The following is a 72,089-nucleotide window of genomic DNA, read 5'->3' as shown; positions in this document are numbered from 1 at the left end:
TTTTAAATCAGACTTTAACAGTGACGTGTGCATTAGCATGGACACAGAGGAGAACATGAGCGGGGACACGGCACCCTGAACTTCTCAACACCATTTCCAGTGATTCATTCCCTCAGAAAGACACGTACAGACAACAATACCATTTTCTGCCTTCATCCTATCATTTATCCAGTCTTTGCTTCTTAACTTTGTTTGCTGCCAAGCTTCCAGAGATTCACGTCTTCAGGTCTCTCCTCCTGGAAGGTACAATAAGCACTGACTGGTTTCCTAACTCATGTAATTCAATCATTGTCACCCCATCCATTTTCTTAAAATAGCAGTTTATTTTCTCGCCTTCCTAGCACTGTTTCTTAGCTAACTTAATAGACTCACTGTCACCCTATCCATTTACTTAAAATAGGAAATTTTCTTTCTTCCTCCTCCCTAGTCCTAAATGGAACTCTACTGACTATAACACATGCTTCTTTCTTTCCTCTATTTTCATCTGACATTTTAATCTAATTTGGAGCATCTTCAAGCCAGAATTGAATGTCGATGACCATCAGAAAGACCCGGCCTTCTTTGGCCTTCCTACATATACCTGGAGCATGGACCTCCCCTCTTGGAGTTGGGCATGTGTCTGCAGGAGGTCTGAGGGAGCATATCTGAGGGTACAGCTGCCAACTTGGAAGGCTGTACCAACTTTCTATTGATCTGACGAACACTCTGCTTTCTTATGATCAATATTAAAATCAGATCAAAGATGCAATTTTCTACATAAAACAAAAACTCCCCCCAAATGGCTATGGACCACAGATGAACTATTTGCGTTCATCTCCCTTACCAACGTGATCAGGCATCATCCAACCCACTGAGGGCCTGAACAGAATAAAAAGGTGGAGGAAAAGGTGAATTTGCTGTCTGAGCTGAGGCATCCATCTTCTGCCCTCAGTCATTGGCGCTTTTGGTCCTTGGGCTTTCAGACACTGACAAGGACAGATACCCTCATGCTCCCCCACCCTCAGTCCCACTCCCACGCCTTCAGAATGGGACTGAATCACACCACTGGCTTCCCTTGTTCTCTAGTTTGGAGATGGCAAATTGGGGGACTTCTTGGCCTCCAAAAACAGTGTGAGCCAATTGCTATAATATAAACATTTATATCTATTGGTTCTGTTTCTCTGGAGAACTCTAATGCCTCGAGTGACAGAACGGACTAGCAGAACATTTAGTCTCAGGTAAGATATTCCTGGAAACATTCTGGCCTTGGAGACACACAAACAAGTGTGTGTAACTTGAAGATTAGAGTCAAATAAACACAGGCACCAATAATGTAGAACTACTGTGTTTCCCTGAAGATAAGACCTAGCCGGACAATCAGCTCTAATGCATCTTTTGAAGCAAAAATTAATATAAGACCCGGTCTTATTTTACTGTAAGATCCGGTATTATATTATATTATTATACAGGGTCTTATATTAATTTTTGCTCTAAAAGATGCATCAGAGCTGATTGTCCGGCTAGGTCTTATTTTTGGGGAAACACGGTATGCTCTAGTAGGAAGGCCATAGCAAACGGTTCATGAAAATACCTGTTGGGGAATGGCTCATGCTGAGTAAAATTCCAGTAAGCAGTTCTGCCCTGATTTGCTTTGTGATCTTAAATAATTTATTATCTTCTAACATTCTACCTCATTTTCTACATCTATTAATAGGATATTCTATCCAGGTGCCAGAGAGTCACATTAGCTAAATGCGCTGTTGCAGATGGAAATAAGCATTATGTGCTGCTTGCCAGGAAATATTTTCTGAGAAAAAAGTCAAAAGTATTTCTAAAACAGGGTTATTCCTAAAACAAATGACATACTTAAATGCAAATGTATGACTAGAGCATTATGGGCTGACAACTTACATTTATAGAAATTCAATAGTTCTAAGTAATTCCTGTATCAACCATTATTCAGCCATATTGATATAAAATACAGAGGAATTAGTGATCATAAGCAGAAATAATCAAAACGTTATTCCAATAGACACCTACATTACAGTTGTTATGGCAACTCACTTTTCTTTTCCTGCATCAAAAGTGGGTGTATCAAATCTGTAACATGATGTTTTTTAAAATGATGTTATTGCAGCCCTAGTTCTTAGTGCAATAGTTAATAACCCATCTCACTGAGTTGTATTTTTCAGTCTTACTTGTTCACTATTGTGGAGGGAAGTAATAAAGTGCTACAGTCCCTGGGAAAAATGGCCAGACTTTATTTTTAATGTAGAGGGTCAGAATTGTATTCTTCTGAAAAGGATACTGAGGCAAGTTCAGAACAAGCAACAAATGAGGGCTTATACATATACAAGAGGGGTGATCAAGGGGCTTCCTAGTGCCAAACTTAAATAAGCGGTACTTGATGATTTTTAAATCTTGAAACAGAACAGGACTGTAAGCTTACCACTTACTGGTGCAATCTACACCATTATAATAACAAAAACTTTTTTTTTTTTTCAAAAATATGCCAAGATCACACATAAGAGTTAACAATCTAGGGCGGACGGGTGGCTCAGTTGGTTAGAGCACAAGCTCTGGGCAACAGGGCTGCCAGTTCGATTCCCACATGGGCCAGTGAGCTGCGCCCTCCGCAACTAGAATGAAGTCAATGAGCTGACGCTGAGCTCCCAGATGGCTCAGTTGGTTGGAGTGCATCCTCTCAACCACAAGGTTGCCAGTTCAACTCCCGCAAGGGATCGTGGGCTGCGCCCCCTGCAACTAACAATGGCAACTGGACTTGGAGTTGAGCTGCATCCTCCACAACTAAGATTGAAAGGACAACTTGACTTGGATGGAGCTGATGAGTCCTGGGAAAAACACACCACTGTTCCCCAATAAAAAGTCCTGGAAATACACACTGTTCCCCAGTAAAGTCCTGTTCCCCTTCCCCCCCTAAAATAGTTAACAATCTAACATAAATCATACTCTTTTTAAATAAAAATTTTTATTGTAGCATAATATACAAACGGGGGGTGCCAAAAAATGTATACACATGACTTATATTCATCTTTTGTTATCTGTATACACTGAGTGTTACAATTTTAATACAGTTTTTTCCTTTCTGCAAATGTGTATACATTTTTTGGCACCTTCTGTATATACAGAAAGACACACAAATTGCAAGTGTATAATCTCAATAAATTTGCACAAAGTGAACACGGTGAAATCCCCACTTGGATCAAAATATATAACTGTCCTAATACCCTAGTATAATACCCTAGTAGCTTGTTTCCAGTTTGGGCTACTACAAACAGTAATGCCATGGTCATTTTTGTACCTGTCTTTTGGTAAACACAGTTCCATACCTCAGAGTACAAATGCTAGGCCATAGCATATGCATCTGTCCAGCTGCAGTAGATACTGCCAAACAGGTTTCCTAAGTTGTACCAATTTGCATTCCTGTCAACAATATAGGAAAGTTCCTGATGCTCTGTGAAATTGCCAACTTGTGGTATTATCTGTCATTTACCTGTGAGTCATCCTGGACGGCATGTAGTGGTTCTGCCTTGCACCTGTTTTCCATTTCCATGGTGAGTAATACAGTTGAACACGTTTTTCATAGGTTTATTGGCTAATTAGATATCCCTTTTTAAGATGTCTATTCAAGTCATATGCTCATTTTTCTAATGTCTTTTGTTGATTTGGATGACATCTTTACATATTCTGGATATGAATCAGAGGTATGTATTGCAAATCCTTCTTCCACTCTGTAGCTTCCTATTCACTTCTTAATGTGTCTTTGGCAATGATCTTAAGTTTAACGGAGCCCAATTAATCATTTTTTTCTGGTTAATGTTTTTTTTGTGTTCTAATTAAGAAATGTTTGCTTACCCCAAAATCATGAATATGTTCTTCTATGTTTTCCTTTAGAGGCTTTGTTGTTTTTTTGTTTTATGTTTATATCTACATGACACTTGAAATGGATTTTTTAGTATGATGTGAGATATGGTCTAAGATTTTTTTCATATTGATATCCTATTCACCTGCTCCATTTACTGAAAAAAACATCTTTTCTAAATCATGCTTTTGAAACAAGGCACCATCAGAAAACATAATAAGCCTTTGAAAGTAGAATTGCACATAATTATGTGCCAAATTCGGAATGCTCTAGATTGCCAATACAGATAGTGTAAGAAATTTAATTTGTCTCTAGACTAGGGGTTGGCCCACTTTAGAGGTAAAGAATAAGCAGTAAATATTTTAGGCTCTGTGGGTCATACAGCTTCTGTTGCAACTACTTGCTGTTGCCAGAGTGTGCTGTTGTCTGAATAGCCATAGACAACATATAAATGAGTGGGCATGGTTGTATTCCAATCAAACTTTATTTATAAAAACAGGTGGAAAGCTGGATTTGGCCTGATGGCCATAGTTTGACAGCTCCTGCTCTAGATTGTCACCAAATTACTAAATATTATGCATTTCTCTATTTCCTTGAATCAATGAAAACCCAATACACAAATAGGCCGTAGGCAGACCCATGGCCTGACCCTGCTTGGGGGATTGTTCACAGGGGTTTATATAGATTCACCCAGTCTAAGCCACCTTACCTCCGTCCTGAGTATCTGCGGCAAGACCAACTGAATCAGTATCAACTTCTCCAGTGGATCATCCCCGGGCAGTCATGTACTAAGAGTCTCCAGAATGGTTGGGAAGGATTAACGAGGTATAAAGTTCCCTGATGAGAGGGAATGTGTTTCTGGGAGGACTTGAGTGGTTAATAACCCAGTCAGGTCATTTCATTAGCGACTGGACATCTTTGTGAGGACCTGAAGATCAGGGAAGTCTGCATGGAGGACTGGAAACACTGCTGTTTCCCCTGTTCTGGTGCAGAGGAGCTGTGTCCTCCACCTAAATTTAAAAAGACTGTATCCTCAGCCACTGCCCATGGCCTGTTTCTATCAATGACTCTACAAATCCTTATGGCAGCTACACTTCTAGTTACAGAATATAACCTTCATTGTAAGTGGACATCATACATTGATCTCAGCCATACACCAATCGCAAATAAGGAAAAACCATCTGTAATCCAAATGGTTAAACATTCAACATCTTCCCCTGCTGAAAACATTCTTTGTGCACTCCTTAATGATATCACCAAGTAAGCAGTCAGGCTTGTTATGGATCTAAACAGAAAAGTGAAGCTGTCAATGCATTTTGCTGAAGGTTTTAGACTTCATCCTCCCTCATGTAATTGTCAAATTTCCATTTGCGATTTATGTATTTTAATTAACTATCATTTTTAAATGACAGTTTAAAGCATCATTTAAGGATCGGTGAGAAGTGAATCAAATTTTACTCAGGTAGTTGCTTAATGAAATCATAGGATTTTAGAGATAACAGCAGTGGACATATTGGCTGCCTCTGAGAATGTTCCCGAATCTTTTCTGAAACGTCTCCTCCCAAGTGGCTCACCTACACACAGCTGTTTGAATTAGAGGTTGCTCCCTTCATCCAAACAAGGCCAATAAACTCTCCTAAGACAATTTGGAATTGGGATCAAGGGATTTTAGCCTAAGTGTGAATGCTCTCTTGAATAGAGGAGATAAAAACTCAGGAGCTACTGTCTAGAGTTATTTTCCTCATGTGAACTGAAAAACAGAGTGAACTGGGTGGCAGAATAGTGAAGAATGAAGCAGCGCAGAGGCAGTGGCCTATGGCACTCCCGTCTGGCCCTGAAGCCCAGAGTCGTGAGACACAAATTTATTCTTTAAACCAATTCCTTTTCTCTTTCTCTTCCACTCCAGCTAGCTAAAGTAGATTTCTACTACATATAATTACAATATTTCTAACTAATACATCATCTAGTCCACACTGCTCATTATATAGGACAAGTCCAGGGATGATAAATGATTTGCTCAAAGACTCTATTTTCAGTGACAGAGCTGTGATTAGAACCCAGTCTCCTGCTCCCTCTCTAGTGGATCTTTCTCCAGGTGATGCTATATAGACATTTATTGAATGAATGAATGAATGAATGAATGAATGAGCCCATTCATTAACTTACTTTGAATCTCAACTCTTAATTAGCTATTTTCTAATGGGCCTACCTTCTTCTTTTGGTTGGAATGTAACAAACTGTGGCTGGGGTACTTACTTCCCATCAGAGAAACACCCCACTTTAGAGCTGTGCTTCTGCCCAAGCAGTTAGAGCTAATTAGGAAAAGCTCATTTGGTTTAGTGGATCCCCTTCAGAAGGTGTTCGTTTCCCTCGCTCCTGGGACAGTTGGCTGCTGAGGGTCTGCTCTTTCTAGTTGTCCCACTGGAAGGAGCTGCCCGAGGTTATGCCTCTTCCCTGGGCTCGGCCTGCCCTCCACCACTGCTGATGCCAGGAACTGAAGCCGGGTTCCCTTTGCATCAGCGCAGCACAATCGGAGGCCATTTCAGCCCCAAGCCTCCTGTGCAGCCACACCACAGTTCAACAGCTCCCTCTGCTCCATCTTGCTTCTATCTCTCCTTCCCAGGGCTTATTCCGGAGCACACTCCCTAATTTAAACCGTTCTTCAGAAAAATCCTACTGCAATTTTAACTGTAGTTACAAAATCACCAAAGTCACCTCCATTTTTCTAAATCCTACCGTAATTTTAACTGTAATTACAATGTAATCACTCCCTTTTCAATGAAACACTTCTTTTGACTTGGCTTCCAGGACTCCACACACCAGTGGTCAACAAACTTTTTCTGTAAGGAAGCCAGGTAGCTATTTTAGGCTTTGTAGCTTCGTTTCTGCTGCAGTTACTTGACTAGGCCGTTGCAGGATGAAAGCAGCCATAGACAAGAAGTAAATGAATTAAGTGTAGCAGTGTTCCAATAAAAATGTATTTACACAGAAAGGCAGTGGGTCAGATTTGGCCCCTGAGCCATAGTGTGCCAACTTTTGCTCTACATTCTACCTATTTTCATTCTACCTTACCAGGAACTCTCTGTCTCTTGATTTTGTTGTTCCTTATCTCCTTAGTCTCTTTAACACTGGCGTATCCCAGGACTGAATCATTTTCCTTCTTTATGTATAACCAATTTCTTGGTGATTTCATCCAATGTCATGATTTTAAGTACTTTATATATATTAATGGCTCCCAAATTTATATCTCCATCCCAGACCACTTTCTGAGCTACAGATGTTACATCCAATGTCTTACTAACATCTCCACTTGGACACCTAATAGGCCTTTCAACACACGTCCCATACTAAACTCATCTTCTTCACACACCTAGTGTGTTTTCATCATCACAACTGATGGCAACAATATCTTCCCAGTTGCTTAGGCCAAAACCCTTGGGAATCATCCCTGACTCCTTTCTTTTTGTCTCGCCTCATGTTTAATCCATAAGGAAACCCATGAGCTCTATCAAAATATATCCAGAATCTTGCCACTTCTCACCATCATCACCAGCACTCTGGTCTAAGCCACTATCATCTCTTACCTAGAATAATGCAAGAGACTTCTAATTGGTATCCCTGCATTCATTCTTGCCCCCATGGTCTATACTTAGCACAATAGTTGTCTCTAAAACCTAAAATAAGATTATGTCACTCCTCTTCTCAAAATCATTTAATGGCTCTGCATGTCATTTAGAGTGAAACCCGCAGACCTTGTACTCTCCTACGTGACCTGGCAGCCACTACCCTCGTCCCTCCACCACATCATTACTATGACTGTCTCCTACTCCTCTCCCTGTAAATCACTTTGCTCCTGTCACGGCTCTCCTCAAACACAGCAGGCATGAACCTGTCTCAGAAACACTGTACCAGTTTGCTCTACTTAGAAAGCTCTTCCTTTAGAGGTCTGCATGGCTGGATCCCTCCCACCCTTCATCTTTGCTCAGCTATCACTTAGTGAGACCTTCCCTGATCACAGTATTTACTTTTTAATTACGTTTATTGTCTGTCTCTCATTTCTAGAAAGTAAGTTCCCCCAGGGTAGTAAATTAGTGAGCGTACCAATAGGAAACAGATGATGCATTTAAAATGTGGTAGTTTGAGAAAGATTTATTTATAAAGGGACTATTTACAAAACTGTGGGTGTAGGGGGACTCACATGGATAGTAGCAAACAAGTTGTTGCCACTCCAACCTGAGGAAGAGAGGAAAGCTCTTCCCCAAACTGGAAAGAACTGTAGAGAGGTTACCTTGAGAGAAAATTTGAGGGACACTTGCCAGCCTGATGTGACCTCTCAGGGATAGAGCCAGGAAAATAAATACCTGCCTTCACTCTTCTCCCTCCTTTTTCTCTCTGGCCAGTGTCCCCCATTGGCTGAACTGACTAAAAGTCAGAGAATACAGGAGGCACATAAGCTGGTTCGCACAAGCCAGTCTTTCCAGAGAAGGCTGAGAGCAGGGTCCAGAGGACTGAGAGTGGATCTAAAATGACAAACAGACGATGAGGCACACATTTTAGTTACTTTGGTCATGGCTGCATCCTACTTACGTAGGGTTACAATAAATGAGTGTCTAGGTCTCCGTTCGAAAGAAAGGGAACAATCATTTATGCCAACAGCAACTGCGAGGATGAATAAAACAAGAACTGAGACTTGAACTCTGGACTTACCAAGTGGAGGTCACTAGTAACTGGGACAAGAAGGTTTTCAGTGGAGTGGTTTGGGTTAAATCTTGACTGGGGTCTGTACATGAGAGAATGGGGAGTGGAGGCACTAAGTATAGAAACCTCTTAGAACAAAGAAGAGCAGAGAAATGGTGCTGAAGCTGGAGGGCGGAGGGGAGCGGTGGTTTCAAGAAAGCTGTTTTTTAAGATGGGAAATATTTCAGAATGTTAAATGCTATTGAAAACAATCTAGTGGAGAGAGGGGAAAAAATATTTGGCAGAGGAGAGGGATAACTGTAGAAGCAAAGTCCTTGAATAGCTAAAAGGGTGCCAACCCTTCACACAAAAATCTGTGTATAACTTTTGACTCCCCCCAAAATTAAGGTATTCCTCAAAATCCAAAGGGTATTGGTTGTAGGACCTCCCCCGGGGACACCAAAACCTGGATGCTCAAGTCCCCTACATACAATGGCACAGATCAATGTATACTGTTGCTCTCCACAGCCACAGACTCCCAACTTTGGGCTAAAAACAGTATAGGCAGTTTTTGGAAAAGTCATGTATAAGTGGATCTAAAGAGTTAGAACCTGTGTTGTTCAAGAGTCAGCTGTATAGTAACTTGGGGTATGATCAGAATTTCTTTACATGTAATCAGGGAAAGGATGGGCTATTCCATAAATAATGCTGAGGCCAATTGTTTTTCCATTTAAAAAAAAGAATAAAATTAGATCCCTCCCTTATATCATAAACAAAAATAAATTCTAGATGGCATAAAGGCCCCAACATAAAAAGCAAAACTTCATTGTTCAGAAGAAAATGTGTTAGAACATCTTTATGACTTTGGAGTAGAAAAGAATTTCTTAAAAAGGTAAAAAAGCAAAATCAATAAAAGAAAAGATTTTAAAATATGGATATACTAAAACTCCCATACTACAGGTTTATCATAAACAGAGTTGAAAGATGAGTCATACATTAGAAGACACTTGCATCACAGTTACCCAACACAGGATTAGTACCCAGAATATGTGTATATATTTTAATTTTTATGTAGATATAGTTTCCATATAAATAAGAAATAAACATGGGAGGTGAAAAATTATGTTAAAACTCTTTTGACATGTATAATTCATTTCACATACTACTAACTAATCTCCTCAAAAGTATTAGGAGACATTAAGGGTAATCTCTGGTTTAATGTTAAGTGTACTATGTATAAATAATTTTGATAACATGTTGATCTCTTAAAATTAAATTATTTTTAAGTGTGAAATTTTATATCCTGTATAGATATACCAATATGTTTTACCGACACACAAAGACTGCATTGAGAATTTTGTAAAAATTAAAACCCTGTGTTATCACTGAATAGGAGAAAACACACTCCTCACTGAGAAAAACAGAATGGTAAAGATACACAGATAAAAGAGAAACAAGAAGAATATTAAATATAATTTTATAGTTCCTACCATTAGATGGTAGATTGTCAAGGTGTTATATAATACTGCCAGTCTCGTCAGGGATGGGACATGCGGAGGAACAAAAGTTATTTAAGTTTTATTGATGTAAATGAGGAGGATGCAGTCATAGATTACATTTTTACAAAGAAATTTAGCTGTGGTCTAAGTACAGCTAATTCTACCAAGGTTAGATTATACAGTTTGACCATGGGCCACTATTTCTTTAAAAAAAACTAGGATTCTTTATTCCACAGTGATCTTAGGTGATTTGATATTTTATTCATTTATCTTCAGAAGACTGATTTAAAAATGTCTTTATAGGAACACAGAGATACTCTCTATCTCTAAAAAGAAACTATTATTTGTTAGCTACAGTGATTTCAGTGCTTTAGAAAACAAAGGCCACCTTCTGTGGAGAGTTGGCATACACTGTGATATTTTGACCAATTTAATGTTTTGGGGACTAAACATCAATTTAATCTAATAATTTTAATCTAATAGTTTCATTTCACATGGGAGGAAAACCCTCCAACTTGTCAAAACGCTGTATTCTCAAGTACCATATTTTGCTGTGTATAATGCACACCCTGGTTTTTGGCCCAAACTTTCAGGGGAAAAAAAAATCTTTTGTTTTAATTTTTTAATTCAAATTTTTATTTGTTTATATTTAGGTACTTGCTTTTTTGTCTTATAAAGGAATTTTAGCATTTATTTTTTAACATATTATGGTACAAGCAATTTTATGTAACAAATAATTACAAAATACAAGAACAGATACGAGGTACAAGAAATTTTATGTACCAGTAACAAATTTACGGTATTTATGCATCATAGAAGGCCAGGAACTCTTCCTCACTGTCAATATCAGAGGTATTGTCTTCTTTAATTTTTATGTTACTGGTGTCTTCCGAAGAGTTACTTTCCTTATCCTGGTAAATTTCATCGTCCTCAGTTCCATCCATTGCATTGCTGATGCCACATTTTTTAAACGATTTCACAACCACTTCCTTCTTGACACCGTTCCAAGATCTTAGGATCCAATCACAAACCTGAGTGATGGATGCTTTCTTGATTCTGCCTGTAGGTGTTAAATCATTACCAACTGACTGCATCCACGACATCCACTCTTTCTTCATTAAGGCCTTAAAGGGCTTGTTTACTGACACATCAAGAGGTTGCAGTTGGCCGGCTAGCCCACCAGGTACCACAGCAAGTTGGGTTTTCAAGTCCGCTGCGATTGCTTTTACACTTTGTGTAACATGGGCTTTGAAGTGATCGAAAACAAGCAAAGCTGTTTTTTTTAGTAATCCTCCAGGCCTTCGTGACCAGACTTTGTTAAACCAGATTTTCATGCCTTCTTCATTCATCCATCCTTTTTCATGCATGTGAACGATAACTCCACTTGGAATCTTTTCTTTCAGAAATGTTTTTCTTTTGAAGATGATCATAGGTGGTAGCTTTGTCCCATCTGCACAGCAGGCTAGAACAACAGTGAAATGTGTTTTCTCATGTCCACTAGTTTTAACAGCCATGGTATTTACTCCTTTGACGCTCACAGTTCTATTGGATGGCACACCAAATGTGAGTGGGACCTCATCCATACTGGCAATTTGGGACAGCTCAAAATTGTAAGTCTTTCGAAGACTGATAACATAAGAATGAAATTCCAAAACTTGATTCTCATAGGCTGCTGGAAGTTTTGGGGCAAGTTTCGTTTGTGTCCTCAAGCTCAAACCTTCTCTCTTCATAAAGTTAAAGCACCATTTAGGTGTCCCTGAGAAATCGTCAATGTTTTTTTCTCGTGCAATCCTCTTACCCTCTTCTTGTATCATCTTGGTCGAAACAGAGATCCCAGTTTGACGCTGCTCCAGAATCCAGGTCTTCACCTCCTGCTCCACCTCTGGCCACTTTGGAGGTTTCCCTCGCATTGCCTTCTTCTGTCTTGGCATCCGAAGAAGCTTTTCTTCCTGTTGCCTCCACAATCTGATGACACTCTCTGTGGGAGGAGGTCCAAAGTGTCTCTCGGCAGCTCTGTTGCCATGCTCTTTCGCAAATTTAATAACTGTCAGCTTAAAGCTTGCAGTGTATGAAAACCGTTTTGACATTTTCCAATAATTTTCGTAAAAATATCAGCTAGATTGCTAGCTCCTGCCTAAAGTGTCTGAAGAAAAATGTCGCCCTTTGGTAATAAAGTTGGCATCACCTATCTGATCAAGTCAGAGTCACTTACTCTGTGGACAACAATACGTTGCTCTTTGTTTCATTTCACTGAATCATTGGCCGAAATTGCTTTTGTTGCAAGTTCAACAAAACTGATTATTTTGGATATGGATATCGTTATTGATTTCTACAGTTACACTTTTAACTCATAAGCATAAATAAAAGAATTAAAAAACATTTATATAGATACAGATTTAGTACTACCCATGTATAATGTGCATCCTTATTTTTCCCTCACAAATTTGAGCAAAAAAGTGTGCATTATACACAGCAAAATACAGTAGTTATGGTAAGACCAAAATATCCATCAAGGTCAAAGAGAAGTGAATATGATATACCACCCTAAGCTTTTATTTCATTTTATAAAGTTTGATTTTCAATGAAAATGAAATATCTTATGTTCTTTAGAAATACTTAACTATGGTCTGTAGTTTTCAGCAATGTCCTTTCAACGTGAAATTTAATTATAAAACAATACTTTAATTCACTCATTTTCAATATGCCAGTTCAGAGAAAAATATCTGCATTTCCAGGACTTTTGCCAATTATATATTTTAAGATTAAAAATTACAAAGACTTGATTTTATCCTAGAAAATTCACTTCTTCTGAGTTGGCGTATCACAATATGGCACATTTTCTATAAGAAGGTCTTTCCTAGGGACCAATTCTGAAAGAAAAACAAAAAGAGACTCATTAAGTCTAAAATTCAATACAAATGCTCATTTCCCCCTAAAATTTATAACAGTAAAATATGGAGTTTTAAGATAAATCTTCTAGGGATATTTTATTTCAGTTTACTCATAAGGTGGAGTCCTTGATTTTAAATGGGGATTGCAGGATTCTTATTTCATAAATAAAAACATGTATGACCAACTTAACCCTTTATCATTTATTTATTAAATATAACTAACTAAATAACTGAACAGAATTAGACTAAAACACATTATTAGCCATCTCATTATAAATTACTGATAATTAAAACCATCAATAAGAAAATGTTTTTATACTACCTACTATACAAAAACCAAGACTGCTATCCCAATTTAAAGATACCAAATTTTACATAACAGTAGTTCTCAACTGGGGGTGTTTTGGGTGGTCACACCAACTGAACAATGCTACTGGAATTCAGTGGGTGGAAGCCAGGGCCTTGTGGGACAGTCTGAAGCAGTGAAGAACTAACTACCCTGTTCAAAATGCCCATAGTGCCCCATTGAGAAACATAGTTAAATAACAAAAATAAATGTTGATTCCTGATTAAGACATCTTGCCAAAGTCAATTGAAGTAAAGCTCTTAGGATTCAAAATTTTGAGGAGGTGCATGATTTCTCCTTTGTTTTTCTCCACAAAAGCTGAATCCAGGTGAACTGTCAAGATAAAAAAATGCTCACACCACGGTATTCAGCATTCTATGAAATAACTTGCCTACAATCTTCAAAAACATCATGGCCCTGAAAGATGAAAAAGGACTCAAGAACTGCTCCAGGTTAAGAAAGACTAAGAAAACATAATGACTAAATGCCATTTGTGTGATCCTCAGTTGGATCCTAGACCAGAGGGAAATTCTTTTTTCTGAGGTTATAAAAGGACATTTGTCAGGACAAATGGAAAAATTTGAATAACAGAATTGTATCAATGGTAATATCCTAATTTTGATAATTATACTATGGTTACATAAGAGAATATCCTTGTAAATTTAGGAAACACACACTGGAATATTTTTAAGAAATACACCCTAAAGTATTTCTCCAGATCTAAACTCAAGTGGGCTGTCATGATTCTTAAAAATACTCATTTGGGGGGGAAGAGACATTATGTCTGCAATTTACTCTCAGAAAGTTTAGAAAAAAATGAGAGAGGATGATAACGTAAATGTGGTAAAATGTTAGCGTTTATGGAATCTGGATAAATGAAATTGCCATACCCTTCAACTTTTCTTAAATCTTTTCTATAAATTTGAATCATTAAAAAAAATTTTTTTAAAAGATATCATAAAACAAATTCAATTCAGAAAGAAAATGGAAATTCTCCTTCCATGATCTGATTAAAAATAATGCTGTTATGAGCCAGATGATAAATCTTGTTTACTGAAATGAAAACCAGTTAAATAAGTATTATCTAACCATTGTTTATATCTCATCTGCTTTTACCAAATCTTTGGAGGCTTCCCCAGATTATAGTTGAGGTTTTAACTTATTACAAAGGCAGTAAATCGTTCCCTTTATCAAACGTGTGTGTCTATTTTATACTGGACATTATGCCAAGAAGTAAAGATATAGAGGCGAATGCAACAGTCTCTTCAGTAGATCATGGTGACTATAGTTCATAATACTGTATTGCGCATTTGAAAGTTGCTAAGAGAATAGATCTTAAAAGTCCTTATCACAAGAAAAAAAAATGTTGTAACTATGTACGGGGACAGACATTAACTAAGACTTATTGTGGTGAGCAATTCATAATATATACAAGCATTGAATCATTATATTGTAGACGTGAATCTAGTATGTTATACGTCAATTTTGCCTCAATAAAAAAATATATATCTCTCTTCAGCTTCATTATCTACTTGAGAAAGACAAATAGATTAACCCAAATTCCACCAAACAGTGGTTTAAATGAGTAGGAGATTTAATTTTTTCATATATCAAGAAATGCAGGTTAAGACAATCCTGGGCTACTGAAGATCCTTAGTACCATTAAGGACTCAGGCTCTTTTTCTCCTGTTCTGCTACCCTTCATGTGTGGTTTTAGTCTTCACTGCTGCTGTCTCAACACATCTGCACCTGAGGCAGGAAGTCAGAAGGACAAAGGGCAAAAGGAGAATGCTAGCTTGGCCTATACTTTTTTAACAGGAAAACAATAGCCTTCTTGGAAACAACATCCAATAGACAGCTGCTTACATTGGCCAGAAAGGTGTCACGTGATCTGAGAAATCACTTTATTTGGGGGGTGTGTGTGGGGAGTGGCACACTGCACCCTGAACATAATTTTTCAGTTCGTAAGAAAGAATGGGTACTGAGAAGCAACAAGCAGCCCACCCTTTTAGCTACACAACATGAATATGCCCCCTTCTTCCCATTTACAGAATGTGTGCATTTACTACCTAACACCTAAGGTCTCACCCAGATTCAAATCAAGGCTCTCTGGCAGATGTACTAGCCTTTCCATTAGGTCCAGTGGTGGCTCACATGGTAGATACCCTATTAGGCCATAGTACAGAATAAACAGGATCCAGCTATAAAAAACATGGCAGTCACTACTCTACAGCAAATCCTAAATCCCAGTGGACAGGAAGAGCAAGGTCTCCTTGCTTTTGGCAAAACAATAAATTTCCTAGTCAGCCAATCTGGCAACACCTAATCCTGGTTTCTGAGAGACCCAAAGACTCTCTCTGTCCACTGCTCTTCAAGGCTCCCGGTTCTGTCCTCTGGGGGATCCTGCTTGTCTGGAGGTGGGGATATTGGGGAAGAAGCCCTTCTTTGAGGCTCTGAAGCTTTCATAGTCTACTTCCTGTTGATAGGAGTTCGGGGCCCAAGGATGGCCTTAAGAGTTGGACACAGCCAAGTTTCTTAGCAATACAATTCATTCAAAAACCTTTTAAGCTTCGAATCTGTCCCCCCCCCCCCCAGTCATTTCCATGTACAAGTAACCAAAGGCAAACATGCTGACACAATTTTTAAGCATGAAGATTTTCATCCTTTGGTAATGGCCTCTATGTTCTGCTGAATCCCCTACACTTCAGCTTAATGGAGACTTAAAGTGAGTAAATGCATACTATACCTGATCTTTGTTTGGCAAATGAGAAGGCTTAGGGCACTGATCTTATTTCATGTTAGAGCTCAGAAGCCCCTTTCTTGTACTGGCTTTAGTTTTAGTGGATAGCAAGGAGCAAGTGGCATTTTCAACCCTGCAAAGTTCTAAATTATAGGACTCTCACTCAATTAGACTTCAGAATGTGGAAAGAGTGCTGCTAGCAAAGCGGTATTTCCTTCCATCTTTCCTTGCCGACCGACTAGCTTAGACTGCATTCATCCTCTTTTTCAATATTTTGCTGAAAGAGAAAGAAATAACCAGCACACATTGATATTCTGATTATTTCCCCTATTACTACAGTTTCAGCTGGTACTTGGTCTGTGTGCCATGAAACAGGAGGAGGCACTGACCTTCCATTTCCCCACACGGAACAAGATCATCACCTTAAGGCCTATAAGGGTCAGGTCCATGATTATTACACCCATCCCCTCATCCCTGCCTTCAATTCAACTAAATTCGCATTTTAGGTTGTGTAATTTTCAGTACCTCACTCCTGGTAACAACTCCTGTTCTTAGTTATAAGCAACAGAAGCTGACTGGCTCATTAGGCAGAATAGGCATTTTTTTAAACAGGTTATTGGTCTAACTCACGGAATTGTTTCGAGGGCTTGAAAATTAGCCAGGCTTGCAGCTAAGCTTCCAGGAACAATGTTCAAAGCCATGCCACAGAACTGGCCTGATGATGACAACTGTTGCTTATAGGGCACTAGAAGAAACTGCCACCCTTCCTACCCCCATGGAGCACAAGGTGCTACACTTCAAATGCTCCTTACTACATCAGCTCCTGCCACCATTCAAATGCCACTCTGGATCGGTAACTTAACTTTCAACCACTGACGCTGTTCCTGCCAGCAAACAGACTGTGTGCCAAGCTCATTTCTGGATATGGATGAGTGTGCTACGCCCACGTCAAATGTCTGTGCCCAGCTGCACAGGAAACTGAGGAACTGAATTTTCTAGATTCTCTTTTGGGGATTTAGAACTCATTCCTAAAACAAAACAAGGACATTCAAAGGACATAACCAGAAAACCTGGCAAATTTCACTACTCCCTCCCTTCACATAACTCACCTTATTATTAGGCAATCTTTGGAATCAAAAGGCACCCTACAATTGAATTTTTCTGTATTCATTAATTGCTAACATTTTAATTGGGCCAAACATGTTACAAATATATTTACATGTAGGATACTATTTTCACTGTAATTTTGTTTTATAGATTACAAAACCCCTGACTTTGCTCTATATAATAGATATCAAAGAACCATAACAACATTAGTTTATTGAAATTGCCAGATCTTGACAAGAAACTACACTAAGCTCATCGTTTATTTCACACACTCTAGGCCGTGAGAAACTTTATCTACTATGGCAATACTAAATGTATTTTTAAAAAGTAATTTCTTAAAATAAAAACCCTTAAACTCAATTATAGCCCAAAATCAAAAATTAAGATTAAAAAAAAACAAATAAATAAAAATAGAAAAACATGAAACACTTTCAAATTCTTTTTATGAGGCCAGCATAACCCTGATACCAAAACCCGACAGGTACACTACCAAAAAAGAAAATTACAGGCCAATATCCCTGATGAACATAGATGCAAAAATCCTCAACAAAATATTAGTAAACCAAATTCAACAATACATTAAAAGAATCATACACCAGGATCAAGTGGAATTTATTCCCGGGATGCAAGAATGTTTCAACATCTACAAATCAATCAATGTGATACACTATATTAACAAAATTAAGCATAAAAATCATAGGATCAACTCAATAGATGCAGAAAAACATTTGATAAAATTCAAATCCATTCATGATAAAAACTCAACAAAGTGGCTATTATCAAAAAGGGGGAATGTACCACATCATAAAGGCCATAGATGAGAAGCCCACAGCTAACATTATACGAAGGGTGAGAAACGGAAAGTTTTCCTTTCAGATAAAAAACAAGACAAGATGCTGCCCACTCTCACCACTTCTATCCAACATAGCATTGGAAGTCCTAGCCAGGGCAATTAGTCAAGAAAAAGAAATAGAAGCCATCCAAAGCAGAACAAAAGTAGTAAAACTGTCTCTATTTGATGATATTACATTATACACAGAAAGCCCTAATGACTCCACCAAAAAACTGCTAGAACTAATAAATTCAGTTGCAGGATAAAAATATCAATATATAAAAATCAACTGTGTTTCTACAATAACCAACTAGAGAAATTAAGACAACAATCCCATTTATAACTACATCAAAGAGAATAACATACCTAGGAATAAATTTAATCAGCACACTGACAACTGTAAGACACTGATGAAAGAAACTGAAGAAGAGACAAATAAATAGAAAGATATTCTGTGCTCATGGATTGGAAGAATTAATATTGTTAAAATGCCCATACTACCCAAAGCAATCTACAGATTCAATGCAATACTGATCAAAATTTCAATGGCATTTTTTTCAGAAATAGAACAAATAATCTTAAAATTTGTATGGAAGCACAAAAGACCCCAAATAGCCACAGCAATCTGGAGAAAGAAGAACAAAGCTGGAGTCATCACATTTCCTCCTTTTATACTACACTACAAAGCTCTAGTAATCCAAACAATATGATACTGGTATAAAACCAGACACATAGATCAAAGGAATAGAGAACACAGGGCCTAGCAACAACCCCACATACATATGGTCAATTAATTTATGACAAAGGTGCCAAGAATATACAGTGGGGAAAAAAGACAGTCTCTTCAATAAATAATGTTGGAAAAACTGGACAGCCAGATGCAGAAAAATGAAAATAGACCCCTATCCTACCCCACATACAAAAATTAACTAAAAACGGATTAAAGATTTGAACAAAAGACCTGAAAACATAAAATTCCTATTAGGAAATATAGGCAGTAAGCTCCCTGATGTCAGTCTTGGCGATGATTTTTTGGATTTGACATCAAAAGCAAAGGCAACAAAAAAACAAACAACTGGGACTACATCAAACTAAAACGCCTCTGTACAGCAAAGGAAATTATCAACAAAATGAAAAGGCAACATGTGGAATGGGAGAAAATATTTGTAAATCATTTATCTGATAGGGGCTAATATCAGAAATCTATAAAGAATTCATACAACTCAACAGCAAAGACACCAAAAGAATAACCAAACGATCCTATTAAAAAATGGGCAGAGGATTTGAATAGACATTTTTCCAAGGAAGACATACAGATGGCCAACAGGTACATGAAAAGGTGCTCAGCATCACTAATCATCAGGGAAATGCAAATCAAAACTATAATGAGATATCACATCATACCTGTCAGAATGCCCATCATCAAAAAGGGGCAGCAAATATTGGCAAAGATATGGAGAAAAAAGAACCCTTGTGTACCATTGGTGGGAATATAAATTGTTGCAACCATTTTGGAAAACAGTATGGAGGTTACTAAAAAAATTAAAAATAGAACTACCATATGATCCAGCAATTTCTCTTCTGAATATTTATCCAAAGAAAATGAAACCACTATCTTGAAAAGATATCAGCACCCCTATGTTCACTGTAGCATCTTTACTTATAATATCCAACACACAGAAACAAACTAAGTGTCCATGACGAATGCATGAAGATGGTGTGTGTATGTAAGAGTATATATACACTATATATATATATCTATATATCTATATATATATAGTGTATATATATATATATTATTCATCCACAAAAAGAAGGAAATCTGCCATTGTGACAACATAGATGGACTATGAGTACATTATGCTAAGTGAAATAAGTCAGAAATACAAATACTATATGATCTCACTTATATGTAGAATCTAAAAAACAAACCAATAAAAAACTGAACCCATAGATCCAGAGACCAGATTGGTGGTTGTCAGAGATAGGGGATGGAGGTGGGTGGGTGAAATGGATGGGGGTGGGCAAAAGGTATAAACTTCCAGTTATAAGATAAATAAGTCATGGGGATGCAATGTACAGCATGGTGACTACAGTTAACAACACTGTATTACATATTTGAAAGACGCTAAGAGAGTAAATATTAAAAGTTCTCATCACAAGAAAAAAAAGTAACTTAGTATGGTCATGGATATTAACAAAACTTACTGTGGTAATCATTTTGCCTTATATACATATATAAAATCATTGTGTTGTACACCTAAAACTAATACAATGTTATATGTCAATTATATCTCAATCTGAAAAAAATCTATCAATGGCATGGTTTATAAAAGTATGGTGATCAAAGAGACATTTAGGATATAAATAATTTATAAGCCATTCAACTAGTTAACTCTGCATTTACAGAAGACATCTAAATATATCAAGCACACAAATATAAGTAAGTTGCAATTAAAGAGCTTGAACACAAAATTGTTTTCTTCTGAGAATCTGTTCCTGACCTACCAAGTTTTGGATTTAGAGCTCTGCCTTATGCCTCAACAACAACACCTCTGCCTCTCTCACGGCACCCAAAGCACTGTGACAGAACATTTAATTGTCCATCTTCTACACGGTACTCTAAATTCCATAAGGACAGAAACCAGATCTGTCTGGTCCAATGTTGTATTCTCACTGTCTAGCACAATAGGCATCTAATAATGTTTGCTGAACCACATTAACTTTTCTTAGAATACAAACCATAAGAGACCTTCAGGAAAAGACAAGTATAAAAACCAAAGGATAGAGTTTAAAAACACAACTGAAATAAAGAATAGCTTCCTAGAGCTTTCATTTTTTAAAAACGTGTCACACATTCCAGAAGTATGTCCCTATTTTGTCTGTCTTACATACATGCCAGCAGGGAAGTAAAAAATATAGATAATGCTATTTGAAAACTAAGTACTATTAACATATAGCCACCAGAAGTCCTGAGTTTTCCTGGTACCGTCTTTATTCATAAACTTGGTTACTATCCATAGAATATATGTTGGACAAAGGGCAACACTAAAACCACCTGGCCATTTCCATATTAGAAAGAGAGCTTAAGCAAATGTCAATAATCAATGAGAAAACAAGTATAGAACAATGAGTTAATTTCAGTATTTTTCTAAGTCATAGTTATTATTTTGTTATAGAATACCCAGGAAGATTAGGCTGTACCAATGATAAGAATGGTATGAATAAAACATTATATTAACCCAAATTCATGCACCTTAGATCATACCAAAAAAATACAGAGAAGTAGGGAATATTTAGAAAGAAAAATAGTTTCCCCAATATTTTTTAAAGATTTTAAAAAATAAGGAGTTTCTCTCAAATGATGAAATTATTGTCTTTATAATAAATAATGTTGAAATTATCTGCAAGGATAAGGGAAGCGATTTTTTTTAAAAGAAAAAATAAGAAAGTTTGGATTAAAAAAGTTCTTGAGTCAATATTTAATTTCCACTGTAAATATTTGGAAGAGAAGGAAAAAAGAGATGGAGTTAGAATTCATGCATACAAGGTGATTACTCTTGCAGATGGAATTTCATTTTCGATTATTTTTCATGTTGGGACATTATGTAGTATAAACACATGATCACAACTCTTTATTTGGTAGCCAAGAAGGAGAATTTTAATTCTCATTTCTATATGCCAGTATAGACACTGCTCAAGTATATGCAGGAATTATGCTTAAAGTACCTTTTAAAATCACAAATTAAAGAATCATATTTGTTATATCTTGGACCCATGGGCATAAAGTAGGAAAAAGAGACCCATTTACATCTTAATAGAAAAAATAAGGCCATTATTAAGGCAATATAGCATTATATACAAATAGTCATGAAAGAGTAAAATTTTTCAATCCTGTGGGAAAATTATACATAAAACCAAAAGATAAAAAGAAATTTAAATCAATACTGTCATTTCTAAAACCAAGTATTTAAATGTAGATATCAAATTTAGTTATTTGAAATACCTAAATTTTTGATCATATAATACAAACATTTACTTGTGATTATCAGTATAAAATGTTGGCTATGCTACACAGAAGTTCTAAAGATCATCGTTGAGATTAAAGTCAATGACTACAAATTTTCAATTTAGGATTGACTGTTTATTGCCCTTATAAATGTAACTAAGATCTAATAATTTCTGATAAATCTTCATGAACTAAAAGGAACTTTAAAAGTACACTTATATTACTACATATCACGATTTATTACAAGACTGTAGTAATCAAGACATTATGGTATATGATGCAGGGACAGAAAAACAAACTAATTGAAGAGATTATAAAGTCCAAAAACAGATGCACACATATACAGTTATTTGATATTAAGACAAAGGTGACCCTGCAGTAATAGTAGGGAGAGAGAGGTCTTTTCAATAAATGCTGGCTCAATCGAGTATTTTCATGTAAAAAGTAAATTCTGACCGTTATCTCATACCACATATAAAAAACAACTCTAGTTGATATAAACAACCAAATGGAAAAGACCAAACAATAAAGATTCCGGAAGAAAGCATCTCTTCATGAACTTGCTTTAAGATTTCTTAAACAGATTTAAAAGTATAGCAGGTCCTCGAATAATACTGTTTTGTTCAATCTTGTTTTGTTGTAACATTGGTGAGATAAGTAGGAACTTAACTCTTGTTTATATCAATTAGCCTGTGGTAAAAGTGTTGCTTATATGTTGCTTATGTGTTAAAGTCACTTATATGTTGCTTCACTTAAAGTCGCAGAACCTACTGGTGACGTTAAGGACTTACTATACTAGCCATAAAGGAAGAAAAGGATAAACTGGACTGCATTAAAATTAAGAACTTCTCATCAAAAGACAACATTGCCAAAACGAAAAAGCAAGCCAGAGAGTAGAAGATTCTTAGAATACATTTATCCAACAAAAGATCTGTGTTCAGAACATATAAAGAATTCCCTCAAATCAATAATGAAAAGGCAGATAACCACTTAGAAAAACGGGCAAAAGACTTGACCAGTCGCATCATTAAAAAAACTGACCATAAAACAACTGAAAAGGTGCTAGTACTTCATTAGTTACCAGAGAAATGCGAATTAAAATCACAATGTGATGCCATTATACAAGCACCAGAAAGACTAAAATTTAAGACACACACAGTACCAAATGCTGGTGAGGATGTACAGCAACTGGAGCTCAGACACCGCTACTGGAGTGTACATTAGTCTAACCACTCTGGAAAACTGGTTAGCAGTATCTACTAAAGCTGCATAAACACATAATCCCTATGACCTAGAAATTTCGCAGCTAGATAGACATACACCGAAGAAAATACATTACATATGTATGTGTGTGCGCACGTGCACACACATGCATTTTTTTAAACCAAAGGCACACAGAAGAATGTTCACAGCCTCATTATTCATTACAGTCCAAAATTAGGAACAACCCAAACGACCAATAGAAGGGATAAATTGTGGTATAGTCAAACAATCTTCACAGAAATGTTGCTACACAAAAATATAGATGCATCTCACAAATACATAATGTTCAGGGAAAGAAGCAGACAAAATAGCAATTCTATATGATTCCATTTATATGCAGTTCAAACACTGTATTAAATTAAAACTCAATAGTGTTAAAATTCAGAACAGTGATGATCCTTGTGGGGAAGGGGTGACTGGGAGGGACACAGGGCAGGAGGGGGCTTTGGGGATACTGGTAATATTACGTAGCTTGATGTGGATCTTGGTTAAGTGAATATGTCACTATGAATATGAAAACTCACTGGGCTATATAGTTATAAATTGGGCACTTTTCTGTTTCTGTTATACTTCAATAGTTTAAAGAAAAAAAGCCTTTCAAAAATTTTTAATGTCATCTGTTGTTGTTGTTATCATCCCCAAAGAAATTTTAGGGAATAAAAACAAAATATAATGTGAAATGAGATTCTGCTGAAGCCCCACCAAGAGTCTGGAGGTAGAATGGAGGATCCCCTACTATATTTCCATTTCCTATAATCCCAATTCTTCTGAATTTAAATAACTCTATAGAATTTAATCATAGAAAATAATCATAGAATTTAAATAACTCTAATCATAGAATAAAAGGTAAAGAAACAGACTTAGTCTAAGTAGGTGATAAATGATACTAGAAATATTAAGAACCCAAAATAAATATGATAAAAAATCATACTGTCTTTATAACTGTAGTTTTGCAATATAACCATCAGTTACAATTAAAAAGAAAAAAATTTAAAAGAAAAAGAAAAAAATCTGGTAAAACAAAGTTTCATAATTCAGCATTTTTAAATGGTATCCTTACAAATGTATACAATATATACAACATTAACAAAATTAAGCTGTTTTACTAATCAGTATTAAAAGCACTACAAATATTCAATATTTTAAACCACACTGCTATCAGAAAACATTGTTCTTCAATTTTACTTACTCAGTGTATTGTGGTCTGTGTGAATACCTTGTATAACAGATGTTCTGAGTAACAATTCAACATCGGAGCCTATTTTTATTAGCTGTGAAGAAAACCAAACAAATAGAATAAATCCTTCAGGTGTTTTTTCATTGGTTCCTATGAATGGATTGTTTTTGAAAACTATAGGTTTACTATAATTTCCTTTTAGGTAATACTGCCTTTAAGTTTTTGTAACCATTCCAAATGCACAGAAAGCTCAGACACAGGTGCACTTTTAACTTGCATCCATCCATTCCACATTTTGTTCCAAAACAGATTTAGAATATTTTTTGTTGTATATATACTACAATGTGTATAAAATGCACAGCTTTTTGGGGAGATTGAATCTTTCTTTTATAGAGTTGGATGTTCTGAACACTACAGAGTATTGGATTAGGAGAATACTTGGACTCCAACTCTGGCTCTGTCCTTAAATCTATGGCCTTGGGTTAATAATCTACGGAGTTTGAAACCTCATCAAATGCAAAATGAAGAACTGGACTAGAATAGCAATTCTCAAAGCTCCTGAGGGACGTTGAGACCCTTTATAGTGACCCATGAAGTCAAAATAATTTTCATAATATTAGAGCCTTCTGCACTGTTTGAGTGCTGAGCAGAAGTAGTAGAGCTTTTTCTATGAAATGTCATTTTTTAATGAACCACTGACAGACAAACTATGATTATTTAGACTTGGGTATTTGGCAGACTTTTTTCTTGAAAATGAGTGAAGTGAGTTGGTCACTTCAAGAAAACAACTGATAGGGCCGGCTTGGTGGCTCAGGCGGTTAGAGCTCCATGCTCCTAACTCCGAAGGCTGCCGGTTCGATTCCCACATGGGCCAGTGGGCTCTCAACCACAAAGTTGTCGGTTCAACTCCTCCAGTCCCGCAAGGGATGGTGGGCTACGCCTCCTGCAACCAAGATTGAACACTGCACCTTGAGCTGAGCTACCTCCCCGATGGCTCAGTTGGTTGGAGCACGGGCTCTCAACCACAAGGTTGCCAGTTCAATTCCTCGACTCCCGCAAGGGATGGTGGGCAGCGCCCCTGCAACTAAAATTGAACACGGTACGTTGAGCTGAGCTGCTGCTGAGCTCCCGGATGGCTCAGTTGGTTGGAGCGCATCCTCTCAACCACAAGGTTGCTGGTTTGACTCCCGCAAGCGATGGTGGGCTGTGCCCCCTGCAACTAGAAAACGGCAACTGGACCTGGAGCTAAGCTGCACCCTCCACAATTAAGATTGAAAGGACAACAACTTGACTTGGAAAAAAAGCCTGGAAGTACACACTGTTCCCCAATAAAGTCCCGTTCCCCTTCCCCAATAAAAAAAAAAAAAAGAAAAAAAAAGAAAAAGCAAACAACTGGTAGTTTTTGCTGACAATGTTAAAATTCAAGCTTTCAAGCAAAAATTGGAATTCTGGAGAACATATCTACTACCATGAGCTTGACAGCTTCCCAATACTTTTTTTGTACTGGTTTTTCTGATGAGATGGATATTGATGTTAATAGATGTAATTAATTTTAAAATGTTACATATTGAATCACGTCAACATTTGGAAGCTATGCATTGCTTAGTGAACCTGTATTTTCCAAACCATCAGTGCATGTTACAAAATGATGCATGGGTAAAACATCCGTTCAAAGGGAAAGACAGATTAAAATCTATTGGTCTACTAAACATAGACTTGAGGGCATGTGGGAGACGAATGTCCTAGGAAGAAGCAACAGCACAGATGTCCTAAGACAGGGCAGTCCTTGGTAAATTCCAGCACCCTCAAAGAAGGCTCTGAGACGGGAAGAGTGTGCGGGGTGTGGTGAGTTGAGGCAGGGAGTTTATAGGGGTCAGATGAGAAAGTCTTAGACGCCATGGAGGTAGGGACTTCAGATACTGCTCTGAATGGGATGAGGAGTCATGGTGGTTGTGAGTAGGAGACTGATAGAATATGCCTTATTTTAAAAGGCTTACCCTGCCTTTAAAAGTATTGCGAATAGGCTGTAGGAAGTTAGGGCAAAAGCAGAAGGTCCACTAGGAGGCTGTTAACAATTCAGTGAGAGATGATGATGGCTTGAACCAGGAGATGATGGGGAGGATAAGAAGTGGAAATACCAGGGGTACCAATAAAACATATACAAGTGGACACTTCGGTTAACATTGCTCAAGCAGTAGTTCGCCGTAATCAGAAGTGTCTGGACGCTGATGGCAACCACTATTGAGCACCTCTTGTAACTGCATAAGTCAAACGTGACTTGTTTTCACCTTTTGTTATCGGTATATGTTATTACAATTTTAATACAGTTTTTCCCTTTCTTAAAATGTGTATACATGATTTTGGCACCCTCTGTATTTTGAGGTTAAGCCCATAGTATTTACTGCCAGATTGGATTTAAGTGTGAGAGAAGGAAAGCAATTAAGAAAGAGAGCACCAAGGTTTTTGGTGTGAACATCAAAGGGAAGGAACTGCCATTAACTGACATGGAGAAGGAAGAACAAAGCCTCACATCCTGACAGACCTGAGAAGGGGCACAGCAGAGTAGACATAGGAAAAAAAATGGGCCTCCTCACCCACTGGAGGTGCATAAACTGAGTGGAGTCCTAGGTCTAAGGCTGGGAACAAGGCTAGATGAGGAACAAGGGATTAGGGGAGATCAGAGGGAACGAGCAGGAGATGGTGTGTATGCATCCTGGAGCCAAAAACAAAAACAAAAATGGGTATATATCTCCATTTGTCTAATAGGTAACAGTTCCACAATGCAACTAACCTTTAAGGAAATTTACCACTTGATGTAAAGTATCAAAGGATATTCACAACTATTTGAAAAGGCTATCATATACTCCTACACTTTTCCAACTACTTATCTGTGTGAGGCTAAATTTTCTTCATATCCTTCAGCCTAAAAAACATATCACACCAGGTTGAATGAAGAAGCAGATATGAGAATTTAGTTGACTTCTGGTAAGCCAAACATTAAAGAGATGTGCAAAAATGTAAAACATGACACTCATTTCACTAAATTATTTTGAAAATAGTTATTTTTCATAAACAATGTATTTATTAATATGTAATTGGCTTATTATTTTTAAATAATTTAATCAAAACATATTTAAAAATTTTCTCAGTTCTAAATTCTAATACGGTAAATACTGACATGTATAACACATAAAAAGCACTTTTTAGGGGCCTCAATTTTTAAGATGGTAAAGGGGGTCTTGAGACCAAATAGTCTGAGACCTGCTGGTCCAGAGGATACTGAAGCTTCCCTTTCGTGCCAAGACTAATGAACCCTCTAATACGTGACAATGTAACTGTCTAAAAGCTATTAAATATTCAATACATGCAGAGTTACAGAAAGTATAAAATACATAACATATTGTATATAACAAATACCTAATTTCCAGATTGCTTAATGTTAGTGCTCTAAAAGTAAAATGAATTTGGGGGAGAGTAGTTCATTTTCCCAGTTTAGTTCATATAGACAGACAACAACTTTAAAAATTTTAAATCATGATTTCAAAGTTTAAAAATAATTACCAAATTGTTATTATTAAACAGTCTACTGAATAGCAAACAGTACAAACTTCTGTATATAACTTTTAACTTCGATTCAAGTCATTAGTTGATTATAACATTATCTTAACTTCTGCATGAATAACAATTACGTAGTAGTCCCTGCTTGTCCTATCATATGCTTAAGTGAAATCGTTCTTTTTTTTCTTTATATTATAGGGACAGAAATACTTAGGCTATCTCATTTTGTCTCATTAATTTGATTATAACAGATATTTACTATTTCAAAAATAGCATTTTTCTAAATATAAATGCATTTTAATAAAAAAATTCTCTAATATGTATCTTCCTCTTTACCAAACCAATTCTTGGAGTCATAACTACCAAGCAAATAATTTTCCATTTTTCATTTTCTTCTTATGGGTCCTTTCCCTACATTTATACAATGTTACACACAGGAACACTCAAGATGGAGACAATGTACATAAGCTGCATGATTTTATGTGGGAAATAAATCACTGTGCATTTTTTTCAATGAACATGTACTGGGAGTGCTAGGGCGCTCAGAGACTTGTGTCAGTAGACTGTCTTCAACTACAGCAGGTGACTAAAATGCAAATACAGATGGCAAATCAAGAATAGTACACAAACTGGCTGGTAACTTCCACTGCGAAGATAGGAATTAAAGAAAAAAAATCTGTCTAGATGAGTAGAAGTTCCCTCTGCAGTTGTGAGTTACTACAACACTCATTCTCCTTAGTTTCAGTCACTTGCCTTGGGTGAAGATAGCATTTCTGTGGGTGTCTGGATTGGTTCAGCTACTCTTGGCTTTGACCATGGCTGTATTCATGTTCTTTCACCAGGCAACTTGCTGTCTTGGGGTTAGGCAGAAGACCCAGAGATGAGCCACACCAAACCAGTGAAAGTTGTCTATAGTTATGAAGGCTTTAACTATCAGGATTTATAGTTTTACATAACCCCTCTATTTTCATCATTTCCTCATTGTTAAGAAAATTTACAAGAGTTTTATTGTCATTGAAAAACTCAATTACTGTACCTGTTCTATTTTCTTAGGAGAAGTTTCACTTTTATTACTTTTGAATTCTTCATTTATCTTTATTCTGGCTGCTAGAGAAAGAAAAATATATATGGTTATTTACTTTTCTAATTTATAATTCCTGTCCCAATAATTTACATGTTATTTATTATGCATGACTACTTCTCCAGTAGAGGAAATAGCTTTTCCTCATGTAAAACAAAATACAAAAATAAGAAATTTATTAAAGAAGTCTCTTGGAGAGCTTTTAACAGGCTGGCAAATTTATAATTTAACCAAATATAAATCTTTAGGACTCTAATTCTTTTGTTTCTTGCTTTTTACTTTCAATTTCATTTGTGTACCTTTAGCTATTAGGTTCTAATAAGTCCAATGTAATGCCTTGTTTCTATAAATCTAAAGATTTAAATTAAAATGCTATTTTTAAGATGGCAAAACTCAGTACATACAAGCATGTTTATATACACACAGACACACACACACACACACTAAATAAAATAAAGATATAGCAGCCTAGAGTGCCTTGGCTGACATGTAGAGTGAGTGATAAATAAACCTTTTGTTCACATACACCGAGACTTTGGCATCATTACAACTGCATAGTTTAGTTTAATTGACAAACTGCCTTATTGTGTTACTGTGAACATTTAATGAAATAATCCATGTAAAGTGCTTAGTAAATATTCAGTGTTAGCTACTCTTATACTTATTTCACTTAAAAAACATTTAAAGCAACAAAACTGTTATTTTGATGGAAAATAGCCATAAAACCTTCCCTTCTATGCTTTATACATTTCAATATGGAAGGTAGTTAAGAGTTTGGGCTTTGAAGCCAGACTGCTTAGGCTGAATCCCAGCTCTATCTCTTACTAAGTATAATGTGGGGGCAAATCCTTTCACATTTTGTCAGTTTCTCATCTGGAAAAAAAATAGAAATTATTATAGTAACTAACTCACAGGGCTGTTATAAGAATTAAATGAAGAATTTGTATAAAGTACATACAATATGAGGCATATACTTTAACAGTCAAGAAATTATTTTCAGTGAATTACAAAAACTTCAATTCCTAGAGACAGTGGGAACACTAAATAGGTGCCCCTTAAAGGTTTAGAAACGTATGAGGATTGGAACTGAACACAACCAACGCAGAACTGAAGCTTTAGAGCTCTAACTGCCAGATAACAGACACTACCTAAAACAGTGAAATACTGAATTGGGAATTGTTTGGGATTGATTCTCTTTCATAGCTGCTGTCACTTCTAGAATGGCACAAGGCATTAACAATATGGTAGTATCTGGTACTACAGAGTGTGAAAATTTGATTATATAATAGAGAAATGAGTTTAATAGATTGAACATAAGGTAAGCAGTGAAGCACATTGAAATTCTGATCTTTTTTTCCTGATTTTTATAAAAACTTGATCTTTTTAACATTTCTTTAAGTATATACTCCTCAAGGAACTGTAACGTAAACTAATCTCTATAAAACATAACCACATTAGGGAAGAGAAGTGAAGATCATTCCCTGAAATGAGTCTTTATTATACAGGGTCCCTTGGAACCAGAAGCAGCCATCTGAAGAATGGACTTCCTCCAAAGGGGCAAAAAGTAAACTTACCTTCTAATGCTCTGGCATCATTTTTAAAAACTTGTTGTCTGGTCCTGTGCAATGTTTTAAAGAGCTGCAAAACCTATCAAGAAAATCAGAATGCAGATCTCAAAAGAAAAAAATTCACATTTTACATAATTATAAGCGTTAAAGTGTTATTTTTTGTTGTTTTTTAGACTTATTTTTCAAAATAGCTGATGAAAACCTGGGTTTGCCAAAAATAACTTTACCCTGTTTATTTATCTTTAAATTAAAAAAAACAGCTTTACTTAAAAATACAAAGTTTTTTGAAATGAAACAATATAAGGATGGTTAAAAGTTAAAAATCCCCCAGCTAAGGTAAATGACTTTACCAGTCTAGTATATTTTGTTATCATTTTGCTTAACATATTAAACCCTTCATTTGCTCTGAAAGTCATACACACATACACAAACTCATGAATTTATTACATCTTAAGAGAGCCCAGAAGGAAGATGCTTCGGATAATTTAGGCAAGTTTAATTGTGATTTCTCAAAAGATAAGTAGAATACTGAGATTTTGAATATTCTAAGACTGTGCTAAAAAAAACAAAGAGAAAAGAGCCTGGCATTTTGGTAGAAGAGTGTAAAGAAGCATTAGTGATAGGCTGAGGCCACCTCACCCTTCTGAAATACACAAAGCTACTGAATATTATTCCCCCCAATATTGCTCTTTCTCCTGTCTTCTTAGTTTCAATTATGGAAGGCATTGCATTTCTCAAGCCAGAAATCTCTAGGTCATTCTTTAAATCTACCTTACTCCTCATATGGAAACTTTAGGATGTCTAATCTTTTGTATGCTCTCCATACCCCAAAACTGTCTCTTGCTCAGATACTTACAAAGATTTTTCACTCTACAACCATTCCCTCCTTTCCTCCAGTCCATTCACCAGATAATATCATCTAATATTTACCGAGTATATCGTGTGTGCTAGGGACTGTTTTGAGTATTTTATATATTTTAGAAAACCTGTAACATCAAAGGCAGACACCAAAACAGAAACAAGGAGCACAAAATAAAGATAAAACAAAACAAAAACCAAACAACTACAATGAACTCCTCAGAAACACAAGCTATTGAGACGAAATAACAACAAAAAAGTTAAATTTTAAAAGGAGCATTCAGAAAACACCCAAAAGCTCTTGGATCTCAAATGAGTGACAGCAAAGATTAAGTTGAGAAAAACTGCCCATAAAGTAGAATAAAAATTCGGAGATAGAAATTGAGGAGAGAAAAGATAAGAAAATTAAGGAGTAGTCTAGATGGCCCAACAGTTAAATTAACAAGTTCTCCAACAAGAGAGAACAGAGAAAACAGAAATTGAAAGGGGAATAAAGCAAGAAAATTCCAGGCAGTTACTAGATTGAAAGGGCGCCACCAAGTGCACAAAACAAAATCCACACCACAGCACATCATGATGTCAGTTCAGCACAATGCTCATAAAAAGAAATGCTAGAGAGAAAAACAGTTCACATATATACAGGATAGAAAAATCAGAACAGCATCTGACTTCTAAATAGCATCACTGTGAGAAGACAATGGTATAATATCTTCAAGTTTTTAAGAAATTATTTTTTATTTTTCAATTACAGTTGACTTTCAGTATATTAGCTTCAGGTGTGCAGCACAGTGTTTAGACATTTATATAACTTACAAAGTGATCCCCCCATAAATCTAGTACCCACCTGACACCATACAGTTACTACAATATTATTGACTATATTCCCTATGCTGTACTTTACATCCCTGTGACTATTCCGTAACTGCCAATTTGTACTTCTTAATCCCTTTACCTTTTTCACCCAGCCTTCCCCCAAATATGGCAACCATCTTTGTATCTGAGTCTGTTTCTGTTTTATTTGTTCATTTATTTTGTTTTTTAGATTGCACACATAAGTGACATCAGATAGTATTTGTCTTTCTCTGTCTGACTTATTTCACTTAACATAATACTTTCTAGGTCCATCTATGCTGTTGCAAATGGTAAGATTTCACTCTTTTATGGCCGAGTAATTATCTTAAAGTTCTGGGGGGAAAATGTCCAGCTTAGAACAGCATACATAGCCAAACTATCACCTAACAACAAGGGCAAATAGACATTTTCAGAAATGCAAAGTCTCTCATAGGCCATATACCCTTTCTTGGAATGCTACAGAAGAATGTGCTCCATAAAAACAAGGACGAACCACAAAAGAAAAAAGCACAGGAACCAGGAAGACAGGTGATCCATCACAGGAGAGGCAGAGATAACGGTAAAGGACAAATATAGGTCAGCATTTGTGCAGCTAGCCAAGAAAGAAACCAGTCTAAACTCTAAGAAAAGGCTGAACTGCTCCTGAAAAGATCTTACTAGGTAAAAAATAAAACTGGTAGACTTCAATTTTGTTCAGAGTTTGGAAATAGATATGTAGGGAAACTAACCAATGATAAAAACAAGGCAGTTATTAATGTCAAGAAAAACTAAGAATTAGAACACAAAGGCAATGTAATCATATGTTTATATTAGAGGGCTCAGATGTAGATGAGCTTTATATAGTGAAATAATATCAGAGATAAAAACTGATTCACCAAAACTTGTATATTTAGAGGAATAAAGTATAAGGGGAAGCTTAGTCCTCAACCTCCATAGTTAAAAGTCAACGAATAAAATCTCCAAAGAGAAAATAAGTAAATAGCAGTTTAAACATGGTGGTAAATATCAGAAGAAATAGCTAAAATGATTAAAAGCTCTTATCTCTGGGTAGCAGGATTTATGAGTATGTAGAAGGAGACACCTACTGGTTTCTGTGCAACACTATTTCTTAAACTTTACACATTTATCGCCTTTATAAAAATGAAAAATTTTATTTTAAAAAGAGAAAGGGAAAGGACGCTGTCAAAAAAGAGAAAAGACATTCCACAGGTGGGAGAAAATATTTGCAAATCATGTATCTGATACGGGGCTAGTTATCTAAAACATATAAAACACTGTTACAATTCAAAAATAAAAAAATTTCCCCAAAGAAGATAGACAAATAGCTATTAAGGCCATGGATAGATGCTCAACATAATTTGCCATTTGAGAAATACAGATTTAAATCTCAGTAATACTACTTTACTCCAGTAAGATGTTAGAGTCAAAAAAATAGTCACTAACAAATGTTGGCAAGAATGTGGAAATATTGGAACTTATACATTGTTAGTGGGAATGTAAAACTGTGCAGCTGCTTTGGAAAATAGTTTGGCAGTTGCTCAAAAGTTAAGCATACAGTTATTATAAGACTGAGCAATTCCATGATTAGGTACATACCCAAGGAAAATGAAAACATGTATTCACACAAAAACTTATACATGAATGTCCCTAGTGGTATTATTCATAATAGTCGTTGTCAAAAAATAGAAACAACCCAAATGTCCATCAACTCATGAGTGGGTAAATAAAATGTGGTACAGTCACATTGTTACGGCTTGAATTGTGTCTGCCTAAGACATGTGGAAGTCCTAAACTCCAGTACCTGTAAAAGTGACTTTATTTGGAGATAGGGTCTTTGCAGATGAAATCAAGTTAAAATGAGGTCATCATTGGTGCCTTGCAGCTATTAGAGCTAATTTGACCTTGGAGTTAATAAACTTTTATTGAAAAGCCAAAAGGAAGTCACAGATGGTCTTCTCGTCCTCATTTATTAGGTATTACTAATAGCTATTATGGCCATTAAATACATGTTTTGAATGAATAACCCTTTACAATTCTGTTTCTATTGGTGCTGTGACATATGTTAAAATGTACTGAGAACACCAAGTTCACTAGTACCTGAGGCACCCCTTGGTGGCTCCCTATTATTGACCAACTGTAACCACTGCTTTTCCTCCTATATGGCAGCTGGCCATTTTTCCCTCTCCAAGCCTATGTTTCAGCCAGTGACAGGGACAGGTCCCAACCGGCCATGCTGATGGTAGTTAACGTTAGGGATGGCCGTTCGCTTAGCGTTGTGCACCAGCCAGTAACGTGCATCAGTCTGACGATAAATGAATCTGACATCAGAGTCTCAGGGATGTGACTCCGGCAGGGCTATCACTTCTCAAGCTCATTCGGAGCACTCAGGTCTCTGCTCTGTGTCGCTGAGTGTCACTTTGGCAATGTGAATTTGCCGCGACTCGGTTTCCTTAGTCCCTAGACTTCTGTGTTCCTTCTGGTTACCTGACTACACCTTTCACCTCATCGGCCGGGTGGAGCACAGGACTGCCTTTGGCGTCTCGTACACTTCCCAAGGATGACAAATGGGTCGCTCAAATACTAGGCGGGGAGATGAAACGCGGGCAGAACTCAAGTCGCGGGCTTGCATCACGGAACACACTCGGTATCCCGGGAGACTAAGCAGCAGGAACCAATGGTGCCTCCATCCCTCCTCCGCACCTGCACAAACCCTCGATAGTCCTTTGGGGTTGATCACCCGATTCCTCAGGGGCAACAGCCATATCCTCCGTGGAGGGCCTGAACCCCTCTGCAGAGCGTCCAAACAGCCTTCGCCAGGCCGCGCTCTTACCCTCCCCGGCCGCAACGCACCCAACCCCTCCCCAGGCCCTGTCACCTTGGCCGCCTGACCCATGGCTCTCCTCACCGCGGTGGATACCTCTCAAGCGGTCGAGTCCCTTCACCTCTCGGCAACCAATCACTGCTTGGCGTGCGCAGCCCAACTCCCGTGTCCACGTTCCCCACGCTCCGCAACCAATCATCACGCAATAGCTCCTTCGTAGCCCCGCCTTCCGCGGAGGGACTAGGGAGTTGCTTGAAGAGGGGCCTTCCGGTAAAACCTCGAGAAGCCGCCGCGCCCAATTACTGGAGAGGAGAACGGAAATCACATCGACGCCATGTTGGTTAGGGGCAAAGTCGCTTCCGGTCCTTTCTGAGGCAACCTCTTGTGGCAGAGTGGATTGACGTTTAAGGGATAGCTTTGGCATCTATATGCCTTTCATTACCTCCTGTTTGGGGGTTGGGCTTATTTACTAAAGAGCCCTTATTGTAACCCTCAGTTGCCATTGTCTCCTTGCAAACGTGCATAAATAAGAACCAAGTCGTAACTACAGCGGACATTGATTCAAACGCTGATTTTCCCAGAAGGTGAGGTTGAGTTACCTGCTCAAGACCACAGGGCTAGTAAATGGAAGTCTGGTATACAAATCCTTATTCCTAACTTCAAAGCCTAGTCTTACCTTCTGAACATCCTGCCTGCTCAACTTGACCTACTCCTTGGTTTTGCTGGTCAAGAGGTCAGAAATGTATAGTTTATTAGCAGCCTCACGATCATAAACAATCATAAAACATTTAAGTACATTTTAACTTACGACCTTGCAAACATCAAGAAAAATCTCAACCTTGTACCCATTGCATAACTGTTGTTTGCCTTTCCTACTCCCACAGCCTTTCAGGTTAACTTTTAGGTAAAACTGACTTTTTATTAGGAATGAGATCTGGACCAATGGATCTCGAAGACCCTTTTCCTTCTGTGATTTATGTCATTTTAAAGAACATTGCAAGTTATCAGAATAGCAGGATAATAGTTGACTTTGCTTTTTTTAATTAAAATTCATTAGATTTGCAGAAGAGTGTTTAATAATCAAGCAACTAAACCAGATTTACTGGGTACTGTCTTATCTAGGAAACAATAAATTAGTTGATCTTGTGACATTGCATTGTAATGCCTTCTGACTGCTAATGGATAATTAAAAGATGCTTATTTTTATTTCTAGTTTAGAATCATAGCCCAATTTCCTGAAAATTCATAATTTATTGTTATAATTTCTGGTTAACTAGGGTCCTTATTCAGTTAACCAAAAGCCCTCATCTGGCAATATCTGAAAACACAGTTCCCATAGTGCCCAATCATTTCAGTCCTGAAGCTTCTCTTCTCTTAAACAAATCTGTATGATTCCTTCAGCTGTTCCATAAATGAGGTGACCACTCTGGTTGTTCTGGGAACATGTCCTGGTTTGTTCACATCTCAAAGTGTGGGACCCAGAACTGAACAGGAAATTCCAACATGTTCATCATGTAAGTTCATGGAGCTATGTGGTAGGCAGAATAATGGCCTCCAAAATCCTAGAAACTCCTGAATATGTTACCTGAAATGACAAAGGGACTTTGTAGATGTGATTAAATCTGAAATGGGATGATTATCCTGGATGGTCGAGTAGGGCCATGGTAATCATAAGGATCCTTACAAGTGAAAGTAGGATGCCAAGTCAGGAAGAGGTTTGAATATGCTCTGCTGCTGGCTTTGAAGATGGAGGAAGGAGCCACAAGCCAAGGAATGCAGGAGGCCTCTAGAAGCTTGAAAAGGTAGGGGAACCATTCTCCCCAAGAATTTCTGGAAAGGATGCAGCCCTGTTGACACCATAATTTTAGCCCCGTGAAGCCTAATTTGGAACTCTGACTTCCATAAAGCTATCTGCTGTGGTCTCTACCATCTTCAAAGCCAGTAGTAAAGGGCCGGCCTGGTGGCACAGGCGGTTGGAGCTCCATGCTCCTAATGCCAAAGGCTGCCGGTTTGATTCCCACAAGGGCCAGTGGGCTCTCAACCACAAGATTGCCGGTTCGAATCCCGCAAGGGATGATGGGCTCGGCCCCCTGCAACTAAGATTGAACAGGCACCTTGAGCTGAGCTGCAGCTAAGCTCCCGGATGGCTCAGTTGGTTGGAGCGCTGGCTCTCAACCACAAAGTTGCCAGTTCAACTCCCACAAAGGGTGGTGGGCTCTGCCCCCTGCAACTAACAATGGCAACTGGACCTGGAGCTGAGCTGCGCCCTCCACAACTACGATTCAAAGAACAACAACTTGACTTGGAAACAATCCTGGAAGTACACACTGTTCCCCAATAAAGCCTTGTTCCCCTTCCCCGATTAAAAAAAAAAAAAATCTTAAAAAAAGCCAGTAGTAGAGCACCTTCAATCTTTGGCTCTCACCATTGCTTCCATCATATCTCCTTCTCTGACTCACTTTCCTGTGTCCCTCTTTCACTTCCAAGGGCCCCTGTGATTATATTAGGTCCATGTGGATAATCCAGGAATATCCCTACCTCAAGGCCCTTAACTTAATTACATCTGTAAATCCCCTTTACCATGTAAAGTAACAACTCACAGCCTCCAGATATTAGGACATGGGCCTCTTCTGCTTACCACACCCAGTTAGAGTGAAGCTGGTCAATAAGGTTGAAATGGAAGGAAATGATGTAGGAGAAACGGCCATGGGTCCAATCACCTAAGAACCCTATACATCAAGGTAAGCATTTTGGATTTAAGTCTGTGATGAAATGCTTACCAGGAGAGTGACGTCATGATTTATATTTTATAACAATCATTTTGGTTGCTGTATGGCAAATTGACTACAGTGGAAGCAGGCCAACCAGAAGGCCCTGTAAGTGCTCCAGACAAGATAAAGACACTAGCTTGGATTAGAGTGGTGTAGAGGAGGTGAGAAATGATTAGATTCATGAAATGTGCTGAAAATACAGAGAGAAGAATTAAGGATGATTTTAAGGCTTTTGGCTTGAGCAATTCAATGAATGGTATTACATGAATTACATGAATACCATTCAATACCAATGGTATTAAATGAATATAAGACACAGTCTTATTTTACTATAAGACTGGGCCTTTAATATAAAATGAAATAAAATGTAATGTAATATAATATAATATAACAATATAATATAATAATACCGGGTCTTATATTAATTTTTGCTCCAAAAGATGCATTAGAGCTGATGGTCCGGCTAGGTCTTATTTTCGGGAAACAGGGTAGTAGATGTAGAATGCTGCAGGAGGTTTTTTGTTTGTTGTGGAGAAAATAAAAATAAATTTGAAGTGTCTAGTAGACATCCAAATGCAGGTGGTGAGTGAGCAGTAATATATACTATAGACCAATCTGGAATTAAGGGGAGAGGTAGATAAGGAGATAAATACTAGCGAGTCATTGCTCTGTGGATGATAACGCCTCAGGCTTAGTGAAAGGTGACCATGTTATTTATTATGCAAACCGGTACATATTTTCTCCTTTTTAACTTTTTGACAATTTCAGTCTTACAGGAAAGTAATAAATATAATAGAATTTGCACATACCTTTCACTCTGATTCTCCAAATGTTAACATTTTACTACAGTTGCTTTCTCCTTTTCTATTGCTCTACTTACCTATGTATGGACGTATGTTTTGGTATGTCTTTACTGTTTGAGACTGAGTTGCAGACATGATACCTCTATTCCTCCTAAATACTTCAGTGGGTTATTTCCTATAAAAAAGACATTCTCTTACAGTAGTGGTTCTCAAAGTATGTGTCCAGGGCCAGCAGCAACTGCATCCGCTGGAAACACGTTAGAAACCTAAGTTATGGGACTTCACCATTGATCAACTGATTTTGATAATTCTGCTGTGGATATGTGAAGAAATTAACATGACTTTCAAAACTATTATCTAATTTATAGGCATTATCTAGATTTCACCAATTATCCCAGTGATGTCTTTCATAGCAAAAGTACCAAATGGGACACTTTTGCTATGAATGGGGATCACTATCAGTAATTTTGCCAAGACAAAGTGGTAAAATATAATCATATAAGGTAGTCCAGGAAGTATAGTTAATTTTTCTTAATAAGGACACTTGGAGATTGTTAGCTAGAGAACAGGACCAAGAACAGAATCCATTGAGAGGCCTCCAGCAGGAGGCTCACTGTGCAGAAATAGCACCCAGAGAGGTAGGAGAGTGAAGATTATTGCTATAGAGAATGAATGGTCAACAGTGACCAATGATGCCAAGAGGTCTATCATGATGAGAACTGAAATTGCCTACACCGTTTTGTAAATTGAGCGCCTCAGTGACTTTGACAAGATGAAAACGGGCTCAAAAAAGAAAAATGAGTGGGTGGACACAATGCATAGAAAACTAGAAAGGAGCAAAGGTATGGAAGGGGATGTGGAGTTGAGGAAGGTTTTGTTCCTTTAAGGTGGGGCCTGTTAATGATGTTGATTACTGCTGAGAAAAAGTAATTGTAGAAAAGTCTTGGAAGGTTTACAAATTACTGATGCCTGGTTCTCACCCCCAGAGAGTCTGATTTAATTGACCTGGGGTGCGACTGGGTTCACCAGGATTTTTAAAAAGCTCTCCAGGTGTTTTAATGTGCAGTCGAGGCTGAGAAACACTGCTAGAGGTTGAAAATAAATGCTAGGAGGGCTTACATGCCAGGAAACAGGGCCCGCCCTGCTTGGATTATCAAATCTTTTCGCTTACAGTATCCAGTTTTTCCTACAACGGTCCATAAGGCAAGTGGATAACGGCTTATACCAGAAACTCCACTCGCCGAGAAAGAAGAAAGGAAGAAAGAACGACCTGGGTGCGGCTCCTTGGATCCGGGGATCAAGGACCTCTCTCCCGTCGGGTCTCGCGGTACGGTTTCCCTCGGGCTCCTACGCGTCCGCCGCACCCGAAGCGCAGGTCGCCAATGCGCACGCGCAGGGCCACTCAGCCGCGCGAGCAGCGGTCCCAGCGCAGGCTTGGCCGCGCGCTCCCGCCCTCGGCCCGCTCCCCCGGCTCCTCCCTCCTCCCGAGCTTCTCGGAAGGCCGCGCGGGAGGGAGGCCGCGATGGCAGATGAAATCGCTAAGGCTCAGGCCGCCCGGCCTGGTGGCGACACGATCTTCGGCAAGATCATTCGCAAGGAAATCCCAGCCAAAATCATTTTTGAGGATGACCAGGTAGGCACCGGGCGCCACTTCGCTCGTGGGCTGAGACCGGGCGGCCGCCCGTGGACACGCCGGTTTCCCGCAGAGGGAAGGGAAGGGCCGGGACCTGGCCGTCCCGCATGGCCTCTGCCGCGGGCCCCCAGCCAGCGGGCAGGGCCGCGGCCGCTCCGAGGCGGCCTGCCGGCGCGTGCCGGCGCTCCGGTTACGCGTTATCAGCCCCGGGCACGGGCCATGCCGCCGGGCGCCCGTGGGGCCCTCACTGCGGGTCTGGGCGCTTGTGGGGGGCCGCGCCAGGTCTTCGGCGTGGGCGCCCGCCGGCTCCCCGGCTGCCTGGGACCTCGCCTGTGTCAGGAATCTCACAATCTCGCCAGCGCTCTGCCTGACAGGGAGAAATCCGATCGCGCCCTGACTCGGGCCCAATCTCCGCGATCTCCCGCGCACAGCCGGCCTGCCGGGCGATCCCGGAGCCACTCCACGCCGGGTTGCGCTAGAAGACCCGGGGCACACGCCTCGGAGCGGCGGGGGACGGGGGGCGTGCGGACGCGCGGGGCCAGCTTGTCACCAATTCGTCACCCCCATCCCCACCCCCACCCCGCTCTGGCCGTGGACTCCAACTAAGTGGGCACGCATCGGCGATTTGCTTTCCTTGGGCCCCGCCCGGGAAGAATGGTTCCTTTTATAATATTTGACAGGAAGCAGTTTTATGCCAAGGGACTAAGAATGTAGTTTCTGTTTACTTCACTGTAGGTGAAATTCTGTTTTAGAAAGGCCCAGTCGATGTGACTTTCAGATATCCTGTGTAAAATATTTAGTGGGTAGTTGCATTTATGCGTTTGGATCTCAGATAAAGCTGGGCAGGAGATTTACATAAAAAAAGTTCTGTAAACTTTTTGTTATATTAACATTGAGATATGTGGAATTTAAGCGAAACATTCCTTTTATGCTACTAGGAGCATTATTAGATTCAAAACTTTAAGATTTAATTAGGTTCCTCGAGGTGAATTTTATTTAAATACTTTCATTTGTTTAGTTAAGGAAGTTCTTTTGTTTTAGAAAACGCAACACACATTGTTTTTTTGAAACATTTTCAGTTGCTTTTTATAAATGATCGTTGAAATACTGACGTTTGAACCAGGGAAATCCCAACAGTATAACATTATGATTCAATCTAAATGATACAGCATTTTGTATAGAGTACCAAGTAGAATTACTTCTGGGACAGGTAAGCTGGGATGAGGTCCAAGCAGCTTCCACCTTCATTGAGAACAAAAGATAAACACTTTTGTAGTATGTCATTTGTCTACATGTTACTTACCCTCTTCACTTCTACACAGAAGTAAAATAGGGAAAAATAAATAGGTATTAGTCAAATACCAGATAAATATATAACTACAGTAAAGGAAAAAATATACTGCAGTAAGGGAAAAAACTGGAAATTGCACAACCAGGGCTCCTGACCTAGGAAAGGTGGGGAGGAGAATCAGAGAAGATATCTTCAGAAAGGTTATATATGCTGGTGGCTGTGGTATGAATGGCAGGTTAAGTTAGACAAAAGTTGGGGTGGAGTGGGGAGAGGATCATTATGGTAAGAGGAAACTGAAGTTGAAAAAACCCTGAAGGTAGAGAGAGATGGCCGCTGTGACTAGAGCAGGAAGAGTTGTGTGAGATCAGACTGGAAAGGTGGACAAAGATTAACATGCGTAATTTCTAGCCAGTCTGTATCAGGTTTTTCTCTGATAATCATTTATTTCACCCTTTACTTTTCCTTTATAATATGTAGGATCTTTGGTTAATTATACTTTTGTTTGTCCATCTTCCCATCAGACTGTAAGTTCCATGAACAGGACCAGGGGACCACATGTATTGTGTACACTACTAATTTCCTAGCATTTACTATAGTATTTCCCATGGGGTTAGTGTAAAGGAATAAGATGTATATACTAAACTTTGATTTTTTTTCCCCCCTTTTCCCTAGTGTCTTGCTTTTCATGACATTTCCCCTCAAGCACCAACACATTTTCTGGTAATACCCAAGAAGCATATATCCCAGATTTCTGTAGCGGAAGATGATGATGAAAGTGTGAGTAAATTTACTAGCACAATTTATTTTCTTTTTAAATTGGGAGACTAAATTTTGACCTTAAATTGATGTTATGTTTTCATTTTCCTAAGGGCATTACTAAGGAAAACAAAATCATTATGGCTTCAATGCATTGTAAAATTGTGATTTTTTTTTTAAATGAGATATAATTGACATATATTAGTTTTATATTAGTTTATATTAGTTTTAGGTATATGACACAATGATTCAATACATGTATCTATTATGAAATGATCACCACAGTAATTCTAGTTAATGTCTATCACCACAAATTCTTAAGCAGAAAGGGTTCCACATAAGGATTAGTTGGTGAGACTAATTTTTTCTCAACAAAGAAATAGTATATCAAACAGGAGAGGGTTCATGGACTGTTCTATTAATACTATTAAAGGAAAGAAAAATAATTATTTGGTTTTGCCAGGAGGTATAGGCTTCAATTAAAATTTTTCCTAATGCTCTTTGTGGTAGACTGTATAATCGTTCATAAATATTTACTATTCTTTAGGGGTGTATTATACTTCCTGCCTCATTGATGTCAGGCCTGGTTATATGACTCTATTTGGCCGATGAATGAATGCAAGCAGAAGTGATACATATCTTTTCAGTGGAAACTTTTAAGAGTTAGCACCTAGTTTGCCATGTTCTCTCTTCCCTCTGCCACTATGATCACACAGAGATTGGTCCAACGGCCTAGGTTTCCAAGTGAAAAAGATGTAGAAATAGAGTCTGGTCAACTTCTGATGAACATGTAGTAAGTCTAAGAAATGTTTCTTTGTTGTAAACCAGATTTTGGGGTGGTTTGTTACCACAGCATAACCAAACCTATCCTGATTGATACACGCCCCCATAACAAGAAAGCAAGATGTCTTGCTTTATTAAAAGAACTTAAATATCACTTGGAATATGATTTAAAAATTGTTTTATTTGAGCAGATTTATGTCTCATTTTTTATTGAAATTAGTAATGTATAAATACCTAATCTTACTGGGTTTTTAATTGTAAATTATGTTGTATTAGGAGTAAAAGAGTTTCCAAATATTTGCCCAAAAGAGTATGTTGGCAGTTTTTTAATTTAATATTTCACCTTGGTAGTTTGTTATTTAATGGCAAGAAATTGTAAATTCCCTGTGCTTAAGAAACTTTTTTTTCTTTTGCAGCTTCTTGGACATTTAATGATTGTTGGCAAGAAATGTGCTGCTGATCTGGGCCTGAAGAAGGGTTATCGAATGGTGGTGAATGAAGGCTCAGATGGGGGACAGTCTGTCTACCATGTCCATCTCCATGTTCTTGGCGGTCGGCAGATGAACTGGCCTCCGGGTTAAGCATGTTTTAGGGATAATTTTCCCTTCTTAGGCAATGATCAGTTTCGCAAGTTCTATTATGTTAAACAGTACACTTACTTTTCCCTGTGTATGGACAGATTGAGGAAATCATTTGAAAAATCCATACATAATAAACAACATTGTTGCATGTCTGAATTCTGTATTTGATTTATTATGAAAAAATATATATGTTGGGATGTATGAAGGTGGAGTTCATAATTTGGGAGGTATCTTGTTTTTTTTCTCCCCAAGGAGGATGCAACCTATGTACATTATTACAATGGTGTGACTGGTCTTTGAAGACAAGTTACAAGAGTTCATAAATTTAGCTTTAGCTTAGAAATATCCTTGTAGTCTAAGAGAAAATTTTATAATCCAATTATCTTATTTCCTAAGAACAGAAGAGTATGTGATGTGACTGGTCAAGATAGGGATAGTTTTGGGTTTAGAAACAATGTTTTTTGTCCAGCCCACAGGTTTCCCCTGGACTGTTGGGATAACTTGGAAGGGATGAAAATAGATTTGTCACAGAATCTTTGATGACCATATGAAGCCATAGATTGATAAGTTATAAAGACTTGAAAACATTAGTTAGAATTAATTTTCCAAATTGAAAACACACTGTTTTGAATGTGGATGTGCTCACTAGCAAAAATATTTTAAGTTGTATATGAATCTGGCGGTGTGGAGTTGGGCGGGGAATATCAGGGTCTGAGTTCTTATGTAGACTGACAATGAAACTTTCTGTTTTTAGTCTTGCCATACACCCTAGCCTTCCTAAGTTTGCACGGCAAACTGTTTTGCTTCTTGGCTTTCCTTCATGTAGGCACTTTTATAGCTTCCAAATTTTGATATTTCTTTTCTGCTTTTGTCTCTTCTCATTCTCCTTGTGCTTATGGGTTCCTTCCATTTTTAATTTCTCAGAAGACCACTTTAGTAAGGTTTGAGACATTTAATTGAAAATTGTTTTTCTAAATTTTTAATTTTGTTTGATTTTAAAATATTTTAGGGGTGGGAGTTAGGGAAATTAGCCATTTATGTCTTACAAATAATTTTTCCCAATTTTCATTTTTTACTTTGTTTGTAGTGTTTAAAATATTTGTATAATGTATCGATTTTTAGTCCATATTTTAAAAAGCCTTTTCCACAACAGGAGGATTTAAAAAAAATATTTCTTTCCCTAATACTTTTATGGCTTTATGTACTTTATGGCTTTTTTAAAATAGGGAAAGTTCTGGGGAAGAGTTTTGGAGGGATTTGTGCCACTATAAAGAATGTAATAATGAGATAGGCATCTGTATTATGTATAAGAAGGCTGAATCTGCTTGCTTTAGGCATATTATCTTTCCCACTAATTTCGTCAAACCAGTGCTAATAAATCAGGTAGACAAACTGCAAATTTGTCTTGCTGGTTGTGTCTGATTTTTCTGCCTAAATGGTTCTGAGATTCAATTTTCAATGTGTAAAGGGGGGTGGGGTTCTCACATGGCACCAAGTTGATCTCTGGACACCAGCTGGGTGTCTTACAGTTCAACTAAATTCTGACACTATCTACCCAGATATAGCATCAGATTCCATGGGTTAAGAGTTCAGTCCTACAAGATTCTGCCCCCCCTTTACCAGATGCAAGTCCAGGCTGTTACCTGTGCTTCTGACGAACTAGCTATAAATCAGAGGTTCCCAGGATCCCATCCTTAGGTTCGATTCATTTGCTAGAATGGATCACAGAACAGAGAAACATTTTACTTACTAGGTCACTAATGGTTTATTATAAAAGGATTTAACTCAGGAACAGCCAGGTGGAAGAGATGCATAGGACAAGGTATGGGGAAAGGGCACAGAGCTTCCATGCTCTCCGATCATGCCACTCTCCCCAAATCGTTCACCAACCTGTAAGCTCTCCCAACCCTGTCCTTAGGGTTTTATGGAGGCTTTATTACATTGCTATGATTGATTAAATAACTGGCCATTGATGACTGATTCAACCTCCAGTCTCCTCTCCCCTTCCTGGAGATGGGGCATTGGGACTGAAAGTTCCAACCCTTTAATCACCTGGTTGTTTCTCCTAGCAACCAGCCCCTATCCTTAGGTTACCTAAGGGCTTTCCAAAAGACTCCATTAACATAAGACATCTGCATCACTCATCACTTAGGATAATTCCAAGGGTTTTTGGAGCTCGACCAGAAAGGGAGACAAAGACCAGATATTATATAATAGTATAGTTTAGATCTCAAGTGACAGGTTCAGGCCATTCAAGGGACTTAGTTTATCACTGAGATAATTTCCTTGAGCAAGCCACTGAGAAAAATCAAAGTTGTTTTATCTTTTATTTTTTAAAATGTGTATTTTTCATTTGTGTAGGTTACAATTAGCCTTCATAATACATAAAACAGATTTAAATGGGAGAGAGGCTTATTTTTCTCTCAAGCCCTGTTAAGGTAGCAGTCCAGGGCTCTTTTGGCAGCTTCATAATATCAGCAAGAATTCAGGCTCCTATTTTTCTGCTCTGCTATCCTTAGTACATGATTTCTACCCTTAAGCCACTTTATGGTCCAGTTGACTGATGCAGCTCTAGCTATCAGATCCTCCCATCAAAAAGAAAGAGGAACGGAAAACATCAAAAAAGTTACATGCCAGAATTGTATTCCTTTTTAAACGAACTTTTCTAAAGGTCTGTGATACCTTCTAACCTATCATTGTCCATTTCAAGTTATAAGAGAAGCTGAGTACTTTGCAGTCCAGAACAAAACCAGAAGGGAATAAAAGAGTAGATATGGAGAGACAAGTTTCGGTCTCTACTACATCATTTTTAGCCAGGTTCAAAAGTCTGGAAAAGCAGCCAGGCATTCTCTAACTTGGCCTAGCTGCTGAAAGACTGCTCCAAGTAGCCACAATTTGGCTGTATTCACTCTTCTCCAACACTGACGCAAGACCAGGAGGCATTTTGTTGACGACTCCCAATTTTCTGTGAATAGTCATAGTGGGGGCAACTCTAACTCCAAGTAAAGCTCCTTCCTTACCGCACCCATCTCTGGTGCTCTATCATACTGATTACAATATATTTTTTTCTACTCATTATGACTTACAAAATAGTAAGTGGCTACATTTTATTTTTTATTTTTTCTTAGTTGCAAGGGGCAGGACTCCAGTTGTTGAACTGGCAACCTTGTAGTTGAGAGCCCACTGGCCCATGTGGAAATTAACGGGCAGCCTTCAGAGTAAGGAGCACGGAGCTCCAACTGCCTGAGCCACCGGGCTGGCCCCAAAGTGGCTACCTTTTAAAAAGCCCTTCTCTTACAGCATAGGTTTTAGATAAAGAGAAAAAAAAATGGTTAAGCCTTTCTCAAATATGTACTGTAATTATGTGAGTTGATACCAGTCCCTTCAACTCACCTGTAAACTATATGAGAGCACCAGCTGATGATAGTAATTGCTTGTGTGTGTGTGTGTGTGTGTGTGTGTGTGTGTGTTTCCAGGACCCATCAGCTACAAGTCAAGTAGTTGTTTCAATCTAGGTGTAGAGGGCACAACTCACAGTGGCCCTTGCGGGGATCAAACCGGCAATCTTGTTAGGAGCACCGCGCTCTAACAAACAGATAACCAGCCACCCCAGTAATTGCTTCTTGAATTGATTTCTATAATATATTTGTTATTTCTCAATGTTATTTCTCAATTTGTTATTTCTCATGATTTTGTGTGTTGGGTGGGCAGTTCTGCTTATGTTATCTTGACTCACGTACATCAGATGGAGTGGATTTAGCTGGGACAACTGGGATGGCTTGGCCTCTTCCCAAGTGGTCTTTAACCCCAAGCTTCTTCACAGCTTAATGTTCTCAGGGCAGCATTTCAAGAGGGCAAAACAGATACTGCAAAGGCCCCTCTAGGCCTAGCCTTCAGAACTCAAATAACGTCACTTCCACCACAACCTGTTGGTCAAAGCAAGTTAAAAAGCTGGCCTGGATTCAAGGGTTTTGAGGAACAGACTTCCCTTATGCCTGGGAGAAGCAGAAAAGTCGAATTGTAAAGGGGAGTGCATACTAGGATGGGGGGTGTTGGGAAGATACAGCCATTAAACGGTTCACCCCGGCACCCTTATGCTGGCCCAGCTACTTTCTTTCTCTACTCCTGCCATTAAGACTAGTTGTTTCTGGAGCTCTGTATGATTTTTACTTCCTAAGAGAAGACAAGTACTCCTAAGGCATAAACTTGGGGCCAGGTTACCTCATTGGCTGCAGAATAGCCCGTAAATGGCTGATCAGCATTCACTGTGGTGAGGCAACCTGGAGTCCATGGCAGCCAATGTGTGAAGAACTCATAGACTCTTATAGAAAGGACAGTGGGTGTGGCAGGTCCTTTGAACCTTGCTTGACTGGTACAATGCACCTGAAAAAAGTTATAATGTATACAAACATTGGCCTATAATTCAGTAGGCGAGCAACACGAGGTGTGATACAAAAATACGGTGAATGTTTAAAAAAATTTATTACAGTAAAAGTCACATTGCCATTAATCTCCCTCAAAACATTACCCCTCCCTTGGAACACACTTATGCCGTCATTCTTGCCACTTTCTGAAGCAGTTCTGGAAGTCCTCTTTCGTGAGTGGCAATGCTCCGTGTTACACATCGCTTCTGGTATACAGCAGTTTCTGTCAAATAAAAACATCACCGTGTGTCCTCATCTGCCAATTAATGATTCACCAGATCTGGCACGGTGTGACTTCTGGCGCTTCCCCAGAGTCAAAATGATTCAGGACATGGAGTCAGCCATGACAGCACAACTAAAGACACTCAGGAAAGAAGACTTCCAGAACTGCTTTCAGAAAGTGGCAAGAATGATGGGATAAGTGTGTTTGAAGCGAGGGAGAGTATTTTGAGGAAGATTAATGGCAATGTGTCTTTTACTGTAATAAATTGTTTTTATTTAAACATTCACTGTATTTTTTTATCACACCTCATATATCTCTTTTGAATTTTCTACCACTTATTTTCTGTTTTGAGTCTCTGTGATCCATCAAGGTGAAGAGTCTTAATTTTCGTCAGTTTAGAGTTTCCTGTCCCCATCCCTGGGGTTGTACATAATTTCTGGAGGGTCTTATATGGTGTTATGGCATCAGGAGGGGCCATCTAGGCCTCTTTGTCATTGGTCTCTATAGTCTACCTGAGACTTTTGTTCTCTCTTTTAATTTTCATTTGTTGATCCTTGTAGGTTGACATTTTGTAATACTGATTATGACCATGAGTATGATAGCAATTATGATAGTTTTATGATAGTATTAATAGCAATTAAATCGTCTCTCTGTATTAAAATAGTATTGCTAAAAACCAAACAACTCCGTGTACATGTATTACAACTCATGACATTTGCTCAGAGCATTGTAAGTGTAACGGACACTTGTAATTATTAATGTTTGACATTTGAAACCTCTTCGTATTTGAGGGATTCCTTGCCTCCCAAAAGAGAAGTTGAAATGAACAGACACCTAATATTCTAGCTCCTCTGCCAGCTGGGATGTAGGCCCTTGACTTGGGCTCTGCCAATCAGATGCACTCATCTGGGATTTTGAATTTGAAACTAATGACACAAAGAAACAAGGACAGTAGAGATTTCTTTCTGGTGTCAGTGGCAGCAGCATCCAGTTGGCAGGCACAACAGTGTCTGTGTTGCCAACGGTCGGATCCAGTATTGAATACCAGGGATGACAACAGTGCCAGCCGCGGCTCCGGTGTTTCATAGCAGCGGTAGCAGTGCCCCAGCAGACAGACTCCCTGGTTCTATTTTTGGCTGTGGTATTATTTGCATAGCTTCTCTTTATTCTTGCCTACTTTCTCAGTTAATCTGAGAGCTACTCATTAAGTAATGTTTCAAGAAATTAACCGCTGGAGAAATTTTTACCAGGGATGGCTGTAGGCAATAGACCCTCAGGGAGAGGTGCTGGGGTGGGGATGGCAGGAAAGCTGAGATTAGTGTTATTTGGCCTGGTTTGGGATGAAGGCAAGGAGAACCCAGCTAACATTTAGGAGCTGGATTTTCACAGCCCATGGTAAATAGTAGCAAAATAGCTAATTAAATCATTCTGTGGATCACGTGTACTGTTAGGTCAACTGAAGGCAAGATTCTGGGCTTCCAGTGCTACTGCCATAGGTGGGATGAAGAGCTGGCGGGATTCAAGGGGTGTGGAGGTCCTGTGAGTGCTTCTAATATTGCTGAACATCTCAAGGAAAGAACAAGCTGAGATTTCTAATTATTAGTTCAAGCTGTCAATTGAAATCCAAAGGCGAGATTCTTTTTCAAGACATAAGCTCTTGCAGCCGAAGAACTTAGACAGTTGTAAGCCGAATAAACATTTGATTCTCAGTGTTGCCAAGTTTTTGTAGTTCAGTTCATAGCCTGTCTAGTCTCTTATGAGGAGGTGAGGATATTGATCAGGAAAGAGTGGCATCTGAATACTTGGGTTGGGCTGTATTGAAGAATTTGGCTGACTCAGACCACTGCAAATTCTCCACCTGCTGAGGCTCCCTTCTCCTCTGAAGCAGCCTCGCCTCTGGACTGTTTGTAGACCCTTTCTCAATTCCTTCTCATATATACTTACAGCTATTCCTGTGCCTCACTCTTTAAAAAGAAAAGGGAACTGGCTCAGGCCTATTCCCCTCCCTTCGATGCACCTCTTACATTTCTTTCTCTGCAATAATATGTCAGAATTTTCCAACAGATCCTAAATAGTATATTGGGACTATATTCAGAACCATAGAAAGAGAAGCTGCCAGGCAAAGCTAGCACTTTTTACTATTGACAGGGAGGGAGAAAGCTAAAAAGTAAACAAAAAAAGATTAAAAAGTAGAGCCTAAAATCAAATGCAAAGAGAACCAAATGAAATCAACAATGTATAAATATTAAAAACAAACACAAAGAAAATATAATTCAAGTTACTTCTGAACACAGCACACTGACTCTACATCCTTATGAGGAGAAATTCTAAGGACAAATACATCTGCAAAGCAGCCTTGAACATTATGTCATGGGGTTGTTGTCGGTCTTCTAATTGTGTAACTGGTTTTGTGCGTTATTGTAGGATACAGCAAATGAGTAAAGATATTGATATAAATGGGAATCAATAGGGAAAAGGGAGATAAAGACATGGAACAGGGAAAGGTGAGGAAGAACTTCATGAAGTTGAGAATTCTTACTGATGATTTACACTTACTGAGGAATACACTGATGATTTTAAAAAGTCCTTGCTTTTTCCACTGTAAAAGGCCTAGGAACAGTAAACACTACAGAACACCCAGCTCTTGCTGCTCTGTATTGTTTATTTCCTTCCAACTAAATGGTTCCTTGAGGAAATGGCTGATTCCAAGCAGTGGGAGTGCTCGAAGACTAATGAGGTCATGTCAAAAGGACACAAGAATTGGACTGAAGGGGCGCCAGGTGGGTATGTTGGGGACAATTTGAGCATAAGAATAATTAATAATGGTCATAACACATGGACAAATAAAACTGTTGTGTAATTAATGCCCAGAATTTTTGCCTTGCAAAACTGAAACTCTACACATATTAAACGACTCCCCATTCCTCCTATCACCAACCCCTGGGAACCACCATTCTACTTTCTGTGTCTATGAATTTGACTAGGTACATCATATAAGTGGGATTATACAGTATTTGTCTTTTTTGTGTCTGGCTTATTTCACTTGGCATAATTGCCTCCAGGTTTAGTGATGTGGTAGCATGTATCAGAATTTCCTTCCTTTAAAAAATTTTTAAGGCTGAATATCCCATTATGTGTATGTATACACATTTTGTTTATCCACTCATCTGTTGATGGACACTTGGGTTGCCTCTACCTTTTGGCTGTTGTGCATAATACTGCTATAAACATGAGTGTTGGCTTTTGTTTTTAACATAACTTAAATTCTAAGTTTGTACAATTATAATTTTTATTTATGGCTATATTTAAAAACTGGCTTACAAAGTTCCTGCCAATTTAACACTTGGCTACCGTACCAGCTCCAGCACACCAGTGGTCGGAGTCACTTCAGGCAGGGGAACGGGCAGTATTTGTTCCACGACAGAGGCAGAGGACAAGCAAAACCTGAACTCCAATATTTCCCCTTTCGTTTTGTCCTCTTCTGTGGGGCTGCCTCCGGTTCCAGGCCAAAGCCACCGCACCCTACACAAACCCATTCAAAGCACTTCCCCCATCTAGGACTTCTCAGCTTTCCTTCTCTACCTACTTGGGGTCGATCTTGGGAGGAGCCAGCATTCCTGCTGGGTCTGCATCTCTTGTCCTCCTGTGTTATCTCTGCTTTTTGCAATGATGCTTTCAATAGTGACATGTACAACAGAATGCCCCCGCCTTTTATCGGAATATGACTTGCTCATGCTGTGCTTCCAGTTCTTATCTTGAAGCAGAGGGTGTGTCTGCTCCCTGAGAGCACAGCTTTCTTGTTATCTCCGAGGCCTTTCCATGAGATAGGCGTCTTTTTACACTGTCCCCAGGGATTTCCCCTTCTAGGCTATGCCAATCTCTGGACAGAGGGAACCATCCCCTGGCTTTGTGGGCTGCTTTAGTTTCCCTGAATGCCTCAATAGGTGAGAGAATTTCTGCTCCCACTGCAAATTGGAAGAATGGCCCTTGGGAAACAATAAAGCTTCTACTCAAATAGAGCAAAGCAGGCCTTATTTTATTCATGGTTTGTAGTGGAGTGTTCATTTTCCAGAGGTGAATTTTTGTTTTTTTCAAGTGCAGCATACAATTAGAAGTTCTAGTGGGCAACTTACACTGTACAATCATACTTTGGAGTGCTATTCACAAACATTAGCCATCCACTTTGGGGACTCATTAAATTTCATTTAGGTGATACATTTAAAAATTCATAGAACTGATAGGATGTTGTAATTAATCTCTATTTTTTCTGCAGGGAAGAAGCTGAGAAGTGTAGCAATTTATGAGGCATAAGTGAGAGACTAGAGGGGAAAACCTCAGGAAGGCAGGTGTGCAGGGCCAGCTGGCCCGGACATTGGGGAGATCCGCAGGGCAGCCCAAGCTCACTTCCCTCCCCTTTTCTCTAGGGGCTATGTGGCAGTTTGGGGACAAGGGAACTTCTCTCTCCCCCTAGGTATTGCTTATGACTTGGTACCTTTGCCAATCATTTCAGTGAATTTACAAGTGTGTGAGTTCCTGTGCTGCTTCTGCTGATTACACAAAGTGCAGCCCCCAGTGACACTTGACCATTTATTTAATGAATAAATTTGTCTCGAGATCCCTATCACTTAGTCTATCAATGTGTTATCACTAGGTCCCGACGTTTGGACTTCCATGTCCTTCTTGCATTGCCCAATTTTAGCAAGAGTCCTGTCAAGTTGGTTTAGTCACAAGTAACTTATACCTTTAAAGTTAAGCTTTGATTAAAATAAGAATAAAATAAAACATGGTTTCCAAGTCTCAATGGTATTTAATAAGAAATCTTGAGGAAAAAAAGAGGATGAAGCCATTTACAAGGTTAATTCCAAAAGAAGAAAGATAAAGTATGCTTAGAGTTGATAATCTCAAGAACACAACAGACAAAATTTGCAGCCAAGACAAAGTCTGTTTGTTTTGTTTTGTTTTTAAATTTAAAATTTTAAATTTAAAGATTGGCTTTATTGAATGATTTGTGAATTGGGTAGCATCCCATCTACTAAAGAGAGAGGTGCTCAGAGACAAGACAAAGATTTTAAGCTTAATTTTATAGATATCATTTTCTTTCAAGTATGATTATACTGTCTTTTAAATTTAGATAAGTGTGATAGCCAGCAACTGAAGGTTACAACCTATAAACTTAAGTAAATACAGGATAGACTGTAATATGCCTTAGGCAATTATATTTGTTCAGGAAATTAAAAATTCTCACTGACCGGGCTGGCCCGGTGGCTCAGGCAGTTGGAGCTCCATGCTCCTAATTCCAAAGACTGCCAGTTCGATTCCCACCTGGGCCAGTGGGCTCTCAACTACAAGGTTGCCAGTTCATCTCCTCCCTGCAACTAAGATTGAACATGGTACCTTGAGCTGAGCTGCCGCTGAACTCCCGGATCGCTCAGTTGGTTGGAGCACGGGCTCTCAACCACAAGGTTGCCGGTTCAACTCCCGCAAGGGATGGTGGGCTGCGCCCCCTGCAACTAGCAATGGCAACTGGACCTGGAGCTGAGCTGTGTCCTCCACAACTAAGACTGAAAGGAAAACAAGTTGACTTGGAAAAAGTCCTGGAAGTACATACTGTTCCCGAATAAAGTCCTGTTCCCCTTCCCAAATTAAAAAAAAAAAAAAATTCTCACTGAACTTGTGATAATTAACCATTAATATGATCTCACTCATTTTCTTAAAATGAATACATCAATATATAAATTATGTAAATTATCTTGCCAGGTAATGGAAAATACTGGACTCAAAATCATAGATATCCTTTTCTTCTTGTTAGTTGAACAAATTTAAAAAATTGGCATCTATAGTTGATTTAGTTTCTAAAACAAAATACAAAATTTCACTCTTTCACAGTAGTATGAAAGTACCATAGTATTATATAGTATTATTACTCTCCTATTGATGAGATATTTAACTATTACAAGATCTTGTGACAAACATCTTTGTATACATTTTTTGGTAAATATGTGCAAATAGAAGAAATGTTTAGAATTGGAATTTCTATGTAAAAACATACATATATTTTACATATTGAAAGAGAAGTTACCCTTTTTAAAGATTGTGCATTTATAGTGGTATATGAGGATATCTGTCATCCAGTGTGATCACCAACATTGCATTTAAAAAAAAAAATAGCTGATACAGGAGAGAGAGCCAAGATGATGGAGTAGATAAACCCTGTGCCTGCATCCTTCCATGAACACATTAAAATTACAACTAAATTATAGAACAGTCAACCTGGAGAACCATCTGAAGTCTAGCCAAACAGAAGTCCTATAACTAAAAACGTAAAGAAGAAGCCACATGGAGACTGGTAGGAGGAGTGGAGACACGGAATGGGCCCCAAACCTCTCTGTTGCTATTGAGAATCAGGAGGGATACCTTGGCCTCAGAGGTTCACCCCAAAGGAGCAAGGGACCCCAGACCCCCACACCAGGCTCCCCAGCCCAGAGCACTGGTGCCAGGAGGAAGAACCCCATAAGATCTAGCTGTGAAAAACAGTGGAAATTCCGACCATCGTGGTGGGACAGAAGGCTGCAGAAAAACCAGACCTCCTCTTAAACAGCCTACACATAGACTCTTTCGCTCACAGCCACTCACCTTGTGCTCCAGCGGTGGGATGATGACTCGGGGAGTGTCGGAGGCACACAGAGAGCAGACTGAGGAGTATCATGCAGGGACTCTAGTCCTGCTCCCTGCACAAGAACGCAGGATGTAGTGAGGCCAAAAAGGAACACCCACGGAGCCCAAGATAGGGGAGTCATACCACTATATTCTCGCTGGCGGCTGGGTTGAAGACACAGGAAGCAGAAGCCACATGATCCGCAGCCTGCCGTCCGCTTCTCTGCCAACCAACTAACTCCACTTGCTAGCTGCAATCCGCCCTCCACTTCTCTGCCAACCAACAAACCCTTGCTAACTGCAATCCGCGTTTGCAAGCTCAGCCACAACAGTTAATCAGTGGCCAATGGCTAACTGGTTACAGCTGATGGCCAACTAGTCACAGCTGATGGCAAGCTACTACCTGAGACAGCACCTTTCCACGTGAGGTTGAGAGCCTGGAAACTGCTCTCCGGACTCCGTCCCCATCAGGAGTGTGACTTTAGGAAGGGGACTGGAGGACAGTTGGCATTTTCTCGGTGAGGGGTCCTCTTTCCGTGCACCCAGCAGGTGGGAGCCATCTTTCCTATGTTGAGCTCTCCCACAGGCCAAATCTGAATCTGATTGGCCTGGTGAGCTCCGCTGCTCCACCTTGTTGACTCAGCTGGGACCCCACCCCACCCAACTTGTGCTCTGTTGAGAGGTACTTTCTCCATAAGCAGCCAGCCTCGCCCCCATTGCACTATCTCTAGGAAAACTATTGGAGTCCACCGGCCTTGGTGTGCTCTGAGACTTTTGCTGAATCTCTCCAGGTTCAGCACTGGCACCAAATCAGAATCTACATTAACCTGGTGACCACAACCCTTCCCACTCTAGTGACTCCCGGAGACCCTGCCTCACTTAATTCATGTACTGCATGAGGCTTTATCAGTGGCTGCACCTTAAGGGAGCCAGCAGGTGGCAGCAGGCCTCTGGGTATCCTGGCTTTTTGCAGAGTTATCCCAGGCCTGGTACTAGTGGCAGCTTTCCTCAGTTCGCAGGGGGATCACTTCTTATATAAATGTCTAATCACTATGCCGTACACCTGAAATTAATATAAAATAATATTGAGTGTCAACAAAAAAGAAAAGAAGGAAAACTAGGAATAAATAAATAAAACATCTAATCATTCTACTCAAGAGTCTAGAAAGTGAATAAAATAATACAAAGAAAGGAATTAAGAAATTTAAAAGCTGATTGTCCCATTGGAGAGAACACCTCAGGGATGATGTAGATGCCTGACCACTGCAGTGTACACCTGAAGCTGAAGCTGAACAATAATGAATATCAACTACAATTTTTCATATATATATATATGGTTACAAGAAGTGGATTCAGCATTAGGAATAGAGACAGTGGAAATGCAATGGCTGTGTGCGATGTCAGAGGGGTAATAGATGGGGGAAGGGGGTTATTACTGTGTGAAGGATATAAATTATATATGTCTATTACATTGTTTTGTACACCTGAAACTAATTTAAAAAAAAGAAATTAAAAAAAAAGAAATTTAAAAGCTGAAATTGAAGATATAAAGAAACAAACCAGAACTAATTTAATCAGTAAACTCAATAAAACTTTTCTTGAAAGGAATAATAAAACAGTTGGACTTCTGTCAAATAGGATCAAGAAAAAAGTCAAATAAAATGCAACTTGAAATTGGACATAAGTACAAGTATTAAAGATATTAATTTACAGGAAAAAATAATAGCTTTATTGAAATATAAATCACATACGAAAAAATTCATCCACCTAAAGTATATAAATCAATGTCTTTTTAGACATGAACCATGAACCTCGCCACAATCTAATTTTAGAACATGTTTTTCACTCCAAAAAGAAACTTTGTACCCATTCGTAGTCAAACCCCATTCACCCCTCACTCCTGGTCTCCCAGCAGAGGCAGCCACTAATCTACTCTGTCTCTATAGATTTGCCTATTCTGAACATTCTGCATTACTGGAATTATACAACATATGATCTGTTGTGTCTGAGTTTTTTCACTTAGCATAATGTTTCCAAGGTTCATCCATGTTGTATGAACAGATCAGCACTTCATTTCTTTTTATGGCTGAATAACGTTCCATTGAATGGCTACACTATATTTGTTTATCTACTCATCGACTGATGGACCATTTGCATTGTTTCCACTTTTGGGCTATTATGAACATAATGCTGCTGGTAAACATTTGTGGACAAGTTTGTTTGTTGTGTTTTAATTAAAGTTTATTGGGGTGACAACTGTTAGTAAGGAGTGGACAAGTTTTTTCTGAGGAAATATGTTTTTGTTTCTCTTGGGTATATACCTAGGAGTGGAATTGCTGGGTCATATGGTAACTACATGTTTAATTTCTTGAGAAACTGCCAAACTGTTTTCCACAGTGGTTGCACCATTTTACATTCCCACCAGCAGTGTATGAGGGTTCCCATTTTCCCACATCCTCACAAACACTTATTTTCTGTCTTTTTTATTCTAACTATCCCAGTGGGTATAAAGTGGCATTGCATTGTGATTTTGATTTGCATTTCCCTAATGAGTAATGAGGGTGAGCATCTTTTCACTGTGTGCTTTTAGGCCATTTGCATACCTTCTTTGGAGAAATGTCTATTTAGATACTTTAATCATTTTTAATTGGGTGGTCTTTTTACTATTGAGTTGTAAGAGTTCTTTATGTATTTTGACTACAAGTCCCTTATCAGATATATGGTATGCAAATACTTTTCCCCATTTTATGTGTGGTATTTTCACTCCAACATTGCCTTTTGTCAATCTTTTAATTATTGTCAATCTGACAGGCAGAAAAGTTGTCTCATTGGCTGATTTATATTGTATTTTCCTCAGATTGAACACATTTTATATACTAGTAACTATTATTGGTGCTTCTAATGTATGTTGCTTGATTCTGTGTTTTGAGAAGTTTTGTTTGCTCCTTTTGTTTGAAAAAGTTTAGTTAACAAACATTTGAGTAAAATATTCTGTTCTGGCCTCCTTTCTGGATGATATACCTTCGTAAGAACCTGGAAGGTGAGGTTTGAAGTTTTCAGGCTCTTATGGGATTTCTCTAGGATGTGGCACTGTAAGGAGGGTGGCCCCCAACCCAGCTCCAGGCCATGGGCCACCACCTTCTTTCCTTGTTTAACCTGAGGCAGTGCACAGGGTGCCCATACTCTGACTCTCCCAACCACACTCCTTCCATCTCCCTGAAAAGGACCCTTCCACTCCCACCCCCACCCCCAGTGAACCAGGAAGCCCAGGTACCAGTAGAAGGGGGCAGACTCTTGGTGGGCACATCCCTGCCCCATGCAGAGGGGTGAACCACGTGAAGGTTTATACCTAGCAGAGGTCCCTCTCACAGGGGTCTAATGATGAACAATTTTGTAACAAAAATCGCTATATTAGAAACAAATGCTATTAGTATTAACTTTTAAATGGGAAAACCCATCACAATTTCCATACAATTAACTTGCAAATAAACTTTTACAACCCACTTATAACTTTGGAACCCTGTTGTGTCAAGTCCAAGTTAATTTGATCCTAGTCCTTGCATCTGTTAATCCCTGGTTGTAGCTGTAAACTGTCATCTGAGCACAGGCTGAAGTTGGGAGTTTAAATTTTGAAAATATAAAATATATGTAAAAGATCTTGATCTTGAGGAGCTTGCTGGTGAAATTAAGCTAAAATTAGGATACAGTTTTCAGATATAATTCACAAGACTGAAGGTTACAAATCTAAATGACGGTCATTGTTAGCCCCAAAGCAACTCCAAAACAAAACAAACCAAAACAACAAAACAAAACAGACAGAAAATGGATAGCTTGTCAAGACCAAGTCATATTAGCCCGTGCGAAGTCTCATACAGATGTCTAGATTTTAGGAACAGGATTTAATTGACTAGATCAGATCGATGGAGGAAACAAGAACTTTGGGAAAGTTCGAGGTCATTTTGGGCCTTCAGATGGGACTTAATGCTAATTAACCTACCTTAAACCAAGCCTGTTTAATATAAAATGGAATAAATACTTATGCTGTATTGTTTTTGTAATTTAGTCATCATCCTTTTCCTTCCAATGTTAAAAACAGTAGAGAGAAAACGTAATTGTCAGATGCAGTCATAAGCCAGTTTGCTTATTCAGTTTTGATAGGCATTTCTTCATCAAGATTAGGCTGGTAAATGGATTTTCTTTAGGTAAAATCAATGCTGCCTTGGGAGTTAGGATATGTAGACTCAGATTCTGACTCTCGCTGGAGGAGTAGTTTGGCTCCTCCCTAATGACTGCCAGGTCTTCCAGGTGTCCTGTGTACCACGAGGTTCCCTGTCTGCCTCAGAGCACTGTGTAAGGAGCAACAGAAAACACTGTGTGCAAGCACTTTAAAAAGCATAAAGAGCAGTACTCATCTTATGGGTTTGTTGTGAACATTAAATGAATGAATATTTGCCTAGTGCCTGACATACAGTGCTTGCTCAATTAATGTTAATCATTATTACTGTTATCCCTGCTCTTCACATTTAAACCCATACTATGCTTTCTACACCAGCAAACAACATTTCACCTTGGAAAAATTATTAATAGAAGTATGTAGGAACATTAAATTCAACCTTACATTACAAGGGGACGAATTAAAAACCATCTGACATTCGCAAACCTCTTGCCCTCGAAGTCATTTTTATCTTATCCTTTTACATCCAGTAACACTATACTCAGAAAATATGGATATTCAGTATGGATTTCCTATTAAAAGAGAAGCCTCTGTTTTTCATTTGTGCTCTATTTCTCTGAGTAAAGGCATTTATTTATGTGAGCTGATTCTTGGATCTGAGCACCGTCTTCTCGTGCACTGCCCAGTGTGCCCACAGCAGGGCAGAGCAGCACCACAAAACGAGCATGAGTCAGGGGAGCTGCCCAACCGCCTCTGCCTTCCTGGATTCTGAGTTCTTTGCTTGAAATTGTGCTTATTCATTTTACCGGTCCTTCCTGAAGAACTTCCAGGTCCTCCTTGTGTGTATGTTGGGTAAAAACAATCAAAAGGACAACAACTGAACGTTTTAAAACTGGCTGTCATTTTGTCTGATGCGTTCTTCCACGGGAGGTAAGAGAAACCTGGTCTCGTGCTTGAGACAACCACAGGTTTTGCTGTTGTGACTGAGCATCCCTTTGAGAAACTACCAACTTGAAGCTACTGCTTGCTGGTTTTTTCACTCCTGAAGTAGAGGAGTGAAATTACACATGGATGCATCCAAGGCTTACACGTTATCTTCACAGGTTCTCTTTGACACACAGGGACCTAGACATTTTATTGGGGTTTTCCCTGCATCCTGACTAATCTGTAGGTAGGGCTTGTGTAGACACTGGTAAATTAAAAAATAAAAAATAAATATAGTAAATGAGCATATAAGGGCAAAATGTTCCAATGACTATTTAGTTGCAACCCTAATCACTTACTATTAATTTTCTTTTCAATCCTGGCAATGCTTTCAGACAAGTTCCCATGAAAGATAGCATTTACTTTGCTACCTTGCTCTCCATAGTCTAGGATTTTCATGGACACCAATCTTTTTAATTAATACAAAAAAAAAAAAAGACTTTCTAACCCCTATTTTCAGCAAGTTATAGTGTATGTAGTGTATGTAGTGTGTGAGTGCGTGTGTGTGTGTATTTAGGACTTGTTTGGCAGACTTGCATACAAGTCAACAAGTATTTGTTAAACACCATGTATTGAACACTCTGCAAACATAGGGGATTTCAAACAAATAAAGAATGTAGACCTTATGAATGTACCCTTTTGGGTTGAGAGATAAGACATAGGAGATAAGACCTATAGATGTTAAACAACTATTAGTATTTAAATTTTTACCATTGAAAATGGATAACCACTAATGTTTTTCCAGTTCTAAAATTTTGATTCAATGATTTAGAGGACAAAGAAAATGAATACATAACCAGATGCTAAATTTTATGGCATAGCTCTAAGTACTGCCTTAGAAAATTTACGATGACAATAATGGTTCAAGGGTGATTTTTTGGTTCCAAAAACTGTTACTAATGATAAATTAAGGTACAAAAGGAAGAATTCTTACCTTTTTCATTTCTTTTGTTAAAAAAACATAACTAGATTTTTTCCAATTTCTGTGGGCTTTTTACTATGTTTTCAACAAAAGGTACTTAAGATAAAAATTGGGCATTGTAAACTCTTCCCCATGTCTTTTAAAGATATATTAATCATCTTAAAAGCTAGCTTTCATTTTAATTCAATTAAAAAGTATTTGGGGGACAACCTACTGTGTGCAAGACACAGGAGATGCAAAGATAAATTATAATAGGCCCTATTCTACATTACGCTCATTGACTTGATTATATTTATTGTGATCTAAAGAAAAGTACTAATTGTGGAATATATTCTGCCTACTCTTCTCTCTCGGGATAACAAAAACATAGGGAATGATTTTCTTGTGGGTCCACATAAAAGAGCCACAATATCTGTGGCTTCTCAGAAGTCAGTGGCTATTCTCAGACCGTAATTTCAATATTGGCAGAATCCTTTACACAAATGACTTCCAAATCCACATCCCTAGCTTTGAACACTTGTGAATTCCAGTCATAAAACTCAACCACTTTGTGGAAATGCATTTGTATATCCTGCTCACCTCAGCTGAACTTAATTCTAAGTGTCCTCATTATCCACATCCCTCTCCCCACAATAGAATTCTCTAATGGTAAGTACTACCATTGTGTGTTCACTTAGGGTTGCAATTTTTGAGTTATCTTATAATCTTTATTCTTCCTTATATCTCATGATCAGTCACTAAAGCCTGTCAATTCTTACTTCGTAATTTCTCTCATACTAGCCTCCTTCCTTTGACTTCTGAAGCCATTGCTCTAAGCCTAAGCCTTATCACCTGTGCCTTACCTCCTCACCTTCAGGCTCTCCATCTTCTCATCTGGCCAGCCACCATTTTCATCTTAATCTTCATCTTCTCAAAGCATGACTTAGATCTCTAAAGGCATTTCTAGTTCAAAGATATAATGTCATTACTCAAGAACATTGAGAACTTCCCTGTTATTTAGAAGATTAAGCCCAAATTGGCATTCAAGGATTTCCAGTCTGGTTCCAACACACATTTCCAATGATGTCCTCCATTATGCCCTTATCAGGACCCTCTGCAGCAGGTCCGGTGCTGCATTCGTGCCTCAGCACTCTTCCACATCTTGTTTATCTGCTGTTTTTCTCTGTATTCAAGTGTTAATAATCTGTCCAAGCTGAGCCCTGGTATCATTTTTTTTCCAGTTAACTCTTCCTTGACTGCTCTACACACATTGGTCCCTCCATTGGCTGAATCAGCAGCAATGTCTGTGCTCATATATGGCCTTGTTGTGTGTATGATGTTTATAATTCTCCCATTTAAATGGAGGCTGTCCATTAGTCTCTGTATCTCCTATTGCAGATAAAGCAGCTCTCTGTATGTATTTGTTGATTGGCCAAATGAATGAATGATTTAGTAAATGGAGAATGAATGAAAAGATAGGCCAAGCTGACTTGGACTCAAAGACTTGCATATAATTTTGACCACTGAAAACTTCAAGAACGGCATTTTGTTCTTCCCAAATGCTTTGACTGGACTATAATCAAGTCAGAAAGAAGATATCATCTGTCCTTCTGAAGGAAATTACAGGCTTGGGAAATTAGTCAGGAAATTTTTCCTGGAGTACCCAAAGCACACTTGTAGTCCTATATCCTTCCGAGCCTCAAGTCTCTGAATATTCCATGAAGACTGTAGGACAGTCACAGAGAACTGAGAGTTCAAGATTTGCTTTTGCCCTGTCCAGAATAAATTGAAAACCAAAAGTCAAAATCCTCGATCTTCTTCCCAGACTTCTGGGAAATGCCTCTACCATGAAGGCACCAAGCATCCTTCTGCATTCAGTGAACAGGTTTTCACAAATTTCCACTGTCCTGTGTGAGATAGTCATCATTACTGCTGTCAGCTTCAGTAAGAGGTGCTCTATCCTTAGAGGTGTCCAAGGGCATGGCATGATGAGAATTACCTTAGGATTCAAATTAGCACACATTCAAGTCCACACAGCATTTAGGGTCTTTTAAATAACTTCCTATGGGTAATGGGACTGAGAGGGAAACTGACTAACTCACTCTGTATCCTCTTTACTGACAATAATATGCTTGTATATTTGTATGGAGTAAGCACGATGAAATATATTTTTAAAAATAATAAAAAATGTTTTCAATTACAGTTGACATACATTATTATATTCATTTCAGGTGTGCAACACACCTGATTAGACATTTACATACCTTATGAAGTGATCACCCTGATAAATCTAGTACCCATCTAACACCACAATTATTATAATATTATTGACTATATTCCTTTGCTGTACTTTACATCCCTGTGACTATTTTGTAACTATCAATTTAAGAATGATGAAATATGGAAAAGTTATTTTGTTTTAGTTTGAGATTGTTTTATTGTGCTGTGGTTCAAAAAGCGACATGAAGAATTTGACGAAAGACCTTACTTCTATTACTAATCAGTTGTCTGTGTACATGGTTAAGATATTTTTCCTTGGCTCAGTTTCTATGATTATTACTGCTTTGGATCTGTGAGGTTGTTGACCAAATAAGTTGACTTGTAGAAGTTCTAACTATGCCACCTTTCTATGACTGGTTTCCTACGCAGCAGCCAAAGGAACGTCCTCTCCCCTTTTAGATGCTTGTTGTTGGGAAGGAAAGGAACCCTTTATTGTCACTGAGGTGATGGCTTAGTGAGAGGCTAGGATTTCATAATAATCAAAGAATATGTACACAATTTCCTTGTTCTCAGTAGCAAGAATTCTGAGTCTGCAAATACTACTCTGTTTCTCCTTTTCTTAGGAAGTTCATTGAAGAGCACTATGTCTGAGCCTCTGTTTCTGCTTCTTTAAAGCCCAAGCCAAAGGACTGTGCTTGTTCAGTCTCCCCTTCCAAAACTACTCCCTCTAGAACTGTCCTACATTTCCTAGTCTTTGAGGATTCTGAGATGCTGTGATTTCTAGTGAATCTTGGTCAGTTTTAAGCAGATGACTAAATGACAGCACCACCATGGTGACAGAAGCACATTGTTGAGAAATTAGTACATTAATAAATGATTGACACCTAGTATGGGATACTGAAGATGACTCTTTGAGTAGGAACCATTCATTCATTCAACAAATTAATTCCTGAGCACCTACTCTGTGCCAAGCACCATGCTAGTACTTGTCGATACAATGGTGAACAACATAAGAAAATGTCTCATCTTCATGGATCTTATGTTCTGGTAGGCAAGATAGATGAGTGAACAGATAATTGCACATTGTATTATGTGTTATTAAGGAAATAACCAAGCATTGAAATCGGGTGGTCATGGAAGACTTCTCTGAGCAGATGACATTTATATTGAGATTTGATGACTGTAAAGAAGCTAGACACATGAAAAGTCAAGGAAGAGATGCCCAAAAAGATGGAACAGTAAGTATAAAGACCTTAAGGGGAAAAGTGACACTAAATGAGTTGGAGAGATGTGTGCGATCCCAATTATGTTGAGAGAACCCCGAAGAACAAGGAGATTGTTTATTACGGAACTCTAAGTGGAATGGGAAGACTTGAAGGGTTTTAAGCAGGGTTGTGGTAGGAATTGGATTTTATACTGAAAGATCATTCTGGCTGCAGTGAAGAGGTGGGGATGGGGGAAGGATAGAAGCAGGCCAGTCAGGACATATATGAGCTGAGTGTTTTCTCTTTGCTCTTATAGACTCACCTTCTACTCTGTCCTCAGTGTCTAATCCACATGGATTACTTTAACAGGGCTCCCATGTCCTCTGGGGTGTGAGTTTGACCAACATTCAGCTAGAGACCAGAGAAAGAGAGCGAGGTTAGGCTAATTATTCACCTGGATTCTTTCCTGAACAGGCTGTGTTCCTCAACTAAAATCCTTCCTTCTCTCGAGGCGGCCTACTCTTTATGATTCTTTCTTTTTCTGGGATCTGGTAATCTTTCCCTCCCCTCATCCTTTTGAGGTTACCACAGCTCTGATGCTGGTAGCCTGGGTTCCTGCAATCCTTTGTTCCCGTAACCCTGTATGCTTGTTTGACGATAAACCTTGAAGCTCTCGGTCACCTGTGTTGGACAGATTCTTTCAGGCTAAATCACTCCCTAGCATTCCTTCTTTCACTTTGTTTTTGACTTTTGTAGATTCCTTCCTTTCTTGCCTTCTCAGAAACTCTCTTAACATGGTGGTCATTATGTACAATTTAGCTTTTGTAGTCATTGTGTTGGGAGTATCATTAGGATATCTAATCAACAAACTTGGCTTCTATTTATTCTCGTAACAGACCCAGCATATTCTGACCATGGGATAGACACATGACACATGCTGAGACAATCTGTCTCCAATCTCTCTGGGCCCGTGACTAGTCCAGGCTGAGCAGAGGGGCTGAATGGGGGCAATCAGAGACCTTCCCAGGATTCTTCTAACCAGAGAAAATAGGGAAAGGGGATTTTTTCCTCTCCTTGGTTTTGAGCTGTGAGAATGTGATACCAGAATTTCTGGCACTCATTTCCCCACCTCCTGCCATGGGGCAGAAGCCTATTTGCTATTGGAGAGGTTTCAACCAAGCAGAGATCAGCAAAGATTAGAGATAGGATGAGAAAGAGTGACACAGAAAAAGAACACTTTTGAGGTATCTGGTTTCTAGTTCCAATTACTGAGACTCTTGGAGCTGCATGAGTTCCTGCAGCTCTTCCTTTGAGTCTATGACAAATGCCAATATCCTTCCAATAAATTGCTTAAGGCAGTATGGGTGGGCATCCAACGGGACCTCGGGCCCCAGCACTATATGACCCTGTTGCAGACTGGAAGCTTGTGGCCATAACCATGGGTTATCCCCTCTAATCCCAAAGGAAGACTATCAAACCGCAGAGCTCTCTGGTAAGGATTTACGATCAGAGAGACTGGTTATGAGGTCTGCACAGGACGCCTAATTCAAAAGCCATATCAATGGTAGCTGAGATGAGGCAGTCTTTACACTGTTGTTAAAGACAAAATTAAATCAAGTTACTTATCTGACTACTGACATCAGTGGTTTCCTGGTGCAGTTAGCTTCATCTGAAGTGGAGTCAACAGGTGACAGAGGTGAGCTGCTCTTTGTTCCCCCTGATCAACAAGCTCCATGTCCCAACAGCTTCCTGAGAGTCTCAGTGAACTTTGAAGACTAGTCCAAACTCTAGTCCATTTACGTTACCATTAGTGGAGTTCCTGAACCCTACGGAGCAAAACACACCAAATGATCTATGAGCATATGAGGAAAGTGCTTCAACTCTCAATCACTCTTTCAAAGGCCATCAGGACCAAGTGAAATGACAAAGCCAGCGCTTTCGTTCTGGCACATCACCAAAGGGGCTAGAAATGCAAACAGTACCTAATGGTGTCTCTCTCTCTGTGTCTCTCTTCATCCTTCCCTTGCTCTCCCACTTATATTCTCTCCTGTGTGTATTGAAAGCGCTGCTGGAACAAATTACCACAAAGTTTGTGGCTTAATGCAAAACAAACATGTTATCTTACAGGTCAGAAGTTGGAAAATAGGTCTCCCTGGACTAAAATCAACACATTGGCACAGCTGCATTACCCCTGGAGGCTCTGGGGAGAGTCTCTTGCTTTGCCCTTTGCAGCCTCTAGAGGTCACTTGCATTGCTTGACTCCTGGCCTCTCCAGCCATCTTCAAATCAATTGCAACATTCTGACCTCTGCCTCCATCACCGCATCTTCTTCTCTGGCTTTGACAAAGACTCTTCTATTCCTTTTTTCACTGGTAAGGACCTTTGTGATTACATTGGGCCCGTGAATATGATCTGGGATAACCTCCCTATGTCAAATTCAGTTGATTAGCAACCTTAATTCCATCTGCAATCTTAATTTGCCCTGAATATGTAACCCAACATATTCACAGGCTCTGGAGATTAGGTTGTAGACATTGGTGGAGGTGGTTCTCATGATTCTGTCTACCATATTATCTCTCTCCCTTTTGAGCCATTAAAAAGCAAAAGCACTTTTTTAAGGTAAAAAGTCTAGGATGATGAAAATGTTCTGGAATTAAATAGTGGTGATGGTTACACAACCGTGTGAATATGCTAGAGAACTAAATTGTACACTTTAAAATGGTGGATTATACAGCATATGGATTATATTGCAATAAAAATATACTTACATAAAAAAGCCTAAGTTGATTATATGGGTTCTGTCCACTCTGCTGGTTTATCTGTTGCTGGTTTATACTACTTGTATATAAGCAGTAAATATCATTCGCAGTCACTCCTTGCCCACCTTCATCCAATTCAATTTTCTCCTGAGTGGGAACAAGGTTAATGAATCTGGATGTATCAATTTCAAGACTGATTAAAGAAGAGACAGATAAGCAATACAATAGACTGTATTGAAGTTTCAAGGATGCTGGAGATAACTTAGGCTTTCAGCCCCAAGACCAATCTCAGTCACACTCTAGCAGACCTTCTTACTGGACTGTACATAATTTACAGTAATCCCCTAGTAAATGAAGTATACACTTGAAAATATCCTGGGGATGTATATGCAGAAGTTTGAAAAGTACATGCTGGTAAATATTTTGAAGGAGAGAATAGAGACAATTATGAGCCAGCTGCAGCTGCATACCAAAATAAGCAAGTGAAAGTCCCATGAAGGCAGGGAATTCAGGTGGATTTCAAAAACCCTAAGTCAGAGGACGATAAAAGAAGAGCTCTAGGGGTCCTTTCTGAGACCACAGGCTTAAGTTACACAGAATCAGCTAGAATCCCTATACTACCTGACAACAGAGCCTCAGTAGAGATGCGTGTTGGTGCAAGGATCCCAGGGCACAGACATAAGCATTCCATCAACCAGAGGTTCAAAAAACTTCCCTATGCTATATACCTCCAAATCTATGTGTAGAATATATGTGGATGCTTGCAGCAAGCTTTCCCAGCTTCACTTCTCAAGCATCAACTTGGTTAGAATGGAGAAGATATTAGAACGAGGGAGCATGGAGTTTGGAGAAGATACAATGTCAGTTAGTACTGAAAACGGAGCCCTTGAACTATGTTGGGATATGCTAAAATAAAACAACTGACTCCTTATCCTGGCTGTCTCCTGCATCTCGCTACTCACCTTAGGGGAAATTCAAAACTTATGGTGACGAAAATGGTACTCTTATTCACTCTGAGAAGTGCTTTTATTCTTCAGGAAATCTCATAACATTTATTAATTCTTGCACGCTGCTGTCATAAAACACAAACCTGAGTTTTTGTTTGTTTGTTTTGAGTTTGCATTTAAAAGAATATGATGCTGGGGAAGAGGTTTTAAGGCTTTACAATGAACTCACAAAGATATTTACTGCTGCACTTTTCCTTTGCTCTCACCATGGGAGTACATTCACTCCCTTTCTCCCTTACGCATTTACATGTCTGAGAGTCTCCAGAAAGGGAAGGGAGTGGGGACTCGGTAGACTTACTCTGCAGCCAGGAAGACTCTTCATCTTTAATAGCTCATGCAACCAATGGGATCGTTGGATCAAATATATTTCTTGGCTAGAGATTGTATCGGGCTAGCTTGATTTTTTCAAACTGTGATTGATCCATTCCTACAGCTGGATGTAGTTTATATTTCAAAGTCTGAAAATACAACTTACAAATTTTCTAGTTTTAGATGGGGTGAGAAAACCCTTTGATGTTTTTGAGGTGAAAATTACCCATCAAAGAAGTAGAGTTAAGCATGTGAGCCAGAAAAAAATTGTATCTTAGTTCCATACTTGGAAAAAAAGAAGAAAAACAAAAAATAAAGACCCTGTAATTCCATGAATACATTTTATTAATTTTGGGCTTCCATAGTAATTTTATCCTCATCTCTCATGGACCCTAGGAAATGTTAAGACAATCAAACCAAAATTATCAGTAGGTTTATCATCCAAGCTTTGACTTACCCACCCATAAAAAAAAGTGTGAAAACATCAAATTGCTTCTGCATGCAGTAGTTTTGCACTATGCCCCCTAAAACAATCTCTCTCTCTCTCTCTCTCTCTCTCTCTCTCTCTCTCTCTCTCTCTCTCACACACACACACATACACACTTAATGCAGTAAACTCCTATTATGGGAAACCTCATTCTCCCACAGATTTGAAGGACAGCATGAAATACATAATTCATATCTTTCCCAAGCTTACATAGTTGGCTTCCAATGAAATTAACCTAAGCTATAAAGTATCAGAAAGAGTAAGTAAATAATCACTTCCTTAAATAGGTTAGTTACCTAAAGCAGGGTTTCTCAAGCTTGGCATATTGACATCTGGGTCCAGATAAGGCTCTGTTGACGGGGCTGTCCTATGCATTGTTCTATGCCTTCTATAGTACTTAGCAGCACCCCGGCCTCTACCTACTAGATGCCAGTATCACTCCTCTTCCGGCTGTAACAACCCCAATGCCCCAGACATTGCCATAAGTTCCCAGAGGAGCAAAATCACCCCTAATTCAGAACCACTGATGGACAGTAATTGAGATTTTGTGTTCTTGTTGAACATCATCAACTCTATTGCTTCTCTTTCTTATGCTACATGAATTGTTGTAGTTTATGTAAAATATGGATGTTTGTGCAAAACGGGTTCCTAGACTTACACAAAGCTCTATTCCCCCCCAACAGCAATTATAAGAGGCAAACAGCTTCTAGATTGATGGTCAAATTGCTTCACTCTCAAATTATTCAGTGGTTCTCTCCTTTTTTCATATAAGCCACCTTTTTCATCATAACGATCAAGCAAGCCTCTCTCCCTGTGGTGACCACTGAGGACCCCGGGCACCCTTTGCAAATCTGGCATCATTCCTTGGCCCAACATTGTCTTGCTTGCCCTATTGTGTGGTCCTTCCAGTTTCTTCTCAATTCAGTAATACTCACATTTTCTTGAAAGATACTTTTTAGACACACACTATGTTGCAGCTTAGAGTTTTATTATGGTTGGCTGATGTTTTTGTTGTTTTTTTTTTTTAGCGTCTGTGTCTTTTCCATCCCTGACATATGTATATCCTGAGACTGCAATGTAGTCTCAAGCCTCCTTGAGCCTTTAAAAAAACTTTTTAACTATCCCCACCCCCCGCATTTTATTGCAATATAATCGACATATAACATTGTGTTAGTTTCAGGTGTACAACATAATGACTATATATATACATATCTATATATAGATATATGTAGATATATCTATATATAGATATGTATATATACACACCTGAAACTAATGTCATATAAATATATACATATATTTATCACAATAGGTTTAGTTAACATAACTCACTGCACATCACTACACACTTTTTTCTTATGATGAGAACTTTTAAGATCTACTCTCTTAGCAACTTTTTTTTGAAATGATTATCACAGTAAGTTTAGCTAACATCCATTATCTCATAGCTACAAAAAGAAGAATAAGAAAACGTTATCTTCCCTTGAGATGAGCACTCTTAGCATTTACTCTGTTGACACTTTCATGTATACCACAGAGCAGTGCTAACGATGTATATCACAGCCCTAGTCTGTATTTATCTGACAGCTGGAAGTTTGTTTCCTTTTGACCACCTTCCCCCAATCCTCCTCTCCCCCTCGCCTCTGGTAACCGCAAATTTGATTGCTTTTTCTATGAATTAATTTTTCTTTTCAGATTCCATATATAAGTGAGATCACATAGTATTTGTCTTTTTCTGACTTATTTCACTTAGCATAATGCCCTCGAGGTCCATCCATGTTGGCACAATGGCAGGATTCCCTCTTTCTTATATTCTAGTATATATATCTATATCTATATCTATATATCTATATCTATATATATATATATATATATATATATATATATATATACACATACAGGAATATTATTGGATATAATATAGCCACATTTATATATGTGGATATATATACATATTATTGCAGGTATGTATATGTGTGTGTGTGTGTGTGTGTATATATCCCCCCCCCCAACATTTTGTTTATCCAGTCATCCATAGATGGACACTGAGGATATTTCCATGTCTTGGCTATTGCAAATAATGCTGCACTGAGCATGGGGACACAGACATCTCTTTGAGACAGTGATTTCATTCCTTTTAGATAAATACCCAGAAGTGGATTTGCTGGCTCATATGATAGTTCTATATTTTAACTTTTTGAGGAACCTCCACATTGCCTTCCATAGTGGCTGCACCAATTTGCAATCCCACTAACAGTGCACGAGGGTTCCCTTTTCTCCACATCCTCACCAACACTTATTATCTCTTGTCTTTCTGATAATAGCCATTCTAATGGGTGTGAGGTGATATCTCACTGTGGTTTTGATTTGCATTTCCCTAATGATTTTTGATGTTGGACACCTTTTCATGTACCTATTGGGACATTTGTATGTCTTTTTGGTAAAAATGTCTATTCAGTTCCTCTGCACATTTTCAATCCTGTCCATTGGATTGTTTGCTTGTTTTGCTATTGAGTTGTATGAGTTCTTTTTGCATTTTGGATATTAATGCCTTATCAGATATATGATTTGCAAATATTTTCTCCCATTCTGTAGGTTGCCTTTTCATTTTGTTGATGGTTTCCTTTGCTGTGCAGAAGCTTTTTAGTTTAACATAGTCCCCTGTGTTTTCTTCTGGGAATTTTATGGTTTCAGGTCTTATGTTTAAGTCTTTATCGATTTTGAGTTGATTTTTGTATATGGTGTAAGATACTGGCCGGTTTCATTCTTTCGCATGTGACTGTCCAGTTTTCTCATCTACTGAGGAGACTAATGTTTCCCCATTGTAAATTCTTGGCTCCTTTATTGTAAGTTAATTGACCATCTATGCATGAGTTTATTTCTGGGCCCTCTATTTTGCTCCACTGATCGATGTATCTATTTTTTTATGCCAGTACCATTCTGTTTTGATTACTGTAGTTTTGTAATATAGTTTGACATCAGG

General features: G+C 38.6%; 2 protein-coding genes across 3 annotated transcripts; one reads left to right on the top strand and one right to left on the bottom strand.

Annotated features, from left to right (window-relative positions):
• Positions 1–12,621: 12,621 nt before the first annotated feature.
• LYRM7 (LYR motif containing 7) lies at positions 12,622–40,097 on the bottom strand. 2 transcript variants are annotated; one of them, XM_033096382.1, is made up of 6 exons: positions 39,986–40,097; positions 35,196–35,443; positions 30,617–30,689; positions 28,998–29,065; positions 24,416–24,497; positions 12,622–12,908 (listed from the first exon to the last, which is right to left on the bottom strand). In XM_033096382.1, the coding sequence occupies exons 2-6, from the start codon at positions 35,211–35,213 to the stop codon at positions 12,838–12,840; spliced, it is 312 nt and encodes a 103-aa protein (XP_032952273.1). In that variant the 5' UTR covers positions 35,214–35,443; positions 39,986–40,097; the 3' UTR covers positions 12,622–12,837. The 2 variants fall into 2 exon arrangements, with proteins under 2 accessions (XP_032952273.1, XP_032952272.1); XM_033096381.1 differs by having other exon boundaries at positions 12,770–12,908; positions 28,998–29,068; positions 39,986–40,094.
• A 52-nt stretch (positions 40,098–40,149) lies between these two features.
• Positions 40,150–43,915, top strand: HINT1 (histidine triad nucleotide binding protein 1). Its single transcript, XM_033096380.1, has 3 exons — positions 40,150–40,348; positions 42,312–42,416; positions 43,595–43,915. Exons 1-3 carry the CDS (start codon positions 40,238–40,240, stop codon positions 43,757–43,759), a joined length of 381 nt encoding a protein of 126 aa, XP_032952271.1. The 5' UTR covers positions 40,150–40,237; the 3' UTR covers positions 43,760–43,915.
• The last annotated feature ends 28,174 nt before the right edge of the window (positions 43,916–72,089 follow it).

Source organism: Rhinolophus ferrumequinum, chromosome 24 (genome assembly GCF_004115265.2).
Source record: "Rhinolophus ferrumequinum isolate MPI-CBG mRhiFer1 chromosome 24, mRhiFer1_v1.p, whole genome shotgun sequence".
NCBI lineage: Eukaryota > Metazoa > Chordata > Mammalia > Chiroptera > Rhinolophidae > Rhinolophus > Rhinolophus ferrumequinum.
The sequence above is the reverse complement of the archived record's forward strand: the minus strand, read 5'-3'. Positions and strand labels throughout refer to the sequence as shown.

Coding starts and splice junctions, on each gene's coding strand:
- LYRM7 (XM_033096381.1), bottom strand. Junction 29,069..30,616: donor TGATGCCAGAGCATTAGAAG/GTAAGTTTACTT, acceptor TTCTTTCTCTAG/CAGCCAGAATAAAGATAAAT. Junction 24,498..28,997: donor CTCCTAAGAAAATAGAACAG/GTACAGTAATTG, acceptor TTTTCTTCACAG/CTAATAAAAATAGGCTCCGA.
- HINT1 (XM_033096380.1), top strand. CDS start 40,238: ATGGCAGATGAAATCGCTAAGGCTCAGGCCGCCCGGCCTGGTGGCGAC. Junction 40,349..42,311: donor TCATTTTTGAGGATGACCAG/GTAGGCACCGGG, acceptor CCTTTTCCCTAG/TGTCTTGCTTTTCATGACAT. Junction 42,417..43,594: donor CGGAAGATGATGATGAAAGT/GTGAGTAAATTT, acceptor TTTCTTTTGCAG/CTTCTTGGACATTTAATGAT.